This window comes from Lepeophtheirus salmonis, chromosome 8 (assembly GCF_016086655.4).
Source record: "Lepeophtheirus salmonis chromosome 8, UVic_Lsal_1.4, whole genome shotgun sequence".
Lineage (NCBI taxonomy): Eukaryota > Metazoa > Arthropoda > Copepoda > Siphonostomatoida > Caligidae > Lepeophtheirus > Lepeophtheirus salmonis.
The window spans coordinates 38,596,081-38,668,169 of NC_052138.2; the positions used below are offsets into that span (position 1 = coordinate 38,596,081).

The window sequence follows — 72,089 nt, forward strand, 5'->3', positions numbered from 1 at the left end:
TAGCCAAAATTCACCGGCACATTTATAGAATTAGTAAATTAATAAATTATATTTCTAAGACAATATTGGGGCCAAATTAAGTCAGATAGATAAAACAGAGGTTTTAAACTACAGTTAACACTCTCGGGTATCTCAATTTATCGCAGAAATTTGAATTCAAATCCTGTAATTTACCGTAATATCTCTTTCAAATATTGCCTGTCATTTTATAAATATAAATGATTGAACCTTTGAATATAAAACGCGTTTTCCGCTTCCCGTGATACATTTCTGATAATTAATAAATTACTGCAATTATTTCAAGAGTACTTTACAGCCAAAAATAAAAAACAAAGACGCACACAACATTTTTCGTATGGATTTAAAGTACTTCACATTGAGTGGATATTTGAGTTAGATATTACGTTTAACGTTACTGGTTGCAAATGTGAAGTACTTTGCAGCCAAAAAAAACAAAAAAAAAAAAATGCACACAACATTTTTCGTATGGAGTACTCTTGAAATATTTAAGAGTGTGAGTATATTTGTTTCATTGAATACAAGATAAGTTAAATTATTATTGCTTAAAAGGGACATAAATAATAGTTATGTACTTTTTAGAGTGCATTGTTGCAGTAATTTATTAATTATCAGAAATGTATCACGGGAAGCGGAAAACGCATTTTAACAGAGAGTTGGTGATTTGTTCTATCTTTCAGAAGGAAATACAGAAGGACAACTTTAATGATTACAAAGTTAAACTCCATTAGAATTACTTCAGCTGCAAGTATCTAGTGAAAATTGATCATAAGAAGCAAAAAAACATTGAACTTTGCTGTTAAGAAAACTTCCTCTGCTACATCCTCATCCTCAGTCACTGCCTCCCCTGTCCCGATGACCCTGCTCCAGTTAAGGCCTTACTACCTGAACCAAGATCTGAAAAGTCCGTTTCTGCTGAAGAGAAAGTTACTGCAGACACAGAAAATAATGGCGACTCATCAAATTACCCCAGCAGACGGATTTCTCATGGAATAAGACTTTAATCTCGATATCGAACCAATCTTCTCTCCCGAGCAGCTCTTTGTAGTCAACAACTCCAGAGACTTTCAATATGATTGGTTCCGTAATTCCCTAGAATATGACGAGGTTGAAAAGTCAGCCAAGTGTTTCGCCTGTTCCAAATTTTCCATTTCCAACCTTGGGAAATTTGAGTTCAAAACATGGAGTTCCTCGTTGAAAGTTCATTCTAACAACAAAAACACAAAATGGAAAAGTGGATCAATTTCCTCACATGAAAGAGAAAGAAACCTCGGTTCTCGGCCATGTTCAGTCTCAACATGCTGAGGAAGTCGTGAAGTGGCGAGCTTATTTGAGGAATCTTTTCCAAACTGTTGGGTTCCCAAACAAGGATTGGCTTTTAGGAGCGATTCCGAAACAAGAGAAAAATTGACGGAATCTAATGAAAACAATCGAGGAAACTTCTTGGAGCTTTTGTCCCTGCGTTCACACGACAATCATATTCTCAAAGATAAACTGGAGGCCGAAGTCAAAAAATTTGGTTCAGCTGGGGCAGGTTTTGCCAAATGGACTTCACCTGACATCCAAAATGAGCTGATAGAGATTATAGCATCCAAAGTGACGGAAAATATAATTGAAGATGTCAAGACTTGTGCCGGCGATGAGAACTACTGGTTTCTGTGATTGTTGATGAGACATCAGATATGTCAAACACGGAGCAGTTCAGTCTGTCACTGGGATATCTGACGAGTGAAGGCATCAAGAAAGAGAGCTTCCTCAAGTTTGTAAAAGTTACCCAGACTGACGGCAAATATTTGTTTGAGAAGCTTCACGAGGCTGTCAAGGATCTTGGCCTTAACCCCGCCCGCACTGTCTCCCTGGCCCCCGACAGTACCTCCAACATATCCGGCATCAAGAAGGGTCTTGCCGCCAGGTGGAAGGAAGCAGCCCCACTGTGTGTCTACATCCACTGCTACGCCCATGTCCTCAATCTTGTAGTCAAGGATCTTCTCTCAGATATAACCCTGTTGAGAAATACAATGGGGACAGTACAAATTTTATACAACTTCATTGAAGGGTCACCAAAGAGGTCAGCAATCTACAAGTCGGTGAAGATAACAAGTAAAGATGAGGAGCATGCCAAGGTGATGACCCTGAAGAACCAGTCTGCTACCTGCTGGAGTCTCCGCTACGATGCTGTACACGCTGTATCTCTAGGGATGGTCAGAATCATGAAGACCCTCATAATAATGAGAAAAGATAAAGATACATTGTCGAGTTCAACAGCAACTTCTCTGCTCAACAGCATCTTTAGTCACGAATTTGTTTTCGGCATTGAACTGTTGAAGACACTCCTCAGACACACATCTAGCTTGTCAGATGAACTTCAAGGCAGAAAGGTTGACCTAACAAAGGCCCGGAAACACGTCAACCTAGTGATTAAGACTCTTGAAGATCTTAAGAATGAGAAAATCTTTGAATCAATCTGGAAACTTGCTGAGTTGAAGTCGTCTGAGATGAAATCAGTATTTGACCAGGAGGACTCAATTGATTTGGAATTCAAGGAGGCGAAGATTCCAAGGAGAATAAAGTGGAAAGGAACAACTGAATCCTACTTCCGTGAAACACATTTCGATGTTGCAATCAATAAGATTGTATTAGAGCTTGAGAGCAGATTTGCCACCGACGATACAAACATCACAATGGATCTCATTGCAATCGTCAATGACAGTGAAGTGGAGACCTGTGTCATTGAGCGTGTCGCCAAGCACTACAGACTTGAACTCGAGCAGCTCCAGTCAGACCATGCAATCTTCCAGCAATTCAAGGTTAATATTATAATGTTTCATTTTGCATTATATGTTTAAAATTTATGTTTCTCTAGGCAGATATTGACACAGAAGACATGGTTTCGTCACAAATTGCTGCGGAGTTAATAAGCTCGGGAGTGTTCCGCCTGATGCCGGAGCTATACAAGGTGATCGTTATCCTGGCCTCAATGCCCATCAGCAGCTGTGAGGCGGAGCGGTCATTCTCCTGTCTCAGAAGGCTCAAGAACCACATGAGGACCACCATGGACCAGGAGAGGCTCTCCTCCCTCACCCTCTTGAACATGGACAGGGTGATGGTGGACAAGGTGCTCCATGAAGACATGGACAGTTTGATTGACACCTTTGCGTCAAGGAAAGAGAGGAAAAACTTCTTCTTCTAATCATGATAAAGAACACATGCATTTTTTCTTCATTTTTTTCAAACACATCACCACGTATACATGCGAGTTAAGAACATCAAGACTTGTGAACATAATTTATTTTCTGTCGATGTAACTGTTTCATGGTATATTATAATCTCGTTCATTATCTTCATCCGTTATTATTTTAAAAATATTTAAGGAGGTTTAAATTGTTTGACTTAATTGTATAGTTCAAAAATTTTCTCTCATTCTTGCACTGTGCATTTTATACTCCATTATACTCCTTCCTTTATGAATAGGTCGGCATTGACTTTCCGTCTAGAGTTTTTCCTTTTCATTTTATTTTTCCCAATGTTTGCCTGAAGAAAATAATGGTCAGACAGTCCATTGGACGTTATTCTTGCAAGATTTAATCTATGCTGTAGCATTTGCCCTGTTTAAATATCCCACGTTCACCACTGAAAATCAACCGTTCACCCTTGTAAAGCGGACCAAAAAATCTTCCTGACATACGGCACTGTAAATGCGTATATCTAAATCTATAATGATTATTTTTTAATCGGTTTATACGGGCCCAATTACGATGCCCCAGATGATATTTATTCTTTACGCAGCAAGAAGTAATTACTCTTGCATACCTATTGGCCTAGAAAGACTCCTCTTAAGATCCAGCTAAGTGTTGGAGAGGTTTCATGTCACGCTTATCGTGAATCGAAAACGACATAAGTAATATAAAAGCTTTTTTATATAGGTTTGAGATTGAAAAAATGTCCAAATGGTCATGCTATATAAATGCATATATCTAAATCTATAATGATTATTTTTTAATTGCTTTATACGGGCCCAATTACGATGCCCCAGAATTTTACAAATGAAAACTTTCAAGAATAATATCGAATAGACCAACTGTGATTGCGGATAGTTATTATTTATTTCATTGTACAACTGTAGAGCACATGGGAAATGCACTAATGTTCAAGAAATCATGCGGAACCTCTTTCATAAACGATTCCTATTTTCATAATTGTAACTGGCCCTTTCATTTAACAAAAATTCATGGAACTATCGGACATTATCTTGTCAATTGATCAAATTAAAAATATTTAAAGAATAATACATTGTGTGCCTTGTATTTTTGTGTCCTAATTATGTAGGTACAACTGCATCAAACTGTATGAATTCTTACCATATTTATAAACTTCTCAATCCCAAGGTACTTATATTATAGTTTTTAATTTGTATTTATGCATTGAAATATAAAGTCACCTTACAAAAAAAAAAAAAAATAATACCACAACTATCCACTCATGAGATTAACATATTATAATTATTTTTAAAATTGAAAGTATGATTTGTATTGTGATCCATGTCTACATATGTGAAAAGCTACATAAATCATACGTGGATAAAATTACTAAACTATTGCAGATAAACTGGAGATGGCCTCATCTATTGTTAACATGAAGCATTTAAAAATATTATTTTACGAATTGAAAGTTTAATCAGAATTGAAGAACAATCTTTATATAAATATAAAAAAGAAAAACATAGCTCTTTGTTATGACAAAAACAAGTGATGTCATAACTAAAGACTTTGACAAAATACCACATTGCCACTCATTAAAATATAAAGTAATGAATAAATTAAATAGATTAAGATTAATAATATTTGCAAAGATTTTAAAAAAATAACAAGAAATGTCAGTAAAAATTATAGGTAGCCTCATAAATATCTTTTAACATATTCTACAACAAATTTAACAATCAATTTATCAAGACAGTAGTTCATAAGGGATTTTGCGCCAAAGTAACATGGAAAAAAGTAGATTTCACCTCCCAATAAGATAAGACATTTTCAATGCAACTTTTAACAGTGGATCTCAACACGTATACTGTGTATATACGTTTTCGAATCATATATTGTGGACTATTTTCTAAAACAATAATTATCCACTTCTTAAATGAAAGAAAAAAAAATGTTAGAATTTTTTTTTTTGAAAAAATAGTAGCAGGTAGGGGATGGTCCATTCATTCGAACATAGGGCCATATTTCATCTTATAATTCCTGTCTTCCTAGCTTAGATGCAAGGGTTCTAGGGTTCAAATCCCGTGCAAGGTTTTTACAGTTCCAAAAATGAATTGTTCCGCAGTATTTTTTTATCTGTTCTCCTTAGTAAAGATTATACGAAATTAATTAAGATAAGCAATTTATTGTTATGTCATTTGATTGAATTGCTCCTCAATGATTGTTGGATTAGTTATTTGTGTATTGTTGTGGGCTTTTCTTTTTCCTCGTTGTATTTTGTATTCCGTTCAACTTTGTGCATTTTCCTCCGAGTGTTCTTAGAGTATTTTTTTTTCTTTGAATTATTATTTTGTTTTTTTGTGTGTGTGTGTCTCTTGCACAAATTATGTTCATTGTTTCCCTGTCTTTCCCTACTTTCATATCCGTTTCTCTGTAATGAAGGAAATGAAAAAGGTTTTGAACTTTGATACTGTGCAGTTTTTTTTTTAGTGCCCAGGCAACTTAAGAAAATGTAATAACGGATATTGAAATGAACTTTTTGATTTATATGATGACACTGCTGAAGAAGAGAGTTCAATAATGACTCACTTTAATTAACCTCTGACAAATTAACTTAGACATGGAAACCGACTGGAAGAGGATGAAACTGTAGAATCTGCCATAAGAGAAGATCAAAATAGCAACCAAGAACTCAACAATTAAGGAAGTACGTAAAAATAAATTAGACGTGTTTCTAGCAGGTAAAAAACAAAACTTCCTATGTATTTATATAATTTGTTCTTAGATACTTATGTATATATTTTTTTAAATTATAGGTGCCGACAGATAAATAACACAGCCATATAAGGGGTATGTTCAAAACAGGTAGGATTATCAAGCAAAAATGATGAAGTCCTTCCACAATGAGAAAATGAGTGCTGCAAAGGAAAAATAATTAAATAAGTGTTTGCTGAGTATTGCAGAAGAGGAAAGATCTATCAAGAAGAAACTCTGGGAGGAAGAGCTTAAAACTGCAAAATCAAAAACGGATGCTCCTCTTCTAGAGGTAGCCATTTTAAACTTCAAGAAAGAAGCAGCTTAATTAGAATTGAAAAAAATTACTATCGAAATGAAACTGGTCAAATTCCGATACAACAATCTTTAATAAAATATAAATGTTAATTTTCCTGTACTATTTTAATAAAAATAGGAAATGAAATTTGAATAGACCCAGTCTTTATAAAAATTATAAATTTTATTTTGTTACACATTATCTGAATGAGGCTGCAACGGCAACACAAGGACATACATGCTAAAATATTAAGAACAGTAAAAATGAATTAAACTACTGCAGTACAAAGATAAAAAAATCATTTATAACAAAATCACGAACAGCAAACTGATTTTTGGATGTCCATCATGAAAGGAAGGCTGAACTAACTTGAATCATATCTATTCCTTCCAAATAAGAGTTTAAAGCCTCTTCAGTTACTCCAGCAGAAGGGGTAGGATTTATTTCTTTTCTGTAATTAATTAAAAGATTATGTAGAACAATTGCACTTCCAACAATTGCTGTAACACTTTCCAGCTCAGAAATTTCGAATAAAAGTGCAGGAAATCGTTTTTTGAGGAAGCCAAATGTATGCTCGATTAAAATTCGAGCTTTCTTGAGAGCTTTGTTGTGTGGTGACGTCATCTGTTATCCCATTGAGAGGTTACAGGGTATTGTGATTTGTTTTATGTTTAGGTAAGAGGAAAAAGAACGGCAATTTGCAGTTAATACAAGGAAGTTGAATAGTAAAGACGTGTAGTCATTTATATACTAATTAACGCTACAGTTGAAACCAATTACTTTTTGCTTTTTTGTATATCTTCAATTTTATCAATGTATGTTTTCCAAACAACTGTCGCAAGAGTGTCACGGCATGGAAATTCTAAATCAACTATCAAAAGAAGGGGCTCCTATTTCAAAATATATCTTGTAAAATATTATTTTGTCTACTTTGTTCGAGTCATGAGCACTACCTGCATACCTTCATGAGAAATATCGGATTATTTTTTTGTGATCGAAAATGATGACACAATTAATTGAATAATAATGTTGGCCGTTGAAGAACCGCTCAGGAATAATTGACTTTATCTGCTTTTTTTTATATCTGAATATGAGTGCAATCTACTACTATACCACAAGTTCCTGGCATACCTGTGTTAAAAATAACTCTTGGGGAATGTGTTGGGATTCTTCTGCACACAGAAATTTGACGAATTCAGATACCATTTCTGAGAGGAGCTTTGGTACTTAATTGATTGTACAACAGGCTGTTGTGGGAGATAATCTGATGAAATACTGATTACTAACGGCATTATAAAATATACTAGTTGAAAGAAATTGTAGCAAAATTGCCAGACGATGAATGGCGGAAATCCTTACCGGATTTTGTCCTTCCCGGGGTCCCTGAAGTTGAGGCGATAGAAAAAGAAATACATAGAGGCGACAAGGAATTTCTACTTGCAGTTTGGCATAGAAAGGCAGTAGTAGATTACAATCTTTGGCTTGCTGGAAGGATAAATAGGTGTATGTTATTTTCATCGTTAGCTAAAGGAAAAAAATTGATTGGTCAACTTTTTATTATGACATCAAATTTGAATATAGTCATTCAAGTTGGGCTTGTGGACAAAGCTTAATCAAGTTGAGCAGAAATCGAGAAATATTACTCTTAACTTTATAGCTGAACTTTTTTGACTGCACTGAGCAGAGCTTTACGAGAGTGTTATGTTCAAACGCCATTAAAGAAATGAAATTTCTGCACGGTTATGAAATATGAATTCTAACTTTATTTCATTAACTTCAAATGGGATAGGCCGACAGTAAAGATTTTTACAAGAGCTCTTGACTTAGCCCGTTGAATATATAATTTAAAAAATGATTTACATTAGAATCCATAATAATGAAAATTTAATTTAAGATTGCTGCAGATGTATCCAGCCCTGAAATACTTCTTTTGTCTAACAAGGGCATGCTGTCACAAAATGTCAACACTTTTAAATGTTTCAACATATTCCCTAACTCCAAATATACAAATATTCTCCTTAGTTGAAATCATGTTTTTTTTTTAAATAAAGGTATATTACGAAGAAAGGGAAAAGGCTGAAAACATCTGACACAATTCAGCTAAACGTTTGAGAACATCACAACGAATGAATCAAGTCCTATGGAAAAAAGATATAAGACCTACCAATTTAAGATTTTATTTTAAGATTGATTCCATTCAATACTTATCAATACTCGTCTTCGATGTGTATTGGTGGAAAACAAGAAGAACAACCGAAAAAATCTTTCACCTTTCACTCAAGCGAAGCAAAACGTGTGCAAGATGCAGCAAAAGTAAAAATTATTTCTGTGAAGAATGGAGATGCACATCAGGGGCACTCTTGCACTATCAGAAAAATAAAACATATCGAGTGAACAACATCTAACATTTGAGATAAACACATCTATAATCAAAAATGCTACCCCCAACGAAGCCCCAGGTACCTCTGGTTTCACCTTTCAATTTTAAAAAAGTATTCTAATCCTTTAGTTCCCATTTTAGTCCAATTTTATGAAAAAAATTTCTCCCTCGGCTGCTTTCCGGAATTTGCATCGAAAGGGAGCAGATGATTTTACGAAGGCTTACGACACACATTCTCGTAAATTTATAATTCAGACTCTATACCTGTTATATATATTCAAAGCTATAGGTTTGAGAGCACCATGAGAGCCAAGACTTAACAACGTTCATAACTCCGTGGGGAAGATTCAAGTTTAAAAGATGGCCAATGGGATTAAATGCAACAAGTGACGTATTCAATCTTATGATGGACCAAGCTTATGGGGAATTGCCAAATACAAAGAAGTTGATATTTTAAAATATGATGAGACATTTGAGCATCATGTTAAAAGTGTCAAGCAATTTCTTGATCGAAGTAGGAAGTTTGGAATATCACTCAATAAAGAAAAATTTCAATTTGCTAAGCCAAAGGTTGAGTATATTGGTTATATCGTCGGAGAACATGTAATTAATATCGATCCTAAAAAACAGAAGCTCTTTCAAAAATACCAGCTCCCAAAACAGAACTGAGTTGAGATCGTTCATGGGAATGGTCAATCAAATGAGCAGATTTTCAAAGGAAATAGCCAACTTATCTGTCACATTGAGACCTTTATTATCCAACAAGAATGAGTACATATGGACTAAAGAACAAGATGACATATTTGAAGATGTCAAGAAGTCTTTGGTTAAATTACCTCAAAAGAGTCACTTCATGCCGAATAGAAAAACTGTCTTAGAGACTGATGCTTCTAAGAAAAAAGGTATTGGGTATATCTTAAGACAAGAAGACAATGAAGGAAAATGGCATCTTATTGAAGCAAATTCTAGATGGTTGAGTACAGCAGAACAGAATTATCGAATGACAACGCTTGAGATGATGGCCATATATTGGGCAACCAAAAAATTAAATGTTTATCTTCAAGGATTACCTCATTTTCATATTGAAACAGATCATCAAGCAATTGTAAATATCCTCAACAAGAAAACTTTGGACGAAATTGAGAATCAAAGACAAAAAGAAATCAAAGAAAGGACGCAAATGCGTTATAACTTCACTGTTGCTTGGAAACCAGGAAGAAAAATGTTAGCAGCTGATAATTTGTCAAGAAATCCATACTGGAATCCGAGGAAGGACGACATATTGGAGGATGTGCATACGAATGAGGTTGCAAGAAGAATATTAATAAGAGCTGTATGTGGTAAAAAAATTCAAACGGATCAGATCAAGGATCGAAGATTAAGAAAATTGAGAGACCAAGCACAAGAATTATCTAAAATTGATAAATTTTATTAAAGACGGTTTTGGAAATAATATCAAAAATCTCCCTGAAGAATTAAAACTCTATTGTTATACCATGAGTAGCTCGGAAAGAAATATTGGAAAACCTGCATGTATCTCATCAAGGCATAGTGAAGACAAAGCAGTGTGCCAGAGAGATAATTTATTGGCCGGGAATAGATATAGACATCGAAGATATGGTGAGAAAGTGTGAGGAATGCCAGAAGTTATTACCTAGTTTATTAATGGAGGCTCAAATTAAAGGACCTAAAATGACGAGACCATTTCAAGCAGTAGCTGTGGATATATTTTCTGTAAGTGGAAAGAATTTCTTGGTTTATATAGATAGACTTTCTGGATATCCTGCTTTACATTATTTTGAGCATAGTGGATGCACATCAAGAGTGATTAAGAAAGTAATGGAGAGATTCTTCATTGATTATGGTATACCTGAAGTTTTAGAATCAGATGGGGGAACAAACTCACGTCCAGGGAATTTCAAGAATTTTTATCCCTTTGGGGAGTTGAATGGCGATGTTCTTCGCCACATAACCCACAATCCAATGGATTGGCTGAAGCTTATGTGAAGAAGTTAAAATATTTAGTAAAGAAAACTATGAATGGAAATAAGATAGATCAGTCAAAAATCAATCTTGGAATTTTAGAAATGAGAAATACTCCGAGAATAGAAGATGGATTGAGTCCAACTAAAATCGTCTTCGGTCGTCGTACTAGATCTATTATACCTATGCTACCTGAATTCCATCAAAAGAGAAGCCAAGAACTTTGTAAGGTTCCAAACCCAATTTTAAAAAAAGGAGATGGGAAGAAGTTATCTGTATTGAAGATCGGAGAATCGGTTCGGATACAAGATCATATAACCAAAAGATGGACCCATCAAGGTACAATTGAAACACAGGAATCTCAAAGGCGATATCTCATACGTATGAAAAATGGTCGTCTTTGGCATCGTAATAGGAGATTCATCCGTTTGGATTCAACAGAAGGGAACAAGCGGATGTCATTTCATATAACTTAGATTTATATTTTGTAATCATTCTCCTGGGGGGAAAAGGGGATGTTATATATATCCATAGCTATAGGTTTGGTGACCTATGTATAAATGTTCCGTATGTATTTTGTGTATAATAATATATTAATAGGAGAGTCATTCTGTATTCTCCGCGTGTAGAATAAAGTATATATATAAACTCCATATCCTCATATATCTCATATCCACGTATATCATAATACCAGAAAGGTTTTGGTCATTATACCATCAGAAGGGTTGGCACCCTCCTAGCCAAATCACAAACCATAGTTCAGTATGAAAATGAAAGGAAAGTATTCTCAACAAAAAAGGAGTAAGACATGGATATCCCTCCTCAGCTTTACTTTTTATTCTATGCTTAGACCCTTTAATCCATGAAATTCATAAGGAGAGTGACATCGTTGGATTTTTCTCAATTACATCCCATCTGAAGTGTTTTTGCTATGTGGACTACCTCACAATGATTTTTTCTGGTAGTCCCTTGCAAACAATCATACAAAGGAAGTATCTGAGCCTGCTAGATAACTTTTCAAAATGTTCTGGACTGCAAATGAATGCGGAAAAACAGAAATGATCAGTGAATACAGCAACCTAATCGAAAGATTTTGACTAATCTTCCACACTAGAATGAGCACAAAATTGCTAGGATACTGGATTGGAGATGATTAAATGAAAAAAAAACCTATACGAAATTAATTCTAAGATTGTGCAGACTTGTACTTTTTTTTCATCTTTTAAGCTCAATACCTGGGACAGAGTTCCGGCTTGGAACACCTACATAGTCTCAAAGGTAATACATTTATTACGGGTAACACCATATGAAAAAAACGTAGCAGCGCAGGTATCCATGCTTGAAAGGTTTTTCTTGGGAAAGAGGATCTATCAGGCATGGGGGATTACAGAACAATCACAGTGTTCCCTCACGTAATCCGGCGTCTCTATAAGGTACTGATGAACCACCTTAAAAAGGTACCGATAAATGAGTGCCAAGAGGGTTTTCGTGAGGTTAACGTCTGCTCACGAGTCACTGATTAAAGCATGTGAAAGAATAGTTATGCCTCTTCTAATATTAAATTATTTTTGGTTTGTGTATTGGAATGCTTCTGCCAATCTACATGGCACAGAAAGCCACAGGTTTCGGCCGGGCATCCTATAAGGTGCCCCCCCCCTATCAGGGTATTTATTTAACTTTGTTTTGGACTGGTACCTGGCCAACACAAACAGTAAACAGAAGAAAGGGTTTCAACCTTATAGGTTAGGGCCAGAAACCGTAAAAACCCTCCTGATCGCTGATGATGCAGTGCTAGTTGCGGAGGATCCAAAGAGCCTCCAAAAGATAGTCGACTGCTTCTTAGGTTAATGCAAGGCAGTTGGCGTTAATGCAAACTCGAAAAAGTGCACATTCACACATGTTGACCAAAACCAACAGTTACTGACAGATGTGTCAGCAAAGCTTTGAATAGACGGCAAGAATGTGACCCCAATGGCAGTGAGAGAAACATACAAGTACTTAGGTGTACAATACTCCCCCCTACAGGTATAGTTTACCAACATCTATGAGAAGCTGAGGGATGGATTAGGAACCTGGACGACAGTAAACTTTCTATCTTTCATAGACATATTGGCCTCCGGGATCATCGCATCCCTCTTCTCCTTTACCCCTTCACGTATACAAAATGTCGCTTTAAGGACATAAAAGGCTACAACATGCTTGTAAGGAGGTCGGTAAGGGAATGGGTAAGGCTATCTCACGACACCCTTAAAGAGTTATAACATGCTAGGGCGGTGGATGGGGGACTCGGTATTCAAGATATCCTTAACGCTCACAGTACTTTAGCTAATTGTAGAGCTCGGGCACTTAGGGATAGTTCTGACCCCATTGTGAAGGAGGTCGTAATATTCAACAAAGGGATGTTCGAAATAAGACTATCCAAATTGGATGACTCTCCTGCTCATCCAGTCCCAAACTGGAGAGTTATACAAACCTGCGCTCCACGACACGCAGGGGTTAACATCTATTAGTCAGGGTAATCAGAACTTTGCATTCTTAAAAAAATTGCCCGTTTGAAGAAACTGCAAAGGGGAAATAAGTGTGAGTCCTGTGCGGAAAAGGTTAAAAACCTAGGCCAAATACTTCAGACGTGCCCTAGGGTTCATGGAGCACGTATTAAAAGACGATATGACATCCAAGAGATGGTGGCGGGTTCCTTTAGCCAAAGGGGCATTATAGCCCTGAAGGAACCCGTGGTCCCACATTAAGACTCCGTACTTAAACCTGACCTCATTGTGTTCTAAAAGGCGAGGGGGTGTTGGTGGTCGATCCGACCATTATGTCAGATAAATGCCAGCTCGTCTACTACGTACGTACAAAAAAGGCACTATATGGGTCAAAGGATTTCAAACAATCACTGCTTAAACACTTGAAGTTAGGTGATGTGTACAACAGCGATTCAGTCAGGGTAATACCAATAGTTATTAATTGAAGGGGAGTAATTTCGAAGGAAGTGTATAACAACCTCAACAAAGCACTCGACATTTCCCCAACTAATATAAAGTATATCCAATTACGGGTGCTAACGGCATCGCATATAATGTACAGGATGGAGCCGGACATAAATGCTTGAGGATTTTCAGAACTTTCAATGTTTGGTCTTCCTCTCCTTTCCCCTAATTAATTAGGAAACCTATTTAAATAGTAAAACTAGGTTAGTTTCTCAAAGTATATAATTTATTTCTTTTAAATTTTATAAAAAGGAACACTTCCCAACGGGGAGGTATTTTATACCTGTATATGTATTTCTAGTTCTGCGGAGCTAAATGTTTTAATTAAAATACATCTTCCAATCGTGGATTTTATATATCTTATAACAAAAACGTTTACCATTGTCAGATTTAATAACTAGTAAAATTTTAAAATCATGTATATAGTTTTTGTAAAAATTTTTTTTTTTTCTAAGCCACACCTTACCACCGCAGTAGTAAGTTTACTCTCGGCGATAAGGGTGTGGGATGATTTAGATTTTAATATGGAAATGTGCTTTTGTCAGATGAATTATTTATTTGTAAAAAAATCATTCTGTATTTATTGTCGAAATCTAAGTATGATTTAAGCCCTCCATTGCTGCAATTCACTAAGTGGGTAAAGTGGGGAAAAGAATCGATCATGTACCTTTTGACATATTATTGCTTTGTTAAAGCATTCATCTGGTGTATATATTATTTCTCTTTAAGTTTCCATATAACTTGAATTTCATTATGTGGATTCCTATCTTCTCTCTAACTAACTACAAATCATCTATACTAACCCCTCTAACAAATCAGTTAGTAATGTTGAGCGATAATGTGCACGGAGAAAAATTGGAATACGATAAAATTATGGTGTTATTCAGAAACACCTTCAGATTATTGCATCTTCAAGTACAATCCTACTGCAAATAATCTATCTCTAAACAGACTTCGAGGCTACAAACTTCCAGACAAATCGAAGAAACTGTATCATATTTATGCAATTTTGTTTTTAGAATACATTTAAAATCAGTCTCTCATCATCTCCCATATATATATATTATCTATATATGTTTAAATTTCATGTGATATCTTACTTTTAACCTCGAAAATTCAGTAATTTTATTGTACATTTTAAACGTAGTACTAATATATTGAGGGAGGAAGGGACAAATTCATGGGGGAACATGGTCCAAAGGGGATTCTTTAATACGGACAAATAAATAAGACCCCGCTCTCAAAAGAACAAACTTTTCAGAAATCCCCCTAGTAGACAAAGGGAGGCCCATTCTCTTTGAGAACTTAGTGACATGTTTATGCCTAAATTATCCTATCGTCGATGACATGACTCTAAAGTATGGCGGCCTTTCTGTCACATTTTTTGATGACTTGTGGAAATCCCTTAACACCTACTGGATTAGGCAACTATGGAGAGGATCTATTTTGGAACAGTCATCTATCTAACTTTTCGATAGAAGTTATTCGGATGAGCACCACTCTGGACTTAAAAAAGTCTTCCAAAGACTGTCAGAGTACTCTGAAAGGATGAAACGGCTATCTAAGTGTGCTGTGGATCTTCGGCATGGGGGTTTGAACCAGGGGAGTCGACATCACAGCACAAACAGTTTGTTCGCACGAGCTAATAAATGAAATGGCGATCAAACTGTACAAATCTGTTTTTAGGAACTTTGCATTAGTTCTAAGACCGGTTGTACCATTACGCCTTTGGTTATCTTTTTTAACCCCATCTACTCTTAAAAATTAAATTTGACTCCCACATTGGAGCCTTTAAGCAATTATTTAGCAAGAAGTGTTTTGGTGTTATTGATAATTATTTGCTATGTTCAGCGGAGAAGTGGCTAAAATATCAGATACTCTCCGGTACTCTCGAAGTAAGAGCTAAGTATTTCAACAGCAACGTATATGTTATTTTTGCCAGATGGTGGATGAAAAAAGCGACCATTTCCTTTTAGACTGTCTTAAGCCATTGTATATAGAGATTGAAAGCCTTTTAAACGAAAATGTTAACTTTTATCGCCCAAAGCGAGACTATTATATAGTATTTTACATTGGAAAAGAAGAAAATATGATTAGCACCGTCATCTCCAAGGATCAACAAGTTTTATACCCAAAGAGAAGCTCTTCAAGTACAGATGTATCAGGTGTTTTGTCGATAGTGAAACGTCATATCCGAGTTTTAAAAACGACAATTTAATTTTTTATCAATTACCTTTTTTCTCTTTACCTGAACACTTCTCAAAACACTTTTACATCTTTTATTGATTTAGTTGGATGTTTGCTACTTAGAGAGATGGATGGTGCCCATGGAGGAGTTCTCCACTTTCATGTGGATGGATCTAAGTGGATTTGACTGGAATGATGTTGAGGGCTGTATCAGGCAACTTGCTGAAAAAGGGTGACAATTGATGATGTAATGTGCTTCGATCAGATCACCAATCTTAAGAGATTCATTGAAAGAAGTAACAGCGATGAAGTACACAGTGAACTTCAAGCACACCTAAGGTGGACCAAAATCTTGGATAAATCAAAAAGTCTAGATTTTTATTCAGAGCTGCTCAAGATTGTACAGTTATTTTTTGCAATACCTGCTAACAATGCAAATGTCGAACAAATTTTTTCACTGATGCGAAGCCAATGGAAAAAGAATAGGAATCGCTTGTCTGTTGAATCACTGAAGGGAATTTTGTGCACCCCGTACAATTTCAAAAACATGACCTGCAAGAACTTTCATACCTATTTGATAGGCAATCGCCAACTCCTGGGGAGAAATATGACATTAGGAGAATTGAAAAGTTTCTTAATTTTCTTATTTTGATATGTGGCAAAATAAAGAATTTCTTATTTAGAATATTATATTTGTTATCATTATTGACAAATTTATATGACACAAAGAAGATTTGTTTTACAAATTTGCACTTAACAATTTTGCTAACGTTCAATAAATAAAGTGTCCTCTTCTTTATAAACTCAACTCTCTATCAAGCTAGAGCCATTCTGAGCCAAATTAAATACTTTTTTATATGAAAATTCAGGCTAGAACGATTTACGAGGCCTAGCAAATTCTGAGGAAACAATTTACAGGAGTACGCCTATTGTAAATTGTCACTTAAAGAAGATTTTTAGCATGCTGGGAGCCATTTATACCCAAACAAGGTCTTGTTTATCTGTCAATATTGTCAGGAACATACAAAATATACAATGGAATATTGAAATATTAGATTCGTAGAAGTAAGTATTTATCAAATAACTTTTTGAAGAATAAATAATATTATAATTGAACTTGCTAACAATATAATTAATCCAAGATAAATTCAAAAATTCATTCTAAAAATAAAACTAAATAAGTTGATACAATCTTCACAAGGAGTGATAATTAGATGAGTAATATATTTTATTTAAGCAAATAAAAATATCTTAAAGCTATGTAGGAAATTTGTTGAAATCGGTGATTAAGGGTTAAATATAGTGTTAAACCTGAGTTCTTATTTAAATAGAAACTTCTTTACTAGGGTAATAAGTAAATTATTTAATGATTAAATTTTTGTATTTAAAAACACAATAAAATACAACATTAAGATAATTTTTTTCATTCATATAGAGTTGAGCCCAAAACTATTCTTACCCTCACGAAAATGCCAAGAAAACATAATTCAATGTTCATATTGGATCTAAAAACTCAGTAAGAAAATCTATAATAATTTATTAACTTTTGGACTAAGTTAACGAAATATCATTTTTGGCTTTTCATAAGTATTCATACCCAAAGAGCAAAATGACTTAATACTTTGCGACATCGCCTCTAGTTTTCTTCAAATATTGAATACGCTTGGGATAAGTCCTTAAAAAATTGATGCAACCACTGGGATCGATCTTGGCTCCCTTTTCTTGACATAATCTATAAATTCATCAAAATTTGTTGGATGTCTTTTCCACACTGCTTTTTTCAATGTAGTCCATAGATTATCAATAGGGATATGATCAGGATTTTGGGCTGGCTGTCTATGGCCCATCTTATGCCTAATGAGCCATTCTTGAACTTTTTAGGATGTGTGTTTGGTTTGTTTGAACCACCAATGTCTTTCTAACTTAAACATCTTTGATTTTACGTCATTTGACATTACAAACCCAAAAACTTTATCTGCAAATAGAACAAAATAATATTTTTTTTTGTGATAACTGATTTATTATTAAAAAATTAAATCACTAGGAGGAATTACAAGAACAGGGATGTCCTCCATTACACTAAAGGAAATACATATGCTGTTTCGGAGCAAAATTTGAAATCTTGAGTAGCATATGACGACAATGAAGTAGATACTTATCCACCTCGTGATTTGGAGAAGAAACAAAGACTCTTGAAGTCTTGCTGTTGTTCAAAAACATACTTTTTCAATTTTTACGAGTCACAAATGTATAATTAATGGCATTATTAGTAGTCCAATGTATCACAACAGTAATAAACAATAACCCTTGAATAACTAAATAAAAAGATGAGCTTTAGAGGTTTCGTAGGTAGTGATCACCCATTTGTTATAGTAATTCATGGTCCGACTCTTCAGAGTATAAGGACATAATTGTAATTGATCTTGGTTATTTTCATTTTATTTAATTTAAAATTTAGCCTATCATATTAATATGGAGCACATTTCAACCATCAGGAAAAGTGAGATGGATATAAAGCCATAATAACTATGAATGAGAAGGTTGTTCAACAACTCTTGGCTGAGAGGGGAAGCATTCATAGAATTGAAATTGCTTTAGAGTCAGCAAAAAGAGCTATGGATAACGAATCGATTACAAGTGAAGAAATATTGTGCTTTTATGAGGAAGATAGCACAGAATATGAAACTGAAATTGATGCTTTAGTTGAGACGGAGCTAAAGATAGATTAATTACAAAGAAAGATAGGAGAATTGAAGTATTAAAACAAAAAACCTGACGAAAAGGAACCTGCTCAGATCAATGTAACTGAGAAAAACATAATAAAAATTCATAGGTCTGAGGTGTTAGATCTAGATATTGAACTTGAGAACTTTGATGAGTGAAGATGGAAATTTGAAGAGTATATGATTGATGAAGGGTAGTTTTTAACCAATGAAACAAAAAATTTGGTAGTTTTTTTTCTAGTAGTATTGCAAGGAATGTACGTTTTAATCTACTTATGCCATAATTGTTGACAAAGTTTGTTTTGAAAATAAAGATCAGCATCCAGATAAATATTACAATGATTTTTAACCTCATTAAAATAATTATCTGAAAGGGCTGAATTATTCAAGAGTTGTATTAATGAACAAATTGTTTCCAGGATTGTAGTCGGATAAAATAATAAATTGCTAGGGGAAATATATTGAAAAAGAAAATGTCAAGTATTCATGATATTTATCAATACTGTATTGATATTGATTGAACTACCCTGAAACAATGATTTTCAATATTTTTGAGGAAAACTTTTACCCAACTTTCAAATGAAGAAATTCTATGAATGATGACAACAAAATCAACCAAAATATGACTTTAAGTCGTTTCTTTTTGGGTCCAAGGTGTATTATATTTTCCAGGGAAATAAAGGAACCTGACATCAGATATTTTGGAAGAAACATTGCTTGTGGTAGAAGAAACAGAGGACGGCATATATCCTATGTATGAATTGATTCTTAAGAAACAGGAAGGGAAGACATAATGTTGGACTTGGAGAAAGGACACCTATAAATAAGGAAACTATTATCATCATAATACTAAGAAATTGGGACTTTTTGGGACGGATTAGCTGGAGAAATAGACAAAAAATTAGGAAATTAGGAAGATTTTTGTGTATGGGGAGGGGATGGGATATAGTTTAAGATGACTTATTTTAACACAATCTTCTAGACTATAAAATAAAGTTCATAGTCGAGTCTGAAATATTTCTTTAGACATTATGTTTATTATTGATATATAATATATTAAATGATTTCACCGATTTTATCTGGAATTTGAAATTATTTTCAGAAGACTTATGATTTGTTACTCCAGTAAAGACATCTTCCTCTCGGTTCTAGGACACTTTACTGAAAAAAAAAAATAATTTGCCGGGAAAAAATATATACTTGATGACGATTCTAATTAGTATGTTAAATGATTACAAAAAAAATAGATTTGAAGGCAATAATTAACATTATTATATGGTGCCCTTTCTCCTGATTTCAGAGATGGCAATTTTGTCTAAATTTATTCGTCAGCAACGAAGTAATTTGAACTTGTCGACAGAAACTATGACTTCCTTTTCTCCGCTTCTTTTATAAAATTTTGTCAAATGATAGTTGAAATAATTTAGTAAGTGGGCAAATTTCAAAAAATAAAATAGTTTAAACGATGATGAAAAATACTTGTAGCGCTTTCTATTTTGTTAGTATACCTAATAAATATAATAGAAGACTCCAATGATGACAAACACATCTAGATTATTAGATTCAGAGGCAACTTCGGGATGGAGGAGTCTCGACCAGTACTTGACTAAGTAAGTAGGAGCCCCAATACATTCCTTCCAAAAGATTGATTGTTCGCATTTTCTATTGAAACTTGAATCTCGAATCCATTTTTTTCTTTTAACATTATGATTTTGTTTCAATGGTCCTAATAGTGGTTCGAACTAACTGGCGAAGTATTCTCAAACTGAAATAAATCAATTATTAATTAATCAACACTTAGTCCTTGCAATTCATGGAAAATAATTGAACATTTTATTTTTTTTAAATTGGTATAACATGAATGGGAATCATAATTACATTAGCATAGTATTGCAGTAAGAATCATCATCAAATACCTATATTTGTCAACTTTTTCGAAACTTTTTTTTGGTAAGTTTGTAGCTGATTAATAAATTAGTTCCTTTTTCTGGCATAGTTTTCCATGATTGAATGTTTCCTATGTAATACTGAATGGATTGATGATTTGTAGTTGATTCTGAAAATATAGATTCCATATTATTAAAAATATATTTAGTTGAGTGTTGTAAATTATAAGCACTTTCAGTATGTGTACTAAAACAAACCCGAAAAATGATATTGCAGAGTACTTCCTGGATATTGTAACCCTAAAAATTTGAAGAGTATTTGAGTGAAGAGCACCTAACATGACGTTTGATTCGATTATTAATAACAACTATGAGAGGACGGAAATAAACACAAATCCTACTCCCTATCTAGCAAGGACATATAGGGAGGAATGACTACGATGATCAAGAATTAAAGAATAATGTTAGTAATTAATAACTGTGATTTCCAACTACACAAAACTAACGGAATATTTAAATTTACAACTCTTTATCAGATTGTCATAAGTTCAATCAATATAATATTAAATTAAAAAATTTCGTCCGCGTAAATCACAGAGGATTATCCAATAGAAGTGCCACTAATCCATTTCTTCATCATTCCATGGATATTTAATCTCCAGGGTATCTTGTTTAACACACAAGGAGGCGCAGCAAATAGCAAAGTCACTGATGAATGATAAAGCTATCCAACCCAGAAAAATTGTGCAAGTTTATTCAACTTATTATCTAAACACAGTGGGGAAAAAATGTATCCATTTTCATAGTCACAGCAATGTTAAAAACATGGCAACCGCGTCTAATATTATTTATTTTATATATTTTTAAATTTCTTCTTATTAGAGAGACAAAGAAGATTAAAACGAGTCGAGCCATGTTATCTAGAGAAATAAAAATGTTTTGAGTTTAGACTAGGGATTTAATTGGGGGAGGGAAGAAAATGGGAGTAAGATCAGGGGTTTCCGAAGGGGGACTGGAGGGGCTATAGCTTATTTCAGATCGAGAAATTTAAAAAGAATAGAAATATAGAAAAAAAATTATACCCTCCCCCAATCAGTTTAAGGATTTATTTTCTAAAAATAGGTGATTCGATCAAATTATGCTGTATAAAAAAAACGAGCGCCCCAACCTAAATATAATCTTCCGGACGCCCCTGGAGATGTAGGTGTTATCTAAAGCAGTGGTTCCCATAGAGAAAATTCAAGCAAGCCCGGTTACATGATGGTCTAAGCTTGTATTTCTATTAATATTGACTTGCAACATCTATTTTTTTTTATCTACGCTCATGTGGATCTCCACAATTTTCCCATCCCTATTAATAGTGCAAAACGGGAATTATAAAAAAAGGGAGAATTAAAATTTATAATCGAAGTGTAGTTCAATAGACAACGCGCTCGTGAGAAATTATGTAGCTTACATCATGTAAGGAGTACCGAACCTAAGCATATTGAGTTCGAGAAAATAACTTATTTTTAAGTCATAGTTTAAACATAATTTTTTTATATTAATTATATAATAATATATAGATAGACTTGTAGGTGAGATGTAGTAATTGTAATAATATAAATTACTATGTTTACGTATTATACTCAATCAGTGCAACTCTAACTGACGTATTAAAGGAACCTTTAAAACAAGAATTTGAAGAAGGATCTTAAATTTCCACTCACGCTTATGTACGAACATAGTTAAAACGTTTCTTCTTGGCTAGTTGATACCTTATGGTTATAGTCAATTTTGCTTTACTTTACAATTTGTATCCTGTTAGTGTTATTATCGTGGCCTATTAAAAATTAATATCAAATATGAATAATAGCCGGTGCTGTTGTCAGGTAATATAGGTTTTTGAAGGATATTCTTACCTCTAATAATTTATTTCCAGTCTTTAAATTGTGAGTGGAAAAAAGCTTCCCCTTCCGAAGAAATACTACAAGCACAGATAACTTCATTATCAAATACCTTAAGTTTGTATAAGCAGGAAAACGTAAAGTTTGTGGATTCTCTGGTTAGATATGTGAAGGAAAAGGAAGATCTTGAACGGAAGCTCCTGAGAACTGAGAAGATCCATGAATTCCGTCGTGTTCGAGCACTCAAAAAGGCTGAAGATATCCATAAATTGCATTTAGCGCAAGAGCTCAAAAAAGCGGATGAGACCTATAAATCCCTTCTAGTTCAAGAGCTTAAAAAAGCTCAAACAGCCCTTGAATTACCTCGTGTCCGAGTGCTCAAAGAAATGGAAGAGATCCATACTTTACGTCGAGTTCAAGAGCTCAAAAAAGCTGAAGAGGCTCATCAATCTCTTCTAGCTCAAGAGCTCAAAAAGGCTGAAGAGGCTCATCGATCTGTTCTAGCTCAAGAGCTCGAAAAGGCTGAAGAGGCTCATAAATCTTTTCTAGTTCAAGAGCTCAAAAAAGCTGAAGACAATTATGAATTACGTCTAGTTCAAGAACTCAAAAAAGCTGAAGAGACCCATAAATCCCTTCAGGCTCAAGAGATCAAAAAAGCTTGGAGGACTCATAAATCAATTCGAGTTCGAGAGCTCAAAAAAGCTGAGAAGGCCCATGAATCTCTTCGAGCTTTAGAGCAGAAAAGAACTTTGGAGACCTATGAATCCCTTCAAGCTGAATTGATCAAAAGAGCTGAGGAGACTCATAAATCCCTTCGAATTCAAATGGAAACTGAAAAAAGGAATTATAGCAAACAACTTCAAGCCAAAGACATCGAAATAAAAGAGCTATTAAACGGTATCTATTTTAGTACATGAAGTATTTTTTTCACCTCGAAAATGTTTAATGTTTCTCCTTTTGCATTTATTGCAGCTTGTAAGCCTCAGCCATTGATGGAAATGAAGCTGGCAGCCGATGAAATATACAACTTGGAAAATTCTTTGCAACTACTTGAGGATTTGAGAAAAAGTGATGAAAAACGTTTTTCAACAACTGTTCATGATCTTCAAACCATAAATTTTGAAAAAGATAAAATAATCATTGAGCTAAGGAATGAATTAAAGAGAACGTCTTCAAAATTGGACAGCACTTTCCTTACTCACATGCTCAAGCAACTTAATACTGATACAAGGAGAAACTAGTATTGTTATTTATGGAATATTTATTCATTTACTGTTATATAATAAAATACTTCTGAGAATTAATTATGCTCTTTTTATTCATGGAAATGGAAGTTGTATCATTTCATATAACTCCACCAAATAAAAAAAATATAGGTGAGATATATTATATGAATAATCATTGTTATTATCTACATATGTATTGACATATGTATTCAATTCTTGAATCTATTGAATTGTTATATATGGATTGATAAGATTCCCCACCGAAGGAAGGAGTCTACTCTTCTCTTTGGAGGCTTAGCTTAGTTTGGTATTCTTCTTCGGACAAAGTTTCAAACTGCCATCATTTCCGTAGAAATTGAAATTCAAGAATCTCCTGTTGAGGATAAAGTATCTCGAACCCCTTCTTTTGTACTAATTCTTAGAAAACATGGAAATATTTCTGTCTTTAATTAATGAAGATTGATCTAAGCATATGAAAAACACTTCTAAATTAAAAGTATGTCGCTTCATTTATCTACTTGTTTATGTGTATTATGTTTGATATGTTTCAACATAAAAATAATATATCATATTTAGGCTGTGATAATCCTAAGTAAACATATTTATTTTATCACAAATTGATCGATGTAACTTTTATTATTTTTTTATTGATTTTTTCCCATAGAATAGATCTAAATCACTTGAAAGTTACACATTTTTTAAACATCCATAAGCCGAAAATAACGATTGAAATTACTAATTTTTTGATATATATTTTATTCATAAAACGACCTTTTTAAGGGCCTTTGAAAAAATATAAGAGTATTTATGATCAACAGAATTGAAATAATACCCACCATGATCAAAAGAAATAAAAAAGATTGTATTTCTCTGTAATTGAAAGGTAAACCTGAGTTATATAGACACAACAGTTTCACAAATGTCAAACTTTTAAAATACAATATAGTTTGAGAAATATAAGGCACCTGAAATCTTTGAGAGCCTGAAACCTCCCTATAGAGTTGGCTCTCACTATAAGTACCTACATTAACCAAATTAGATAATTACATGAGTGTCGAATAATTTTTTTTAGAGTATTTTCATCGTCATAAAATATGTATTTACATTTATTCAATAAATAAATTAATTAATGGAATTAAACATTGACAAAGGAATTTACATTAATATTTGTTTTACAAATTAATGAAGTTGGGGCTGGATTCTCATTTTAAATTGAAATGAATGAATTTATAGAGTTCTAATATTCATATTCTCTGATAAATATCACTGAAGACCATTATTATTTATTACAAATGTAGTTACATATTCAAATGTTATTGTATCATACAAGAAAGATACACTTAAAAATTCGTTGAAAGTCACTTTTTATGGTTCTCATACTTGGCTTGATACATTAGAAGTATGAATTCACAGTCCTAGATAAACAACTTCGAGAATTAGAGTCCTTTAGATAACTAGGTAATGCAGCCTATTTCGTTCTCTTTGGTCAAGAAAGAAGGTTTATGAAAAGACGAAGACCATCGTTCTATAGTAATTTCAGATTACTCCAACTGTACTGAGCTTTACAGTTTTCCTCGCACTCTCCAACGACTCGACCTTTGACTACCTGCCCGAATCCTCTTATTGGTGTGTCACTCCACAGCTAATTATCTCGTCTTCTGAAACCTTTTGGATCATAACGAGGTGGAAATCGCTGCTCTCGCTAAGTATTATGCAAATGCTTGTCTGTCAATCCAAGAGGCTAGTCCAATATGAATAGTCCATCATGTCTAATGATATTATAATTGTGGATTACAACTAATTTGCGCGCACCTGGGTAAGAATATTTAATTAGTATAATATCCAGAGTTGTCGCCAACCGCCCACGGTATCAAGGAACAAGAGATTGGAATGATTACGTTAGATATATCATGAGGATCGTAGTTACACTTTATTACACGTTATATCAGAACGAAGGAACACAAGAGAGACATCACTCATAATAGTAAAAAGGCAAAAAGAATATATAGTCACGTGCACATGCACAGGTAATACTCATAAACATAATACATTAAAATAATTAATAACAGAGAATTAAGTGATTAGAACTCCTTCCATTGGAACCACTGTCCTGTTTGTTTATGATGGATATTATATAAGTTTAAAAGAATCTTGAAAATTTTTTCCTTGCCATTTTTCCTGACACCATTTATTTGTGTTCCTTCTTCCTCTTTTGTACTTAAGCTGAGGGATGAATAGACAATGTTTCTCACATATTTTAATTTTTCGATTGGATTGTAATTGATGCTTGTCGTTGGAGTCTTTCACTTATGTCTTTGTAAGAAAAATAATTATAAAGGTGACATTCCCTATTTCAATATCCACTTTTTTCTTATTGGCAATTAGCTCTTCTTTTTTAAAAACAATTTATTACTCTCCATAAATTTGAATGCATACTTGTGATTGAGCTTTGTAATGCATTGTGAAACCCTTCAATGCTATTGTTTGTTCCACTTCTCGCTCGTTCATAAACGTTTCATAATCTTTTAGGAAAAGTAGGTTGTATTCGACTTAAATTTTGTAGAAATACACGTAATCTCCAATAAATATTATTTATGTTATCCCCCAAAAATGGGGTATTACAAAGCTCAATCACGAGTATTAACGTGCCACAAGCCTATGAATCCTTTCGAAATAGACTCATCATTACAGATCCGTGATTTTTTACTGCTTAAAAATAATCAAGGACATCTTTTACTACAGGACTAGAATGGTTTTGCGTGTTCGCGATATAAATATAAAAGACGTCCTATTCATAATTATTATTTTTTCTCTAAAGATTATCCTTTTTTTGTTGATATTGTGATCGATTGTTGTGGATTATTCCCATTTGGAATTATGGATCTATTATTATCCATGTCAGTTCTATAACTTATATATCAATAATTTGGGTGAATTGTGCCATGGTCATCTCAGCGGTGGATGATGCATTCGTCTAATGGAAATAGACATTTCTTTAAAAGATGGAAGACTATGAAGTTATTGTGCTCAGAGGGATTATGAATTAAGCTCGTCTCGGATTCGGATGATAAGGACACTCTTAAGACACATTGTTGCTACCCTCTTATGTGTTGGAGAGGACTTGGTATCAGTACAACATTACAGATTACTTTCTTATTAATTATTTCATTATTATTTTCCTTTTCTTCTCCCTTAGTTATATAATTACTAATTAGGCTCTAGGATGAATTGATGTCATTTGTAATGCATTTTTGCATTCATTAGTGTAAAATGAGAGCATTTAATTCAATTTTAAAATAAAACATATCAAACATGACTGTTGCTCCTTTTTATAAAATCGCCATCAGTGATCCGATCAATGACTCGGACTGGTCCACAGGGCCTCTACAACAGATCCGGTTTTACAATTTTTACGTGTTAAAGCTGAAGCAGTGCTTCTTGAGGGTATTAAAAAGCTCCATTCCATTAAGTCCTTGGGCCTCTTCTTGTTGCTCAAACAGGCTGTGTCCCTTAAGGGCGAGAAGATCTCTGTGGAAGCTAAGGTGTCATATGGACGACAGGTGGCTTGCGTAGGATACCGAGGACTTGCGTCTCATAGTAAAAACTAAGTAACTGTCATTGTGCAAGTCCTGTTCGTCTTCATCCAGGAGGGGGCGAAGGGTGTGTCAACTCACAGATAAAGCTCTGATTGTAGAACCACTCAACTCCTACATCTGCGGCTTGAATAAAAGGTACCAGCAAGAGTCCTCACCTTAACGTTGGCTCCCTGAGACAACGCAATCAATCTTCCTCTCCTCTTTCTTCACCTATTTTGGACAACAATTATAGTTTTAAAATTGTTTCAGAACTAACAATTTTCATTAAATGTGTCATGTTGGATTTAAATCCAAACCTATCTTTTCATTGCATTTTTGGGTCTTGAAATGTAATTGCATCGTTTACATTGGACTCCTATTAAGAAAATGTATTGATTTTTATTTACTTTTCTCTACTCGAATAGTTTTGTTTATTAATAAAATGATTTAGTTTTAAATTGTTGCATGGCGAGCAATATATAGTCGAATTCCTTATTGTCACTATCTAACAAGTACACAGCAAGAACTGCTGCAGCGAAACAAGTATGCTTAGTTGCCAAAAAAGTGTCTTTCGTAAGTCCTCTTTGACCACTATCTTCCCAAACAGTGAGTAAGTCGGCAAACTCTTTGAGGAAGGACAAAACAGCACGATTTTCTTTTATGATGGGTTTTCTAATATTGTCATTTTTCTTCAGCCCAACTGTTGGTGTCTTTACATTGAAGACATTCCACATGGTCCGTACAAATTCAAGAAACTCAACTGTGGTCATGAACTTGGAGTAAAACTTAAGGGATCCCATGTTTGATTCATGAAAAATAGAATCAGCTAACTGCACGTTCGTCTTTTCCATTACTGTCGGATGAAGAGACTGGAGAGTAAGTTTATGAGCTTGTCTTATTTTATACGTGGATTCCTTGTGATAGATCTCTTTAATATGAACAAAATTGGGACGTAAAAACGTTTTGGCATCTAGAGAGTTCAGGGGGATTTTGAAGTATTCTTGCCACTGAAAACAGTTATAGGTATTTTTGAAATTGTGCACGGAATCGAAGAGGAGATGCACCTTGAGATAATTATTGTGAGGATGAATTATGGATGTTTGCAGATGACCAGCACAAAGAAGCTGCGAGTAAAAGTTCATGTTGCCTGGGTGGTTATCGATAGGTAAAACGACAACAATAAATCCAATTTGGTATAGTACTTGCTTGATAACTATATATTGCTAAAGATGAATTCGTCATTCAAATTTGCCACGGGGATAAGAGTTACAACATCCATGTATTTTCCACCATCAGACTTTATCATAAAGGTGAGGACAGTTTTAGTGGTTTGATTGTTCTTAGTACCTAGAAACTTGCCTCTCACAAACTCCACTCTTTGAGCAGAGTAGACCTCATAAATTTTGAGAGTCACATTTCGTTCTCTTTTTTGCAGGTCCTTCATTATGGTACTTAAATATTGTAAGGTTGAAACTGGCAAACCTGCTTCCACAGTTACAGCACTTTAAAGGGCACTAAGATACTGGGCACATAGAGTTGTGAGAGTATTTGATCTACAAATTTGGTCGTAGAGGGCAGTACTCATATTTTGCTACAAAACACAAACAGAAAGAAGGCCTGCACTGTACCACCTCGCTTTTGGATTCTCACTTTGATGTTTGGGGTGTCTCCAAGTCTTGGGATTCTTTCAATCTATACAACAAGCTCATAATGACTTTACACGTGTCATATTGAGTCAATTGCTCCTTTGATCCAAGATATGCAGCAATATTGATAGCTTCAGTCACGGAATGGATCTTATTCGATTTTAATTCAAGACAGTGAGAGACTGAAGTTTTGCTGATCCTCTGATGTCGTAGGAAAACTTTGAAGGTGAGGTTGTCCTCGACTTCCAAACTTCCTTTGATTTCTTGGCCCTTGTCCTCAGTAGCTTCAAGTTTTACGAGTGGCAATTTGGGTGCTTTTATAAGAAGAAATCCTGATGGCCATGTCTCCCGTGATAACTTATCAAATATATCAGTTGACGTGTGCACTTCTTCCTCATTGGACATTTCAGACTCCAAGGCTTCTTGACGTTGGTGTTCAAGTTTGAGTCTTTGACTACTAGTGGAAGCTCGAGTTGGCCTTGGGGGTTATGATGAGAAGGAAAGGTTCTTGGGGGACCGTCATACCCCTGTCTACATCCTGGGGTACAGCATTTCTATCCTATTCTTTTCTAAGAAGAAACAATTAAATAATTAAAAATCACTATATAATTTATTGAAAACAATAACGTCGTCACACCAAAACTAAGTACTCCTTCTTCTAAACAGGGAATAATTTTAATAATACGCGGCAAAACATCCAGCCACTTTATGGAGCCGGCGTGCGTCTTTTCTTCTGATGAGTGCAGTCCAGAAGCTTAGAGACGTCCATGATTTAACATTCTTGTTTATCGATGGCAAGTGTAGGTATGTGAGGATTTATGTGATCAGTGACGTCATTGAAAACTTTGTGCAACTGAATAATTTGGTTGAAAAGGAAACTAGCAAGATCTTTAAGATCTTGACTTAAGTCCTGACAATGGAGCTGAATACGTTTTAAATTCATTTGAAGAATCTTCCTAATTGCCATATAATGATTATGTTCGGATATGGTAATGAGATCGTGTTTGTGATAAAAAAAGGTTAAAATTGTTAACGGTAGAGATGTTCTGTTTAATGAGGAATAATTGGGATTTGGCCTTACGGATGATGAGGTTTAAGTTTCAATCCATAGTTTTTGTAATCTGTGAATGAAAGCTATGAAATTAGTATGCCAGATTCTAAATTATATAAATCTGTAACTGATATACTAATCGTAAGAAGATCTGGACGTAAAAGAATGTTTCCTGATCGCTATGCCGTTTGAGTAAGGAGGCAAATAAAGATACTTTTTGTGTAAATTGGAGGAACAAAATGGATTAACTCCTTGAACGAAACCCATGTTTAGTGAATTATATTGTTACTTAAGTAACTTTTGAGATGGTAGAAGAAAAAAGAAGTATCGACGAATATCTCCATTTGTTCTGTTCGTCCAATTTTGGAGGAATCTTGAAATATAACATTTTTAAAATTATATCATATACTCTATACTTAACTATACAAATTCTCATTCAAAAGTTTATTTTTTCTGGCCTGTACTCTTAACATATTATCAATTTATTTGTTTGAACTTCTCAAATTGATTCTTGCTTTTCCTAATTGGTTTACTAGAATATTACTTTTTCCGCGTCTTGACGTCCATATTAATTAATTTCTTACCTGATTCATCTTTGGATGCTTATTTTTGTTTCATCATGAGGCTGTAACAGTCTTGTGCCACGATTGAATGCGATAATACATTCAAGAATGTTATGCACAAATGTTGCTCAACAGAATTTCCTTCAAATCCAAAGTATGTATTCTTTAAGGTATAAAAGTAGCACTTAAATTCTTCATATTGCTTATGTGTCCTATTCCTGAAAGCCATTTCACCTGAGTTTTGATCCTCAACAATCTTAATTGCCTCATTGAGATGTTCCATTAACTCAGTTACTATGCTTATATTTTCACCTGGCGTTCTCTAACTGCAAGTATCGATTTGATGTAGTCCATAATTATGTTGTGGACAAGTTGTTGTTGCACTGAAGGTTATACCACAACCACTGCCCATCACATCTTTCTCTTCTCTGTAACTTTATTTGTGTAAAGTTGAGACTCTACAACATTTCGGATTTATTCATACACGGAAGTCAGTACTTCCATTATATCTCTGAGTATTATAATTGAATGTCGACCTTCTCTTTCTCTAGAGTCGCTAAGACTTCTTTGTGGTTTATTTTTTTTATTTTTTTGCAAAAATCAGAAAAAAAGGATCTATGAGTTCGTTCATATACTATTATACTTATCTACTAGACGTAGATAATATACATTTGGGGTTGCTTTTCGACCCGGCAAAGAGTTGACATAACATACTTATACATTTATAACTCAAATCCTTAATTTCATATTCCAATCTTGAATCCTTCATTAGTTAAAAGTTATTAAAAATTGATATGATTTTAAAATGGTGAAATTTTAATCATTTTTGTCTTTACAATGGACAATTTTTGAACTGGAATTAAATTCAAACCATGCAAAAACAATGAATTCTACCAAATATAAAAAATTACAATTCAAAGTCCCTATCATTATTGTTTTAAATATATCAAAATAATTGAGGGGTAATATATAAGTTACTTACCCATAAAAATCAATAAAAACAGTAATATACATACCTATTTAATTTCATATTAAATTTTTTCAGTTTTGATTTGACCTCTTAACCTTTGAATCCATGAATGACCTCTTTTCAGCTCATAACCTGAGTCCCCTTTGAGTCAATACTTACTATGGTTTTAATATTTAAAATTAGATTATGTTTAATATATGGATGACAGTTTGCATATAAAATAGTCAAGGGACATAATAAACAATAATAGTTTCTGTAAGATATTCCTTATATTATCTCAAAGAACCAAATAATTCCTATATACACTTCATGGCATTGAGTTTTGACATAGATAATATTTAAAATATATATGTGTACTTTCATAACTTCAATTAGACATATGGAGATTATTTGTCGAATTATGAGGAAGCATTGGCGGTTGATATTCCTTTTTACATACATTATTAATTAATTGATGTGGTTTTATACAATATATATGTAGTGTTCAGCTACACAAGTTGGTCTCCTTTGAGACATTGTACCTCTCAGTTTCATTTGGATACTCAAATAAAGAAGTACTAGCCTTCAATTCCCTCGTTTAATTCTGTAAACTCTAAACTGGTGACCCCGACATGAGTAAATGTAAGCCAAGTCCTGAAGTCTCTCAAGTAGTAGGGCAATATAAGATTTTTCTGTTCTGGCCGAGGAAGCCCAAATCATGGTTCCGGCGTCACCAAGCGCAATTCAATTTGTATTGTATCATGGAGGAGTCTGAAAGGTATAATGACCTACAATCGGCGATTGACGAATGAGTTCTGGATTCTTGCTTCGCCTTACTAGAAAACGGATCAACGTCCTATTTTATGCTTTGGGAATCCCTAATAGTGCTTAAATGGAGCCCTCTAATTGTTGAAAGACTCTAAGCTGGAGCCTATATTAGCCTATACCATTGATCCAGCCCTGACCATTACACTAGTTATCTATAAAATTCTTCATTCAGATGTCCTGTTAAAAAAAGTCATTAAAACTGGTTGAGGTATAAGCAAATCCTTCAGTAGAAATTCATATGATGTGGAAACTTTACACACAAGAATAAGTAAATTTGGTCATTTTTGTGACACTTACTCTTTTTTAGACAAAAATTGTTTTTTTTAAATGTTATTATAATTTTATTATAAATATTGAAGAAAATACAAATATTTATAAACAATTATTGAATTAAAATATAAACCTCTTTTATGGATTAAAATGTAATAAGTATAGATTCTGGATTAATATTAAAATTATGTAGTCTTCAAAAAAAAACTTACTTCATCAAAAATAATAATTATGCTAAAGAAATAATTTGCTTTACATTTAAAAGACTATATTGTGAATTTGAAATAATGAATTGTTACATATAAGGTTTTCATCATATAAATAAGTTAAACTTCAATTCCTACTTGCTGGCTTTATTTTGTTAGATATAGCTTGCAACGTACTGGCCAGATGAGGAATATCAAGTCTACGACTATTAATATAAAATAAGTTGACTGTCTTCTTGACGTACTCAAACTGCTTCAATTGTTAAAATTAGGTTGTATAAATCTAATGTAATTTTTTTTCGCTCTGTCTGATGCCCTTACTTGAAAACGAACGGCTTCAATATTAAATTACTCGAACTCGATAGTCATAACTCGAATCCAATACTAATTTTAACCAATGGATTGTATGTTGTCCCAATATCACACAGACAACAACATCAACAAATCATTTGTGTTAAGATAGTATGAAAGATAATTATTAATCTACTAGACAGGGTCATCATCACAAACGGGGGGAGGGGTTAAGCCCCAATAATTTGTTAATTAAAATTAATTATGGGCACTTGTTATGCTTCCAAATTCCCTTTTGTAAAAAGATCCGGCTTTAAAAGGCATTTTAAGTATAAAAGTTGATGTAGACTTATACATTGCTTAATCGGAGTTTTTTTTTTTTTTTTTGGGGGGTTAATTTGTTCCTCTCTGTGGATCATAGGAATGCTGGATCTATTAAAGTTTTTGGAGACGGAGTAGTCCCTACAAAAGGATCGGTAACCCTTCATGTTAAGTATAATGGATATTCTTTAGACAGGTTTCAATTTTTAGTAACAGACGCTGGACAACCAATTCTAGGTTTTAATTCTTGCATCAACCTCGGGTTAGTGTCCGTTAATAATTGTACTTCTCGTTCTCATTGCAAGTCCACAACTTTACGAGAAATTTCGACAAATTCTTTAATGGCTGAGTTTGCTCTTTTGAGGACTCTGAAAGTAAAACTCTTTCTCATGCTAAAGCTATAGTCCATATCTAAGATGATGCTAGGCATAGGTACATCAGGTCACGACCAGTACCTCTGGCTCTTCGAGAGAAAATTGTAAATGAATTATCTGAAATGATAAAACGTGGTACTTTAGAAAAAGTTGATCAATCAGAATGAGCTTCTCCCCTACTATCATCGTATTAAATCATGTATGGTAATGTCAGAATTTTTGCAGATTACACTCAAATTATCTCTACAGTAATAAATAAGCAATTGTATTCTTTATCACATCCAGATGAGTTATTGTCTGGTCTTGTTGGATCAAAATATTTCTTTACTGCTGCTCTTCTTTATGAGCTAACGAAAGCGTCAGTAAAATTGTCATGTTCTAAAAACGAAGAGATTTGCTTTAAAACAATAAAAAATAATATTTCTCATTCTCCATGTTTAATGTTTTATTATCCAAATCTTCCCTTGATATTGGCTAAGGATGCGTCACCGCTGGGCTTGGGTTCCATTCGATCACAAGTTGATAAAGAAGACGAGCGTCTCGTTGCAGTTGTATCAAGAAAGCTGTCTCAAGCGGAACGAAATTACTCTCAAATCGACAAGGAGGCGACAGGGATTGTATATGGAGTAAATAAATTTGAATCCTACCTCATGGGCAGGCATTTTGTCATTCGAACAGATCACCAACCTAAGAAATACATTTTCAATCGAATAAAGAGCTACGTGCCGTGGTTTCTGCACGAATTTCAAAATACACCATTAGATTGTCAATGTTTAATTACACCATCGAGCATGTTATAGGCTGAAATAACTCAAATACCGATTCTCTCTCACGTGGTCCTCTAGATAACCCTATTCTGGAGAATGATTCCGCGGATATGTGGATGTGTATGGCTATCGATGCATCAATTATAAAGGAAGATGAGCTTCTTTATACTACACGGTAGGATAATTTTCTCTCTTTGGCCATTGAAGCATCCATATCAAATGACAGGTAGATAGATACTGAGATTGCTTTTCTTAGAAAGTGGAACTTTTTATCTATGAGAAATGGACTCCCCTTTTGGGGAATAAGGTTGGTCGTATCTGCTACTCTGAGGATTTTTTTTTGGAAGAACTTCATTTTTTTCATCGGGGTATGGTTAAAATGAAGTCAATAAAGCGAAGCTTAGCGTGGTGGCCCGATATTGATCGAGAGATTGAAGAACTTGTAGCTGCTTGTCGAACTTGTCAGAAAACTCACAGTCTCCACCGTCTGAATGCATCCCATTTCTACCTGCAGCTGACTGGGAACGACTTCACATTGACTAAGCAAAAATTAATTTATTGCACATGCTAGTTCTTATTGATGCAGGTTCTAAATGGATGGAGGCAGCGTTCATGAAATCGACAATGACTTCGGCTACCCTTCCGCAATTGTTAATATGGTTTTCAAGATTTGGGGTTCCCTTGAAAATACACTCTGATAATGAACCTCAATTTGCCAACGAAGCCTTCTGTGCAAAGTTAAACAAAGGAGGGATTCAACATAGTTTACCACCTCCATATCATCCTCAATCGAATGGTTTAGCTAAAAAGGCGGTTCCAATTATGAAGGAGTTAGTGAGGAAAAATGAAGACATATCTTTAGACAAGCTTCTGGGTATTTCTAAACTCAAGTAATCCATAAAAAAACTATTCTGACCCATAATTCCGATTCACTTTTTCTAATGGTCCCGTTGGAACTTTTGGAAGGAACCTAAATGATTTATGAAGTAGTGGCATTGGTTTTTAACCTGTATGGTGCAATATAATTACAAAACAAAATCAATATAAAATATTATTAAAATGAGCAAAAGTTTTAATCTTAGCTTATGTTTGTTACATAAACTTGTCTGTAAACAATTATTTTTATTCCAAACATGAGATAACTTCAAAATGGAACAACGATTTACATATCGTTCAACTCCCCTATCAGGGGGAAATCTCCTGCCCAACCTCTTTTTGGTCGTCCTATGTGCCCACAAATAAATGCTATGTTACCCCCTTACGTCCCTTTCTGAAGACCATACTACAAAATTTTGTCCAAATAGGAATGCCTGTTGTAGAACCTATAATAGTAGACGAGAGCCTTAATAGATAGCTTGTGAAACCATCCAAGGAATTGGTAACCCTTTATGGAGTGTCAGGTTTGGTGAGGGCACTTCCACCTGACATATCAGCCAACTCAAGCCTCGTTCATTCGTAGTTTGGGGGGGAGGGAACTGTAGGATCTACGCACTCAACCCGCTTTACCCCTTAATATAAATTTACTCTTTTATTTACTTGATTATGTGTACCTTACCTTACTTCTATCTTATTTTACATATGCACTTTCAGTGTGACGAGTTTAGTAAAGAACACCACAATGTCCTATTTTATTAAAAGCGTTGCTATACATTTGTAATCTCGTTCTACCCTAGCTATTTCAGAAACAGACACAAACACTTTTCAATAAGAATTTGGTCACCCTGAATCTCACCCTTCTACGACATGTGTTCCTTCTCTTACATCATCCTCTTTCTGCTCATATCTGTAACTTCAACTAAGTAAAAGGGATGGCGGGAGGGACTATTGACAAATGTAAAGCTACGCTTTTAATTAAATATGCCATTAATACATTAGAAATAGTTATGTCTGCTATTTTATGTCATAGCCAGTTGGAATGAAGGAACACAAATTAAAACACAATTATTATATACTTTACTAAATATCCATTTGAGATACTTTGTAAACAAAAAATACCTTAAAATTTTAAAATTATTCCCATTGCATTTGGTATGTATCTTTTGCACACTTTTTTTAAAGGAGATTATAGGATCTAGAAAAAAAAGAAAAAGAAAATAGAATAAGACAATGGATTTTTGAAAATAATATAAAATATGAGCTACTAAACTGTTCAACTTGAAAAAGGATTCACTTTAAGTACTGGATGCTTATCTAAACTGTTCTTATTCGTCTCCGAGCGATCCATAGCCCTTCATTTTAATTTCTTCTGTTAATAAGCCAAGAGTATTCTTGAGGTCGTCCTGAGATAGTCTTTCCGCACATCTGAGTGTCTGTATCTTCAACATTTTATTGCGTTGAAACTCCAGGCTCTTTTTTTAAACCGCCGATATCTATAATAAATCTTTTGTTACTATCTTTTTGAATATATTCTAAAGACAGTTCTTCATTTTTAAACTTTTTCACAATTTCTATGGGGTTTGTAACTCCTATCAGTGTTTTTTCGGGGCCAATCTCTGACGTAATGTTAGGACAATCATATGCCGATTTACCTAACTTCATAATTGCCATTTCCACAACATCAAAATCTAGAAGTTCATCTTCTGTAGGAAAAGAGTTATCTTCTTCTCATACTAACAATTTAAAAAATCCCGAAGCCTAGAGCTAGCCCGAGTTGCAATTGTCTCTTTGTTTAGTTAATCACTATTACCAATTTGAGTGGTCCCATGCACATTATTTAAGTTCGGAACCTTAGATTAGGTTTTTTGGTCTGCTTTGTCATTTTGGACAGGTATTGAAAATACATCTCTCGTATTTTTGGAAGGTTCTAGGAGAATTCGCCTTGAAATTTTTTGCCTTTTACGTTTTGCCTTGTACTTTTCTCCTTGTGACGTTTTTGCCTAGAGACGTTTTCGCCTTGTATTGTTTTTCCTTGTGACGTTTTCACCTCGCGACTTATTTGCCTAGGAAATAAATAATAGATGGAATAGTAACTTCTTCTTAATGATATATTTGTTTTGAATTTTTACCGTTGTATTACAGCTTTGAGAAATTAGAAACAAAAAAGTAAACAAGCAATAACAATTCTTCAAAACTTGATTATATATCCATTTATTCATCAACATGACATTCCGATATAAAGCATCCTTTTTAATGGTTGATAAATAGTAAATACAAGAGACCAATGGATTTGTGAAGTTGTCGGGCTTTGAGGATTGAATAGAATAAAGAGATCTTCACAGTTTGAGGTTTAAAGTTGGAATATAATTTACTAATATAATACTAACTATAATTATTATTTGACAGTCAATTTCAAGCTCATACAAACTCAGAGAGTCCATGCCTAGGATGGGACATTGCCAACTATGCAATTCTAAGGAACTTAAGCAAATCGTGCAATTGGTCGGCTAATCATCCTAAGACATCACGAGAATCTTCTTCGTGGGATGCTAGAAACGGAGATATCTCTAATGGGTGATAATTTATAAACTTGTTTCGGACAATATAATCTGGCACCTCGATCTTTCCAGCCGTCTCACTAAGTTCTTTCAAATAGAGAGAAGGGCGTCCGACTAAACTTAAAACCAAAACTGGTGATATGTAGCTATATAATAATAATTATATATTTTTGTGAGTTCTATTAAATTATACTTAGGAGCATCTTTAAAATATTAACAAAAGTTTTCTTAGGTGAGACCACGGTGTTTCATATCACCTTATCCATGCCAATCTTTTCTTGTCATAACATAAGTATTAAATCAGGTGTTTGATGAATTTTTCCATTTTGATACATGTTCTTTTAGATTAGATTTAGTAACGAAGACTGCGGGGGACTACGGCTGAAATAGAAGTATTTATAGAGTGGATAAACAAATATGCTCTTTCCTAAGTTTTTTTTAAAAGTTTCATTCAATTTTTTTAATATAAATAATATCTTAAATAATTTAACTTAGGATTGTTATAGTCATTAATACTTGAAAAAACAATTACTACTCTTTCGTACGGGATGCAAGAATCAGTCTTCAAAGATGATAATTACTTATCAGAGTCGCCGAAATAAATAATTATGAAACATGATCCTCTATCGCACAATAAATCCTAGAGATCTTCTAGATACTTCCTAGTCAACCTTCTAATTAATTCATACAGAATTATAAAAGTCCTTGCTCCAGCTAACAGAAGGATTTTTTGGACACATGTTATATGTCTGAAGATTTGATGAGAATAGCAAATTATATCCAACCAAAATAAGTTCATAAATGTATTAAATGATTCCGTAGACAAATCATCATGAAATACAATTTCAAAGGCCCTTAATGGTTATGTCAAGGAAACTCTCATGAAATTGACAACTGTTTTTTATACAATCTTTCTCTTATACATATTGAGAGTTGAATATAAATAAACTGGAACCAATACATCATTCTGAATCATGCACCAAGTTATATATTTTATGAAATTTTTAATATTTATTGATTTACTTAAAATGTAATTTATATTAAAAAAATTGAATGAAACTTTACAAAAAACAACAACTTAGGAGTGAGTACAAAAATTACTCCTACGAGTATCATCAATTCAAATCTAAGTCCAACAAGGACTAAGACTTATAACTCCAAAACAAATCCTCGTTACTCTGCTTCTTAGATAAGCTTAGTCAAATTTTCAATCTGACTTCGAGTCTCTCATTCTCTCTCAATGTTTATGAAGTGTGAATGCTTTGTCAAATAAAATGAAAACGTCCAAAAGTGGATCATTGGTGTTTTTTCCTACAATAGTAATGCTCTTAACAAATGAATGGAGATAATTGATCGTATGGATCAAGAAACTGCTGTTTATCAATCGAATCTTAAGTCAGCGACACTTTTTGTTACATAATATGAGTTGATATCATTAATAATGCAGATTATGTAGTTATGCAGATGATATCCTTCTAAACAAGTGGGAAACATCTTAGTACCCTCGTCAATGGGATGCAGGATGTTATAGATTTGGTTCTAGAATAGGGGAAAACAAATGGTCTGACCTTTAATCCATCAAAAACAGTGATATGTCCTTCTCCAAAGCATATATATTAAGATCTAAATACTTTCCACAATTATAAATGGATGACAAAGTTATAAATTAAGTAACAAAAATGAAGTACCTAGCATCACATCTTGAAGAAACTAAATCAAACCCAAAAAAATGACCATCTAAAGAAACAAACAATACTGCAGTCATGGACTGCTGTGGAGTGTCTGTAGTTTCGTCCAATGCAAGAAATATATCCTTCCCCTCAAGTTTTTTTTTTTAAATGTTGGTCAACACTTCTATACTATGAGACTCTATTGACTTGTGATGGAGAAGCGAGAGGGAATTATTTGTCCAGTGTAAATTTCCATGAACTTAACAAATTTTGGATGATTAACGATATGGAGTGGAATATTGCAAGAGTTATATTGAGATTTTGGTTATATCTATAGTAAAATTGGAATGTTCAGAATTGGAATTAATTATATGACTTGTATACAGTTCCAAATTCCTTTCGTGAATTTGGGTTTTACGGTGTTGTTCTACTTTGAACATCTTATGCACTTTTGTTCCATAATTACAAAGACGGCATGCCAAAAATCTAGAATCATCTTCGTAAATTCATATATTTTTACCACTATTATCAGCAATCCATGATTTTAAATTTAATTTATAAGACACTTTATTTTTTAATAATTTTACACAACTTTATTTATCAAAGACAAGAAACGTAATGAACTATTGTACTTACAAACCCAAATTTAAAATCAATAATTTATCTCTACGTTGTCATTGAGGTTAATTAGATATTTCCCGATATTTCCATATTATTTCTTGTTTTTGGTTTTCTTTTATATACAATGTGCAACATCAAACCCCAACCTTTTAGCGTAGGATACGAAAAATGGACTTAATCAAGAACAACATAGTATTGTAAGAGTGGTCTATATATTATTTAAAAGAACAATAATTACAAAGTTATTTCTCGAAATGGCCGCCATCTTCTACCACAATGGCCTCGACACTGGGGCTGAAGGCTACTCACACCTTGACGACGTGGCCCTCAGACATGGCCACCCACTGCCCCGCGGCGGAGGTACTTATCATGTCGACGCTGGGATAGGCAATGGCACAAGTTCTAATTTCGATATAACCCCAGGTACCGTAGTTGAACGGATTCATGTTTGGGTGAGTAGGAAGGCCACAAATCGTGTTTCCAGAAATCTTTAAAATCAAGAACATCGAAAAAATTAACTTCATTTATAAATTGTGATTGTCTTATTGAGAGATTTCAAGATCGAAAACATCAATTATTTTAAAATTATATGAGATCCTAAGCTGCATTACTTGTTTTGTTAGGTAGGTGTGACAAATATTTATCATTATATTGGGATTGCCATATAGATCGATATAAAGATAAAAAACGGACATTATTTTACAAACCAATGAAATTATTATCAACTTAACATGTTATGGTAGGTAGTTAAGACATTATCTTATCGTCATTAATGATTTTGCATCTTCACAAAGACATAAAAGAACAAAATATGCTTTATAAAGATATTGTAATAGTCTTATATACGGGTTTATGATCTAAAACGTCCATTATTTTACAAATATATGAGATCATAAGCATCATTACTTGTTTTGAAAGGTAGGAGAGGACAAATCTTCCTGTCAATTATGATCTCACACATTCAAAACGACAAAATCTAAAATATTTAAGCAAATATGCTTCATTTAGAAATTGAGTCTTTCCTATAAACGTGTCTTGAGATCGGAAATGGACAACCTTTTACAAAAATATGAAATTATTACCATTATTGCATGTTTTACTAAGTAAATGTGACAAAATTTGTCAGTGATGATTTTGCATTTATAAAGAGACGAAAACGAAGAAAATATGAATAATCTAGAAAGTGATATTGTCTTATAGGCGGGTCTTCAGTTTGAAAAAGTTTAAAAATATATGGTGTGTAATGATAAGTTGCATCACATGATCTAGTGAGTATGTCAGACTTCTCGTCATTGCTGATTTGCATCTTTACAGAGTCGAAGACGAACAAAATATGTTACATAGAGGAATAGTGAATGTATTATGGAGAGGTCTGTAGATCGAAAACGTACATAATTTTACATATATATGAGATCATAAGCAGTGTTACATGCGCTGGTGTGTAGGTAACACCAAATCATTCCCTAAATTATGTTTACACCTACAAACAAGCAAAATATATAATATCAAATATAATGCGTTTTATCTACAAATTGTGATTGTCTTAAAGGCAGGTCTGGGGATTGAAAACGTCTAAGATTTTACTTAAATTAAATTATTAGGAAATTTACATATTCTGGTACGTGGTTAAAATAAAGTCTTATAGTTCCTTATGATTTTATTATTCACTGAGAGAAAAATGATCAGAAGGTACAAAATATGCTACATATAAATTTGATATTATCTGATCAACGGGTCTAAAGATCAAAAACGTACATAAGTATTGGTATCAGAATAACACTACTCCCAGAGTTAGTGATTTGCACTCGAGTCCAAATTTGGAAGAATTAAGACTGGGTTAAAGCTAAGCATAAAAGACTCGAGACATTTTTAATTTATTTTCACAAAATCATTAAATTACTTTTTGTTTATTAAGTTATATTATGCGATAGGAACGTTGATTTTACTAAAGAAATAGCTCCAATAATATTAACAACTGGAGTTAATAATCGATAAATATTCAGCAAGATTGTCACAATTCAAAAAATTGATAAGAAAAGTCTGTTAGAGTTGGTTTTAATTATTGAATCTAAAAAAGTTTCTAATTTCAAACAACAGTCCAGGATGAATTAAAAAAAAAAAATGGAGGAAGATAAATGTAAGGGAAATGTTGGGAGCAAAAATAGAAATCGAAACAAGCAAGAGGCTTGTAATTTCGCAAAACCAAGATAATAAACACGAAGATCTTATATGGTATATTTTTACTCCTCGCATTTAGGAACAAAAAATGGATTAATGAATAACACATGGTGCAACCGAGAGTACAAGTGATTGTATCTACCCGAAAGATGGACTAGGAAGGTATATCAATCAAACTTTCTAAAATGTGACTAGTGATGATCTTTGCTATAGCTGATACGGGAGCTCAATTTTGCGTTTGGGAACCAGAATATTTTTTCAAAAGGGGTTTACGACTTCAAGACCTTATATAAGTTCAAGATCAGCTATGGCAGTGAACGGGGGATGGTTTAATTTTACTTTCGCATATCAATAGAGCAAATATATTTATTGAAACAGTTGTGCAATGGTGTATATAAGAGCACAAGTCCATACTTAATATGGATGCAGTGCCGTATGTCAGGAAGATTTTTCGGTCCGCTTTACAAGGATGAACGGTTGATTTTCAGTGGTGAACGTGGGATATTTAAACAGGGCAAATGCTACAGCATAGATTAAATCTTGCAAGAATATCGTCCAATGGACTTTCTGACCATTATTTTCTTCAGGCAAACATTGGGAAAAATAAAATGAAAAGGAAAAACTCTAGACGGAAAGTCAATGCCGACCTATTCTTAAAGGAAGGAGTATAATGGAGTATAAAATGCACGGTGCAAGAATGAGAGAAAATTTTTGAACTATACAATTCAGTCAAACAATTTAAACCTCCTTAAATATTTTTAAAATAATAACGGATGAAGATAATGAACGAGATTATAATATACCATGAAACGGTTACATCGACAGAAAATTAATTATGTTCACAAGTCTTGATGTTCTTAACACGCGCGTATACGTGGTGATGTTTTTGAAAAAAATGAAGAAAAAAATGCATGTGTTCTTTATCATGATTAGAAGAAGAAGTTTTTCCTCTCTTTCCTTGACGTAAAGGTGTCAATCAAACTGTCCATGTCTTCATGGAGCACCTTGCTCACCATCACCCTGTCCATGTTCAAGAGTGTCAATATCTGCCTAGAGAAACATAAATTTTAAACATATAATGCAAAATGAAACATTATAATATTAACCTTGAATTGCTGGAAGATTGCATGGTCTGACTGGAGCTGCTCGAGTTCAAGTCTGTAGTGCTTGGCGACACGCTAAATGACACAGGTCTCCACTTTACTGTCATTGACGATTGCAATGAGATCCATTGTGATGTTTGTATCGTCGGTGGTAAATCTGCTCTCAAGCTCTAACACAATCTTATTGATTGCAACATCGAAATGTGTTTCACGGAAGTAGGATTCAGTTGTTCCTTTCCACTTTATTCTCCTTGGAATCTTCGCCTCCTTGAATTCCAAATCAATTGACTCTTCCTGGTCAAATACTGATTTCATCTCAGACGACTTCAACTCAGCAAGTTTCCAGATTGATTCAAAGATTTTCTCATTGTTAAGATCTTCAAGAGTCCTAATCACTAGGTTGATGTGTTTCCGGGCCTTTGTTAGGTCAACCTTTCTGCCTTGAAGTTGATCTGACAAGCTAGATGTGTGTCTGAGGAGTGTCTTCAACAGTTCAATGCCGAAAACAAATTCGTGACTAAGGATGCTGTTGAGCAGAGAAGTTGCTGTTGAACTCGACAATGTATCTTTATTTTTTCTCATTATTATGAGAGTCTTCAAGATTCTGACCATCCCTAGAGATACAGCGTGTACAGCATCGTAGCGGAGACTCCAGCGGGTAGCAGACTGGTTCTTCAGGGTCATCACCTTGGCATGCTCCTCATCTTTACTTGTTATCTTCACCGACTTGTAGATTGCTGACCTCTTTGGTGACCCTTCAATGAAGTTGTATAAAATTTGTACTGCCCCATTGTATTTCTCAACAGGGTTATATCTGAGAGAAGATCCTTGAATACAAGATTGAGGACATGGGCGTAGCAGTGGATGTAGACACACAGTGGGGCTGCTTCCTTCCACCTGGCGGCAAGGCCCTTCTTGATGCCAGATATGTTGGAGGCACCGTCCGCGGCCAGGGAGACAGTGCGGGCGGGGTTAAGGCCGATATCCTTGACAGCCTCGTGAAGCTTCTCAAACAAATATTTGCCGTCAGTCTGGGTAACTTTTACAAACTTGAGGAAGCTCTCTTTCTTGATGCCTTCACTTGTCAGATATCCCAGTGACAGACTGAACTGCTCCGTGTTTGACATATCTGATGTCTCATCAACAATCACAGAGAACCAGTAGTCATCATGGCTGGCACAAGTGTTGACATCTTCAATTATATTTTCCGTCACTTTGGATGCTATAATCTCTATCAGCTCATTTTGGATGTCAGGTGAAGTCCATTTCGCAAAATCTGCCCCAGCTGAACCAAACTTTTTCCCTTCGGCCTCCAGTTTATCTTTGAGAATATGATTGTCGTGTGAACGCAGGGACAAAAGCTCCAAGACGTTTCCTCGATTGTTTTCATTAGATTCCGTCAACTTTTCTCTTGTTTCGGAATCGCCCCTAAAAGCCAATCCTTGCTTTGCGAGGAACCCAACAGTTTGGAAAAGATACCTCAAATAAGCTCGCCACTTCACGACTTCCTCAGCATGTTGAGACTGAACATGGCCGAGAACCGAGGTATTCTTTCTCTTTCATGTGAGGAAATTGATCCACTTTTCCATCGACAGTTTGTGTTTTTTGTTGTTAGAATGAACTTTCAACGAGGAACTGTTTTTCCATGTTTTGAACTCAAATTTCCCAAGGTTGGAAATGGAAAATTTCGAACAGGCGAAACACTTGGCTGACTTTTCAACCTCGTCATATTCTAGCCACGGGAACTTACGGAACCAATCATATTGAAAGTCTCTGGAGTATTTGTCATCTATCTGAGGACTGTATGTTTGTAACTTGGGCTGTAGAGGATGATCTCTCTCGACTTTAGGCACAGTTTCCCGCTCAGTCTCCACTCTGGTTCTGGTCTGGATGTCCTTCCGCTTTGGCTCCCGCCCGGTAAGTATCGGGTCACCCAGCTGGCTCGTGAAGACGACAGGGCACTCTGGGCCTCCGTCCACAAACTCCATCTCCTCAGTCTTGCTCTTCTCACCTCTCTGGACATTGTGGCTAGTCTCAGAGTCCTCTGCAGGGGGAATATTGTTGTTGTTGACTACAAAGAGCTGCTCGGGAGAGAAGATTGGTACGATATCGAGATTAGTAAGTCTTATTCCATGAGAAATCAGTCTGCTGGGGTAATTTGATGAGTCGCCATTATTTTCTGTGTCTGCAGTAACTTTCTCTTCAGCAGAAACGGACTTTTCAGATCTTGGTTCAGACAGTAAGGCCTCAACTGGAGCAGGGTCATCGGGACAGGAGGAGGCAGTGACTGAGGATGAGGATATAGCAGAGGAAGTTTTCTTAACAGCAAAGTTCAATGTTTTCTGCTTCTTATGATCAATTTTCACTTGATACTTGCAGCTGGGGTCATTCTTATGGAGTTTAACTTTGTGATCATTAAAGTTGTCCTTCTGTATTTTCTTCTGACAGATAGAACAAATCACCAACTCTCTGTTAAAATGTGTTTTCCGCTTCCCGTGATACATTTCTGATAATTAATAAATTACTGCAACAATCCACTCTAAAAAGTACATAACTATTATTTATGTCCCTTTTAAGCAGTAATAATTTAATTTATCTTGTATTCAATGAAACAAATTCTCACGCTCTTAAATATTTCAAGAGTACTCCATACGAAAAATGTTGTGTGCGTCTTTTTTTTTTTTTTTTTTTTTTTGGCTGTAAAGTATTTCACATTTGCAACCAGTAACGTTAAACGTAATATCTAAGTCAAATATCCACTCAATGTGAAGTACTTTAAATCCATACGAAAAATGTTGTGTGCGTCTTTGTTTTTTATTTTTGGCTGTAAAGTACTCTTGAAATAATTGCAGTAATTTATTAATTATCAGAAATGTATCACGGGAAGCGGAAAACGCGTTTTATATTCAAAGGTTCAATCATTTATATTTATAAAATGACAGGCAATATTTGAAAGAGATATTACGGTAAATTACAGGATTTGAATTCAAATTTCTGCGATGAATTGAGATACCTGAGAGTGTTAACTGTAGTTTAAAACCTCCGTTTTATCTATTTGACTTAATTTGGCCCCAATATTGTCTTAGAGATATACTTTATTAATTTACTAATTCTATAAATGTGCCAGTGAATTTTGGCTACTTTAAGTACAATTTGTGGTGCCTCCAAAGGATTAATCAGAATCATTTTTCATTTAAATGAACTATAATTTCTTGGAAAATGTATTCCATGTTCAATTTTGAGAAAAATTATCTAGCTTCCTTTTGGGTGGACGTGCTACAATTATGTAATTTTATTATAATGACTCAGTACTATTATGAGTTGGTCATAAGTTACATATATATAATTGATTTTAATAATTAATTATGAATTAATTCATCTATATTTACATACCTATATGATTGGTGGACGGTTGAGTAAGGTTTTTTTTTTGGTCCGCTGAAGCGGACAAAGCGCAATACTGACGTACGGCCCTGTATGGATGTATTAAATCAGTTGAAGGTAATTGATAGGTCCTTTCCAAGCCAAGTAAATGATGAGATGATGAAGGAAAATCATTAGAAATTTAGTATCAATAATACTTTAAAATAAATATAGTTAGCATTTATTCCAATATGTTGTAAATACAGCTGATACGTACGCATCTACTTAATTTAATTTAACTACAAATAATGATGTCAAAGTCGATTAATTCTTTCAGATGATATAAATAAATATTTCTACACCTTCATTTCTGTACTTGCAAATATTTATAAGTTATCTCTTTAATCAATCATTTATTTCCATTGTAGTTGCAATGAAAGGGATTTCAATATAATTGGAAAAAGGATGTAAGAAAATATGTTAAATTCCATATGGGGATCGGGATTTATCAAATCATCGAATAAATATTGCCAGTAGTAGTATTCAATATCTTTGATTTAGGTTACTTTTTTTAAATATTGTAGATATAAACAAAGGTTGGAGAAGGAAGTAGTAAGTACCACGATACTTGATGATATTATTTGTGACTTGGGTCATCGAAATAAGTGAAGCAAAAGAAGCTTTTTTTAATCTATGTTCGCTTTTTAAACGTAAAATATATTTAAATTTTAAGTTAAAGAAGTCAATTCAATAGTAGAATTTGTCCCTCCTGAATATTAACGTTTGTTCACATTGTCATGTATGTATCTTTTTTGATTTTGTATCAGTATTATGCAATAATAATTAATAGAAGGTATATCTGTCTTCTGGAAAAGTATATCATACAAACAAGGTTACACAGAAATACATCAATGACAAATTAGTACCAAAAGAGATTTGGATACTTAATAAATATCATCTTGAGATATATAATCAAGATGTATTTTACTAAAAGATAAATATAAAATGGCATAAAAACAATTAAACTAATTAAAACAGATACATTTACAAATATTAAAAAGCCCATAATGTCTATATATAAGAGATGAATTAAGTACTCATTATTTAAAATACAACACGTTGTCTCACGCAAAGTTTCTCATTAATTGTCTTGCAACCTTTGATATTTCTTCAGCTACCTAATTCACTAAACCTTAATCCCTTGGATTCCATTATGTGGAGCATCATGGAGTCTAATGACTGGCCTACCAACCCAGTGATGAATGGGCCAAAGTAGAACAACATGCACAACGCCACAGTGAAATTCGTCTGTGACAAGATTAGGCCATGTATTGAGACTTTTATTGCTACCAAAGCTTGGAATTTTTGAGAAAAATTCCAAAGGGAACAGTTGAAAAATAAAAGTTGTGGTAATTTTTTTAATTAAATGCATAAATTTTCTCTCAAAACTTGTTTTTGTATGAACATTTGTTTTGGTTCGCCCTTTACACACATATATATATATAATTAACTCAGGTCTTAATCATAAATAAACCTAAACTATTAATGAATACTTACTCATAAGAAATTATATATTTATATCTCAACGAGAAAAGAACCAATCAAAATTATTGTCAGTAGTCTCAAATTCTTTAATACCAAATTTAAAATCTATGTGAACATAGATTTTACATTTATTATATCAAATGAGGCAAAGCATGAGGCTAATAAGACGTAAGGCGTTGAGCATGCAACAAATAATATTTAATGTTTCAGAAAATTTCTTTCTTGTGTATATCTATAAATAATTAACTTTTGTGATTTTTTTAAAGTCTAACTAGGATAAATCAAGGCCAAGCCAATTCTAGAAGACTGATTCCCTTCCTACAATAAATACCATTTTCTTGAATGAGTTATTTAGTCTAGTCAACGAGGTTAAACTTAAGAATTTTATTTCTTAGAGCAGTAAGATTTGAATAGTCTGAATAAAATTTATTGAGATCAAGATTTAACATTAAAAAGTGACCAATTTTTTCATTCAGACCATAAGCATTTATTAAACGGAAATTCATAGCACTTGAAGAAATTCAAATTCTACACCAATCGCATTTGTAAGAGAATTTTTAACACAGGAAACATTTTTGATTTTCTTTGAGTTCCATCATAGGAAAAAAAGAAAAGAAACGGATTTAGACTCGTGTGTTATTCCCGATACTTGATTCATTGTATACTGTTATTTATTATCATTATATGTGGTTTATGTTGGCAATTATGAGTACAGAGATACATATGACAATAATTAAACACATGGAAACAACATCAGTATTATACCAATGAACATCATTCTCGCTGTAATGAAATTGCCAAATCATCACGGACAAAGGCATATATACTATGGTACCATTTTATTCAGTTTATTTAGGCACTTACATATTTGATTTACTTATTTTCAGCATAATATTCAATGTTATAACAAAACGTAATAAACATTTTGTGACCATTTCTTTTTTTTATATATTATTTGTTTAATATACTAAACGTAGACCTGACTTAAAAACTTTCAATTTATAATTTCTCAGTTGCCTCTATTTATGTGGCACTTCTTCATAGCTGTATTTCTATTTATCGACGTTAATTTTATTACTAATCTTGCTATTTATTTTGTTTTTCCTTATTAATTAAATAATAATTAAATTGATATGCAGACGACTCAATCATTTTCCTTATTTCTATAACTGAATTAGTTGCATATTACTTTCTCAGTAGTTGTCTGTCTCAAACTATAGGTATATTGAGGAGATAATAATAATTAAGGAATGGTTCTATAATATAGATTGAATACTTTTAAATACCCAGACTATTCATCCAAAATTTTGTACTGAAATTCAACTTTAATGAATTATTTATATGTAATGCCATTCATTTGTTCTAATCTTATTAAGTTCCCATTATTTTACTCTGTTGAATCATTTTTGCTCAAAAATTACCAAATTAATATTATTTTCAAATCCAGGGGCGTTTGCACGGGATGAGCTGAAGAGGTAACAGCGCCTCCCCAATTCAGGAATTGTTTTTTGGTCAGAATAAAAAAATTATACCCGAAAATAGGGGCAAAATTTTTAACAAAAACAAAGTAAAGCAAAAAATTGGATTTTTTAATTTTTATGAGCAGCTGTTGATTTTTGATATTTTTTTCCAAAAATTAAATTCATTGCCAGCAGATTTTTGAATTTTTTTTCCAAAAAAATTTCAAAACCCATACTCTCCCCCGCTGATGGGAAATAGTTAATAGGTGTAGATTTTTGAAAAAATTTAATATTTGAATCTTTTTCAAAAAAAATTGAATCTTTCAAATTTAATTTTTGAAATTTTCTTCCAAAAAAATAAACTTTCTTGCGTAGCTATAGACTTCTGACACTTTTTTCCATAAAATTATATTTATTGTGAACAATTGTAGATTTTGAAATTTTTTCGAAAAAAAAAAAAAAAAATCCAAAAACCAAGGCCTCCCTCAAAAAAAATATATATATATATATTCCTGTGGACGCCCCTGGTGGGAAAAGCTGAAACTGGATAGGTCGTCACAATTTTGTATTCGCAACATATGAGTTTTTATTAAAAACTATAAACTGTCTTTGGAGATCAAATAAGCTACTTTATTCGAAAAATTTGTGTTCGTAGAATAGACAAATGTTTTAATAGGTATGTGAGACCAAACTTTTCATCAATGATCTTGTGGAATCTTCAAGGAGACAAACTTGTTAAAAATGAACAAAATTGACTACTAACTCAATTTTAATTTTCTTATAAATGGATATATATATCGGAAGGACCTTTTATTTCTCACCATATAGACTAATATAGACCATCATAAGCCGCAGTACATGTTTTGGTAAGTGACTGAGAAAAAATCTTCCAGTCAATACCCATTAAAAACTTTTAAAGTAACAAAAATGAAAATATCAATAATAATATACATCGTTAATAACTATGAACTGTCTTATGAACAGGCTGGAGATCGAATAAAGCTACTTTTTCCGAAAAATTTGTGTTTATTAGCATCAACTTATGTTCAAGTAGGTAGCTTAGGCAAAATTTTCCCTCAATAATCACGTTGAATCATCACAGAGAACCAATTTTTAAAATTGAAAAATTGACTATTTTCTCAATTTTGATTTTCGTATAAACGGATATAAATATCGAAAAGAGCCTTCATATATCAAATATAGGACAGCGTAACCCGCAGTACGTGTTCTGATAGATAACAGAGAAAAAATCTTCCAGTCAATGACGATTCAAAACTTTTATTGTAGAAAAATTGAAAATATCGCTAAAAATATTCATCATTAAAAAGTAGGAACTGTCTTATGGACAGGTCTGGAGATCGAATAAAGCTATTTTTCGAAAAGCTGTTGTTTATTTGTATCAACTAATGTTTTTGTAGTTAGGTGAGACAAAAAAATTTTCCATCAATGATCATGTTGAATCTTCAAGGTGACAAAATTGTTAAAAATGAAAAAAATTGACTGCTTTCTCAATTTTGATTTTCTTATAAACGGGTATAAATATCGAAAATACCTTTTATTTCTAAAATATAGACCATCATAAGAGGCAGTACATGTTTTGGTAGGTAACTGAGAAAAAATCTTCCAGTCAATCACGATTCAAAACTTTTATTGTAACAAAATTAAAAATATCAATAAAAAGATACATCGTTAATAACTAAGAACTATTTTATGAAGAGGTCGGGAGATCAAATGAGCTACTTTTTTCGAAAAATTTGTGTTCATTAGCATCAAATAATGTTCAGGTTGGTAGTTTAGACAAAATTTTACATCAATGATCATGTTGAATCTTCACAGAGACGAAATTATAAAAAATGAATTGAAAGACTTCATATACAATTTTTATTTTCTTATAAACGCATAAAAATATCGAAAAGAGCCTTTATATATCAAATATAGGACAGTATAACCCGCAGTACATGTTCTGGTAGGTAACTTATCAAAATCTTCCAGTCAATGACGGTTCAAAACTTTTATAGGTACCATAATTGAAAATATCCATAATAATATACATCATTAAAACTAAGAACTGTGTAATGGACAGGTCTGGAAATCGAATATAGCGAAAAAATTTCAAAAAATTTTCTCAATAGCATCAACTAATGTTTTTGTTGGTAGCTGAGACAAAACAATTTTCCATCAATGATCATGTTGAATCTTTAGGGAGACAAAATTATTAAAAATGAAAAAAATTGACTACTTACTCAATTTTGATTTTCTTATAAACGGATATAAATATCGAAAATACTTTTTATTTCTGAAATATAGACCATCATAAGAGGCAGTACATGTTTTGGTAGGTAACTGAGAAAAAATTTTCCAGTCAATCACGATTCAAAACTTTTATTGTAACAAAATTGAAAATATGGATAATTAGGGATAGGTCTAGACATAGTAGAATAAAGCTCTTTTTTTCGAAAAATTTGTGTTCATTAGCATCAACTAATGTTCTGGTAGGTATCTGAGACAAAATTTTCCATCAGTGATCATGTTGAATCTTCACAGAGACAAAAAAATTTAAAAAAGAACAAAATTGACTACTTCTTCAATTTTGATTTTCTTATAAGCGGATATTAATATTGAAAAGAGCTTTCAATAATTTAAACCAACGAAAGTAATTAATTATTTTTACATATATAACATTCCAAGATTTTGATGTTTTGATATAAATCATCCTTAACGTAACTTCAATATCCCACAAGGAATAGAATCTCTTGTTCTGAGGATACACAAATTTTATGTACATATGTACTGAAATTCGAAAACATGTCCAAAAGATTAACAATGTAGTAGCCCGATAAGATGAGTAATAAATTACTGAAAATAATATCGAATAAAAATTTGAATTGGTCATCAATTTCAAGGCTAAGGTTAGTTGCCAGGCTTAAGGGAAATTGCAAAGGTTATTACGATTTTTTAAGATACAGGAGACAAATTAGACATAATAAATTAATAAGTATCGACCAATAACTAAGTTAATTTTTGGCCGTAATAGGCAACTCAAAAATTTATAGATAGGGAATTAGGAGCAAAGAATAGTCTATATTAAAAACAAGATGAAAAAAAAATTTGTGTATCGCTAAGGGAAATTATCTGGAAAAATAATAAGATGATTTATAACGGCAGGTTGTGCGATTATTTCATTATAAACCTTTAATACATTCTGAGTATATTGTCTTCATCGAATAATTCTTAATTATTTTTTTCGGTCCTCATGGAGCAAATTTATCATTTTCATAGAAAAACAGTCTTTCATCATTTACAAAAAATTGTTTAGTACTCATTAGCTCGATTTTTGGCAGTTGGGATGGGTCTATAGGGCATTGACGCATACTTAAATTTTAAATTTACACACCTCATAATTAAAACTAAAGATATTTCGTCTCTTTGATCGAAAGTGTTAATGATAAAACTTCAACAACTTAAATGACTACGTTATTTAAGTTATTTTAGTAACCATAATAGACCGATAAGAACCGTATCCTAGAAAGGACAAAGTTAATCAAGTCCAGACTGATAGTCTTTTTAGTTTTTTAGACCCATGCAACACTATACGCAAATATCAATTTTTTGAAACACCACAAATGAGGTCAATAAATTATTTTTTGTTATTTCCCCTTATTTTGTACACAGTAGAAATTCTTACAGACTGTTTAGTTAGTTAAGTAATGTTCTATGGAGTAATATTCAAAGCTCCTAGCGGACAAAGAAAAGTTACCGCTACCATCCACAAATATTGATATACTTGTGAACCTAGGGAAGCACCTTTGCTTGCGAAATCATCAAGTTATTTCTGAAAAAAAAAAATAATAATATTTGTAATTTTTTTTTAATAAATTTAATTTTGCAATTTTTTTCCAAAAAAATTAACATTTTGTTAATAGCTATGGATTTTTTCCTAAAGATTTTAATTTTTGGATTTTTCAAAAACAAATTCCAAAAACCAAGACCCCCGCTTCAAAAAAAAAAATATTTATATAATTCTGTGGACGCCCTGTGCAAGTTGCACATAAATAACAAAAATGCAATGGTACAGCACCACAAGTATAGTCTAATGCAGAAGTACTGAGTATAGTATGGGAAAAAGGAGTACTTTAAAAAAATCAATTTTCGTATTTGTTAGTCTTCAGAGCCAAAATTTACTGTCTAAAGGTGGGCTAACTGTGCTCCGTACTATTTTTCCTAGGGAAATTTTGCCTTAAAGCAATTTAGTCTCATAGATATTTCGCCTTAACATATAAATAAATGAGGTTTATACGTCATTATTATTTATTTTGGTTAAAACAAATGCTCCCATTGAATTTTTATTTAAAAAAACATAATGTTTATTTCTATAAAATGAATTAAATATTTGTTTTATGTTGGAATAATGTTGGAAGTATGCTCCTGCCTCATAATGTACTTTTTTGTCAATCCATGAGTATTAATTAACAAGAGTAATTGATCGTGTCTAATTATAATTAATTCCAGAGAAGTTAATAGCATTTCATCTAATGTAATAATTGCCGTGCTTAGTTATATTTTCTATTATGCTAATGTTATTGCCTATTTTTTCTGTGGTTCGAATTCATTACATAGTAAGATTTTAAAGGAGTCAGCATTGAAGTTTTGGGGCATAATTGTATTTGGTCCTCACCAATATTGGCGCAAGGGTGTCTGGTAGATTACACCCTATACATAGGACATATTAATTAATTAATATATTACTTAAACATGAAAAATTCAACAATTGCATCCCCAATCTTTGTCCCATCCACATAGCCATAGAACCCCAGGATTTTTTTTTAACAAAATATAACTATTTAACGTCCTAATTTTAAATTTCACTTGTAATTTTGTCATATTTAGTTCTCTTTTTTTTTTTAATTTTGGCAAAAAAATTATTTTACTAACATTCAGGAACTGAATTTTGATTACCTTTGACTTTTTTAAGAATGATTTTGGTCACTCAACCTTGTACAAGCTAGTGACCCCTTTTTCACGATCCAGTTAAGTCATTTTTGATTTTTTTTTTTCGGGAAAAATGATATTTTTATTCGATTTCAGGGAATAGTTTTGAAAAAGAAAGCCCTAGGGTTTGTACATACCTATATATAAAATTGTAAAAATATGGATTAATTTTTTTAATATTAAAAACAATTTCCGGGACTGCTTGTGACGACTGCTATCAAGTTGTGATTAATATAATCAGTCCAAGGACCAATTTTTATTGGTTTTTATCACTAACACATGGACTGATAAGTCCCAGACTAAACAAAAAACAAAAACAAAGTCTTTTTGTTCAAAATTGGTTTTTTTATAAGCCATTGCTTAACTTGAATAGTATTTTTCCCTCATCAACAGCAGTGTAAAATTAAAAGACAAAATTGGTTTTGATCCATTGTTTTGGAAATAACATAAGTTTCTGTCACACTTTGCACAATAACTCGCAAATTAAGGAACAAATTATCATGACATTCTGACAGCTGTCTTTTGGGGTTGGTAATAAATAAAAATAAGGCAAATTAAAAAAAAGCGATCTATGTGTGAAGCCTGTGACTTATTAGACCATGGGTTACACCACTTAACCTATTAAAGTTTCATCATTAGTTGCGCTTTGAAGGATCTTGAAAATATCTGATTATGGAAGAGGGTGTGAGTTTGTCTCTTATGGAGTATCAGTGGGGGAGGGATTCGGAGTTGATCCATGAACTGAGGGATGACCTCAAATGTAGAACGGATGGATTCTCATTGGCATGTACTCATCCTGTAACGTATAACGGATCTTTCTTGAATCTATGATGTACCATAGAAATATAATTACTTTCAGGAATACCTTGTACAGAAGTCATTAAGTGCAAATCCATAATATATCTGGATTTGACTGTACAATTTTAAAGTGGGTATTTTTTCAAATAATTGATTTTTTTGTGTAGATGGCTAATTCAATTCACACCTTTGTAAAGACAAGATCTCCTACATATTTTTATAATAACTAACTGTTAATTAGATAATGATAATTATCATTAATTATCATGTTAGTAACAATCAAATTATTTGTTTGAACTATTTGATTTTTTGGCTATAAATGCCAGTCAAATTTATCCAAAATGACCTTTCTGACTAAAATCTATATTAATAAAGCAATGTTTATATGTACAACTCTTTAAACCAAATGAATCCATTTTTGATCTAGAATCAATGTAGCACAGAGCGTGTACACAGGGTTCACTATATATTGTATCATATTTTTGATAAATGAAATAACAATTTACTCGTATTAATTAAATATTTCATACATCGAGTATGTAAATGTATAGATTTAAATATCTTTATTTTAACTGAGTAAAAAGGATCATTCCTTTAATATAAAAAATAAAAACTTTCCACGTCGAGGTTGCCAGAAGGAAAGGTAGACGCATTAAAGAAATTAACGGCCATGGATCCCAAGCGACCTGTGAGTAATTGAAAAGGTAAATATTTAGAACCCTTGTCTATTCGCACTGAGTTCTTCAATCCCCATAAACCTACAGGTAGTTTATTGATCCAGTCTTCTTTTTCTTCCAGTATTCATGGTAAAAAGCCCAGTCTTAAATGATCTGTGGAAACGTTCTATGAGTCCGTTGGAATCTCAATGATACGAGGTTGTGTTCTTCCTTGCAATCCCAAGTGTCCTCAAAACACCCATTCATAATGAACTTTGTGTTCCTCAGTCAGACAAAATGGTTTCTAGAACTCTAAAACTCAAAATGCAACCACTCAAAAAATTCATGAAAACTCACATTTTTCATGGGAGAGGATCATACCAGCTGTTTAAAGTCTTGATAATACCACGTTCAACGTTTTCCAATACTCATCTATCGACTCCAATGCGACAAGTATATCATCAAGGTACACAAACACATTTAGAATTCCTCGTAGAATTGATTCGATGAGTCTTTGAAATGTTTGAGCAGCATTTTTAAGACCAAAAGGCATCCTCAAATATTTATATAAACCAAATGGCGTAATGATTGAAGCTTAAATCTATCGCCGATAATTTTGGAAAACTTAAATTTGCACCTAATATTTTAAAAGTATTGCAAATTGTCCTCTCCAAATTTTGTTTTTCGACCAACTTTAATATATAAATCATTCACCCCAGACATGAAGGAAGGACTCCAACAAGGGTCCATCCATTTTAATCTTCACAAAAATTGTTAAATAAATATATAATATCCTTCGGTATTCTAATGTATACTGCGTTATTATTACATCTATGACGTAAAGGCACCTATATAATTACAATATTTAAGAAAATACAAAGAAAGACAGAGTGATTTATCATCATTTTTGTAAAACAAGGCTGAGTGTTTAATGCTCCTGCTAAACCCTATCCTTGGAGTTTTCATTGAGCTAAATAACTATTTATTAATTAAATAGAAAAGAAAAACTATTTCGGCAACATTTGTAGTATCTCTAACAAAATGAAAATATATGTGCATTAAGGTGTCTCAATATTGAGGAACATAATGCTAAAGAGTAAATAAATTTACTCATGAATGATTAAGTTTTGTCATTGGCTCAGAAAACAAGTTTGAAGCTATTTCAGCTGGATTGCAATATATTTAGAGGCCTCGAAAAGCAAAGAACTCCTTGGGATTTATTCAAAGGTATGGGGTTATTGAAAAACTATAATGGATTACTTTTGTATGATTACAGGGTTCTCTGCAGGAAGTAGACTGCTAAGCTGTAGCCTCCCACAAAATAAAGAATTTTTACTTTTTACTAGAAAATTTTAAATCTGAAATTTGATTTATTTTTATTTTTTAAAATCCAAAATCCAATTCTGCAGACGCCCCTGGATTAATTATTACTCTATTTTTTAACTGAGAATGTCTGTGTTTGAGTCCTCGAATCACAGTCAAACCAATTGATAGTTTTTGTTGAAATTTTTCATCTAAGTTTTTAGGATCATAAAATGGTTTAGATAACAATTTATTTGGCCTTAAACACTATGGTGGTCTTAAAATAGCATTTTTCTAAAAACGAATGTTTTGACTAACAAACAACTATTTCATATAAAACAAAAAACAAAGCCCGTCCAATTTTAAAAATGAGTCTCGCTGCATGTTGGTATGAATCATAGCACACTTTTTTTAAAGGAGATTATAAGATTTAGAGAACAACAAATTACAAGAGAATATAACAAAGAATTTTAATAATTTTATGAAAGATGAGCAATGATAGTTCAACTTGAAAATTTTTTCTTCTTTAAATTTCTTGATGTCTCGGGTTAAGTCTAGGACTATACAACCCTGACTGTAAGTACTAATTTGCGACACATCCAAATGTTCAATAGAGTCATTTGTTATCAGATATTGACAATAATTTCTCATAATACGTACTAGAGATTGGACGGATCTTGGACCCAGATCTGAAGTACCAAAAGTTCGGGTACCCAAAATTAAGCCGAGTATTTACGTCTCAGGGTGTCTGCAGAGGGCTTAAAGGGATGTAGCATCCCCCAACCCAATTATAGGATTTTTGCTTTTTTACTAGAAAATTTAATTTTTTGAAATATTTTCTACAAAAAATTCAATATCTGAAATTTTCTTCCAAAAAATGTAATGTTTGCTTACCAGCTGTGGAATTTTGATTTTTTTTTGTCCAAAAAATTATTTTTTGTGAATAGCTAAGCACTTTTGAAATTTTTTCAGATTAGCTATGAATTTTTGAAATTTTAATCCAAAAAATTAAATATTTTAACTTTTTTGTAAATACCTGTGGATGGTTGAAATTTTTTGACAACAAAAAATTATTTTTTTTAACAGCTGTGGAATTTTGAAAAAAAAATAATATTTGAAATTTTTTTTCAAAATATCTTAATTTTTGATTTCTTATCATTAAAAAAATCAAAATACAAAGCACTCCTAGAAAAAGCCCAGATCCGAGAAAATGTGGATCTGTCCTATCTTCTTTCCATACTCAATTTCGGAGAAAAATCATTTGAGTTGCCTTTGTTTGACAGGCCAACCATCTGTATTGATCTCTATTTATGAAACACTAATAGCCTAAAAGGATGATAATCCATTGCTTTTATTTTAGACATAGAAATAAAAAGAGAAAATGTAAACATTTGGGTAATTACATATTATATTTCGAGGCACACACTACAAAGATGTTTAATTTTATATAGGTATGTACAGTGCACACGATGATTAACGGATCTTTTGCCAAAAACGAAACGAAGATATTTAACAGACAACGTAATAAAAAAAAATATAAATGAGGTGAATCTTAATTATACTTGCAAGAAAGCTTTTGGCAAAAGTTTTTTATTAAGTTCAAATAGGGTGGACCCTAAATACTGTAAAGAGTTAATTCAATCTCAAAGTAGAAAAAATTGTGATAAATTACAGGGGGTAGAATTTTGTACAAATAAATTGAAGACAACAATCGAATTTATCTTTGAGTAAAGATCCCAAAACAAATCAAAAAATTTCTCTCAGTCATCTGAATTCTGAAATATCTGGGACTATACATTGTTATACTATTACCCTTCATTTTGTACCCTTAAAACAATCCCCAAATTAAAAGTAGGATTAATAAAACTTATATATAAGTGTTTTTATAGACCAACAAGTGTTATTATTGACTCTGTATCTTGTTCTGAACTCGATATATTTCCATTTTTAGGCTGAAAAATAATAATAAACGACACTCTTCTTTAGACACTTATAACTTATTTATAAAACATAGTGATGCAGAATATCATAGCTGATATTATTGCAAAATATTCAATATATAATTTTTTTTTTTAAATATAAATTTAAAAAATATGCATCCTCAAGGATTTTTGTATTTTTTAGTTAATCCCATATTAAAATATATAGATTATCTACTCATCGTGAATGGATCGCTTTATTGTTTCGATCCTGGTATCTCATTCCCAAGAAAGGAGTCCACTCTACTACCTTATGAGGTCTGGTAGTTTTCCTATGATGAGTTATCGTCCCTGGTGGAATTCGGAGTCCGAATTCGAACATCTCTTGAAAAGGATGATCAAGTTAGGAAGCATGTTCCTGCGATTCCCTCGATCTTCCTTTCACGAGGAATGAAAGTCAGGATTTTGGCATTGAAATTGGAAAAAATATGATGATAATGAAATTTTTTTGTACAAAATGAGGTTTCCCTTTGTTTTCGATTGATTGTGATCATAGCTTGCTTATAACAATTATTGATAATTTTTCAAATACAAGAGATGGATAGTTAAGAGATAAATGATATTTATCATTTTGTTGAAGCTTGGCGTTCCTCTTACATTGTTTTCTTTTTTCTATGCTCAAGTTTTTTCTATTAGGGATCTATTCAACCTCACATAATGTTATAATTTTGGTTAATAAAAGGTCTGATTCACCTTGTAGTATCTATTGGATGCAAAAACTGGTGTCAATTATGGTATAGGTGGCCATGAGCCGTTCTGATAATGTACACTTTAACCAGGCTTGTAAGCGCTCCATTCAATTATTTTTTCAGCGTTCAAAAAAATATTTATGTTCCTTTCAGCGTTCCAATCATAAGGTAGTATGATATACATTGCACAACAGCAAATCCCAACTTTCACGTTGATGGTGTCAGGGACGCCTCATTAGAGAGAGCTATGTTTTGAAATTTTTTAACAAAATAATTCAGTGAATATTAGCGTTCAAATGAGCTACAACTGACTAAAATCGGTTCATTCTTTGTCAAGATGGAGACCAAAAGGCAAAGTATAGGCGATTTTATTCGTACCCAGCACAGCACCACGGTAAAGAAAAACTGGACGATGGACTAGTCGAGAAATTCCAGGAACGACCCCTAACTTGCCTCGCAATGAGGTTCCCCGGTCAATCAGACTAAGTTCCCAGCCTCTGTAATGATACTGTGAATCGTTGCAATGGTTCGAGGATAATTTTTGCAGATTTCTGGAAACAAGATTTGTGGCCTCCAACCTTGCCCCAAATGAATCCTTTCCACTATAGTATCTGGTGCTATGTCGAAAGTAGGCCTCTGTCATCCCCTATCCTATCGTTGACGCGGCAAAATTAGTCTCCCAAGCGTTCGTCTTTGCTTTTTTGAGCCCTTCAAATCATATTTTAAAAAAAAAAATATATACTTTGATTTGTAGATTTTTTTAAGTATTATTGGAACGGAACGCTAAAATCTCATTTTTAGCGTTCAGCGTGCATAAAAAACAAAAATATATTACGTTACGTACATTGAACGAACGTTCTGTTCACACGCCTGACCTTAACTTTGTGCCTTAGAGGTGCAAACTTAATAGCATTGAATACGTGGATACCATCTTTATATAAGTCTCCAGCTATGTGCTTATTCGTACTTCAAGTGAAATATTTGTACCTTTCAAGAGGATGGTACTCACTCTCTCTTGTCTAATATGATGCAAAAGTAGTATGAGACTCATTACTGTAGCTTTTTGAGCAGCAACTTTTAGACTGTAGACAGTCCGAATTTGAATCTCCAGGCTTTAGCGTCTGCTAAAGGCACCCATGTACATACTTCCAACGGAGAATTTAACACTACGGCGACTGATTAAATAATGATCAAAAAGAAAAAAAGGGCCCATGCAACAACTGTTATTTTTTTCCTAATTTTTTAAAAGTAGTTTTTTGAATACAAACTACTCAAATCTATCTTTGTTGTAAATTGTTTTAAAATTTATAATAAAATTAATATAAATGAATTTAAATATAATTATAATATGCTAATTGCTAATGCTATTTTAAATGTAGAAGGTACTCTTCTTTGTAACAGTAATTCATTTTCTCCCTCCCCCAAATATATAAAAGACAGCTAATATTAACAAGGGGTCACTGAAGTATCTTTTTTCTTTCATGACTCTAGTTATTGCTATCCAGAGTGGAGATTTTTTCCCGGTTGGAAGATTGTATTGTTTGTTGCACAACTGCGGAAAAGACGTATAAAACATCTCTAACCTACAAACATAATGCTTATAATATAGAATTTTGTAAAAGAGTAGGTAAATTATTCAACATTCATATCATCAATGCTTTTTGTGCAGGCACAAATCGTACATATTTAGTACAGTTATTAAATAACTGCATAATGATTATACCGAGTGGTCCATTAAAATCTGAACGCATTTAATTTTAAACTTCAACAAGAATTAAAACTATAAATAGATGTGTGTCTCAAAAGTGGCCCATTTACCGTCATAAGGCTCTTTCCGTCCACTTTTTTATAGCTCTCTGGACAGTTTGGTGTTAAAGCCCTAGATCACAAGCATGGGCCCTAATGGACTTGAAGGGATTGGCCTGGGGTATTTTATTTAACTCTTCTGGATCCAGTTTAGATTTTTTGGCAGAGTCATACTTCCTTTCCAACGTTTCGGACTTGCTGACGGCTATACAATGGTCCTATATGACGCCCAATTACATGGAGTACGCATAAGGAAATTCGTCAATTACTTTCAAATGCCATTTTCTCGAATCGTACGTAGGATACAGAGCTCAGGGTTTTTTTTTTTTTGTTTTGTAACTAATTACATATCCTTTAATAAATCGAAATATGAATTAATTTCAGTCACTCAACCTTAATTAATTATTGAATTACAAAGTGTTCAGATTTCAATGTACCACCCGGTATATCAAAATGAAAAATGATCTACTTATTTAAGTATTGCAAACTGAATAAGAACAGCAATTGTTGTCACATTTATTAACACCATAATACTTTGTAGATTTGATTTGATTTTTATTGCAAAGATTTTAAAAAATATATTTTTTTTTCCATTAAAGGGTAAATACTCAATTACCTTTATGAGACAAAGTCTATCATGATTCCGTCAACTAAAAAATTTATAATTTTTATATTGCATATGTATAAAACAAACTTGGGGAGATGTGAAATACACACGAATTCTTAGCAAAAAGCACGAATTCTGATCCAACAATGCATTAGCAATGCACTCCATGGACTGGGCAGCTGCGAAAAAAGTTATACTGAGTAAATCGCATGTCTTCGATTCCAATAGCACAGTAGATGTAATCCCAAATACAAAGAAGAAGACATTCTTTAAACGACTGACAGAGCTGGAAACGATTGTCATTAACGAGGACGTTCTTACCTTTCATGATATGAATCACAAATCGATTCTTGATACTGGAATATTTTACGACCCTCTGCAGAGATCAGTAAAGTAGCATCTTCCTCTTACTCCTTGCTATATAAAATTTAATTCCGAAGTTTTGAAAACAACTGTTACATATCTTATCCCTAAGGAATATATAAGGGGCTAAGACCTTCCTCAAATATGGTATTGGAGGATAATGTGTTCCTTGAAAGACATCAATGATGGTAAGAAGTTCCCCTATTCCATCTAAATGGAAGCAGAATTCAGATGAGGAAAAAATAATTGGTGCAGCAATCAGTAACTGTAAACCGTTTATTGATCAAGAGATCACAGAAGATAGGGTAATTGACGGAAGAAATCTAAGGACTATCTTTATATCAAGAAAAGAACACTCAAAACCAATTTGTGATATGTTTAAGTACTATTTTTAGCTATGTTTTTTATTCAATATTTCCTCCTTGACATGTAATAACAGGATCAATTCACCGGTAAATAGATTGGGAGCTCTAGACGACAAGGTCAGTGTATATGGCATACCACGCTGTCATGATGGAAGCTCAGAACAAGTCCAGATTTAGATGATAGGTGTTGGGCACATTTTTCTCCAAGACACCCTAAACTTCAAAGTCCAAGAGGTTAAGGTCAGGGGTGGAGGAAGGCCACATTGATATAGGGCAGAAGTCAGCCATATTTTTCCTGCATAAGTTTTGGTTCTTTTGGTCCATTTCAACACCATTCCCATCCTTAATTGACTTTTTGACGTTGTAGGCAGTCTGGGTGGAGATGCCAACGGTCTTTGCAGGCTTTCGGTACTGACCCCGGCATACAGTAAATCACAAAGACGCGTTGTTTTTTTCGTTGTTGTGTCAATATTTTTACACTTAGAGACATGGGATATAAACAAAACTTAGTTCTTTTTAGCTGTAGCTTGGTTGCGTACTGAAGCCTCATAATTAAAAATAATGAGAACAAAATTGTCACTGAATGCTACTTCAAGTTTTTGGTCCTCAGTATGTAAGTATAAAGTAATCAGAATTGCGTGAAAGACAACGTTAATTTTCGATTTTTTTAGCATACCCTCAGAGAATATCATTTTTAACTATGGCTGGGTTTAAAAATGTTTTAAAAATTACAAGTGTGCCATCAATTGTAAAGGTTGAGAACCCCTGGCTGAAGCTAAATGAACTACTATTCTAGAAGTGGTTTAGTTTTAGTGGACGTTATTATGATAGATTGTATTAATTAATACACTACTAATATAGTATTTGATTATTTGACCATTTTATTTCTTTTATTTTACACTGATAGAGATGACTAGAGTTGTAAACTCCAAGTATTTTGGATATGAGGGTCTGGTCAAAATTTTGTCTAAAGTCCGATTGCTTCTGTGGATGGAATCATTTACAAAACTCATTTGAGTACTTTGATGCTCCAAAAATTAAATCTAGTCAGAATTAGGCAAGTTAATGCAACTAAACTTAGAAAAGTTTAAAAGTTAAATTAATTAACTTTTAACTTAACTAGTTCATTATTTAAACAGCGTTATTTTAACTTCAACTTAACTAGTTAGTTTTTAATTTATCAAAATTAACTTTTAAATTAACTTGTTAATTCTTTAAATTGCATATCTTAATTTTAACTTAACTTGATTAGTTAAAGTTAAATTTATTTTGGTATCCTAAGTTGAAATACAAAAAACTGTCTTAAAGTAACCGTTAGTTCTCCGATGATTTAGTTAAACACTGTTTATACACTGTCTCTTTTATTAAACTTTTCAACGAGGTCATTCCACACCAAATTGATTAAAAGGATATTGAGTCAGTGTCGTAGAAAATATCGTTTTTATATTATCTCCAATATTTTTATAATTTTACATATAGTTTAAAATTAGATAGAATCTCAAAAATGTAAAATTTTACTTAGTCTTATACTTCCATTTTAGCAATAACTTGAATTTGTATTTTTTTCTTGATCGTTAAGTGGGAGTAGAGAAAATTTCAGCTAAAGAGACTGACAAAGTAATCTTTATTATAAAGCCTTGATAAATCTATCAATAGACTTACTAAAATAATTAAAATCGAAATTAATTTTAACTTAACCAAGCTGGGTGAGTTAATTTCACTTAAATTACTCTAAAGTTAATTAACTTAAACTTAATTAGTTAATTTTCATAGAAATCGACTTTAATTCAAATATTTATGAAAAAATTAAATAATAATTAACTTTAACTTAACTAGTTAAAAAAGATAAGTTAACTTGCCCATCACTGAATATAGTCCCTTGACTTGACTTATATCCAAAAAAGATGACTCTAAAACTTTAAAACAAAGTAAGGGAACGCGTCTGTATGCTTGAGTAGATTCATAATCTTCATGAAATCTTTTTCCCCGCCCAAGATGTCGCTTTTTATTGTATAACAGAAGAAATCACTATATCATATATTGTAATATTCGCTTATGCCGTATGTAACTCATCCTTCCCTTTGCAGAATTCACCTTGTTAATTCAGTTAAAATATTGAATTTGTGGAGCCTGTGTATTTAATTATGGCGTAATAATCAAGGAATACTTAAGAGATAAATAGCAGTTGGTATAATTGACTTATTTGGACAACTACCAGACAATTTTGGGGGTTTTTTTCTGTTTCTTTTTGGGTAAAAGGTTGTGTGATAAAATGAAGGTAACGACGTGGATTACAAATATATTTGAATTGCAATCGTTTTTTTGGAGTTGAAAGGTTTTCATTTCAATTCTTGTAAAATCCATTAATTCACAATATGTTACATTTTGCACACGTTTCCTTTGTAAAAAACCACAGAAATCATATTTTCCAAGAATAAAAATACCTCAAGGGGTGTGGAACGTTTATTCCTACATATTAAGGCAAGGAAAAAGACCAAATGTTCTTTTTTTGACAACATTTTTTCCTACTATTGTATTTTTTAGTTTCAATGTAGAGTAAACTATCACCTTTTCGGATTTTAGTTAAAAAACATCTTTTATTTTCCCAATGGATAGCTTTAGTAATGTTTATCTTACGTTGTACATGTGCAATTGGTTAATATTAAATATCATAAAAAGATAAGATTGTGGTAAAGAGGTTGCCGACAAAATCGTAGGGGTAATATCGTTGTATAGTAAAATCGTGGTGTACATTATCATTGTGTGACAAGAGATTTAAATCGTAAGCAATATCATTGTGAGTAATTTCATTGCAAGACAATATTACCGTATACAATTTCATAGCCATTATATTAAATTCGGACGATAAAACTATTGAATGATGAAGAAACATGCCATGAAAGACCCCATTTAATATCCTAATTAAACCAAGGGGCACAAGTTGTCGAAGTGAACTGCTAGGGCTTGATACAAGTTAAATTTTTTGCTGCTGCTTTCCTGTGTAGCAAAAAAAAACCTTATAATCTCCAAAAATATACTTTAGCTTCTATGTTAAATATGTCTTCTTACTAAAAGAAAAGTATAAACTAAATAAGTCATAATTCATTGTATTGTATTATGGAATGGGATTTCTGAGCGCAAATAACATGCACATTCTACATTTTCACTCATAATGAACATGGATGCAATCAGGAAAATGAATTTATATTTAGCTACAACAATCCAAAAATATTCAAAATATACATCACGAATATTAAAAATACTCGTTATGGTATTTGGATGGAAGTTTGATACCCTTCAGCTATATTGAATTATTTTTCAACGAAATTTCTTCTCTAAATTCATATACAGTTTCCCTTATTATCCGTTGTTCAACTATGTGTACATTTGTCTTTAACACTCAACAAAACAGTAATTTCTATTACTTTAGACACTTACAATAAAATTTAGGATTTATTTCTTTTCATTTGGAGGGACTGGTTCTAATCGTTTGATTTATTTCTTTTCATTTGGAGGTAAGTAAACTGGTTCTAATCGTTTGAGCCTACATTTAATAATACAGATTTTCTATAAAATGATAAATAAGTATGATATTTTTATGTATCACTTGAGAAAATAAACTTTAAAGAAACTTTTGAGATTCAACAACATAACTTTAAAATGAAAACTTTTGAAATTCATCAATATAACTGTCAAATTGAAACTTCTGAATCCTTTAAAAAAATTTCAAATCCCTATATAGAGTTCAAAAACGCCCATTGAAGACTGAAACTTTACAAAGATAACTTTTTTATAAAAATACAACAAAAAGATCAAATTAACAAGTCACACTAAAAATTCAACACCCTAGTTCACACACTAAAATAAAAATTTAAAAGAAGTTAACCTTTTATTACCTTTGACCTTTTATACGACGTAATTTTCGGTGTAGACGTTGTTTTTTTTCCCCAAAATTAAAAATTATTCTTTCAAGACGCTTTAAAGATACTCTTGAATCTGAAAAGTTGGGCTTATTGAATTTACTCATTTTCCTGAATTAACACCACCTCTATTTTAAACTCAACCTCTTATAATGTGATATAAATATATTTAAAAAAAGACCTAATCTAATTTTTTCAATGCCAAACTGCTTCAAAAAAGGCAATCTGGCAACCGTGTTAAGGGGCGTCCACAGTTAGAAAAAATGAAGCTTTTTGCCAAAAAAAAAAATATCTCTGTTTTCTCATTAAAAATGTTTCCCAGAGGTGGTGAAATTTTTATTCAAATACTACTTGAAGTGAGAATGAGCCGCACTTAGAGATAAAGCAGGCTATAATGCAGCCCACGGGCTACGGGTTGGATATCCTTGCTCTATCATTACTCCTTCTCATCAATTTCATGAATCCGTTTCCTCTTCTCACAGTTCAGATCTACGTAAATAATAAACAATTTTGCTGGATCCCTAAAGTCCCTTATCCAATGATCACTTACTCCAGGTGTGTCCACAGGGTTATATTTTGGAAGGGAGTTGGTTGTTCGAATTTTGTATACAAAATTTCAGATCCTTCAAAAAAAAAAAAAAAATCCCCTTCACCATAATTTTTCCTTCCAAATTCATTGATGCAATGCCCTGTACTCTCATATGCTTTAATTTCACCTCTGGATTGAAACCTGAAACCATATGACATCACTAAATATCCATATTTAAAGTGGGAATGAAATATTTGGGGTGCATTTTAGAGCGAATAAATTTACTGAGAATGAAATTACTAGGTAATAAAAGAAAAGCAGTAAAGTTCCAATTCCAAAAGCCTTCCAAAAATTATCCTCAACTATTTTGCCTGTGTATCAAATATTGGTTTACAACACTATTTTTTTTTAAATACATATATTTTAATGAAGGTGTCTAAACATTAAGGAAAAATAATACTGACCATTACCAATGTGTTTTCCCACTCTCTCCTGGGATGGAGCAACGCCGAGTAATCCTTTGCTAGTATCATATAAAATATCGGAGCAAATATCTAATACGATGCAGGTGTTAATTAAGATTAAGTTTTTGATAAGGTTTAAAATAGTCCGGATTTATTCAATCGACTGTGTAGTTGTACCACTTTTTTACTTAAAATGGGGTTTTTCATCAAGAGTAGTTCAACTTTTTATAAATAAAACACAAATGGTTAAAGATTTTGCCAAATTTAGTTTTTCAGTACAAATTATAAGTATATACATTTATGTTTAAAATTCGATTTCTCTATTGTGAGCACCACGGACAAGTTTACAGAAGTCCAATCGCTGAACCCAATTTATACTACTAATTCCAATAAATTGACAAATATTGCAACAATGTTGTGTTTGATATTTTCTCTGAGCTCTTTTAACGTTGCTGGCTTATAGGCGTAGACCAATAACTTCACGTACTACCAAATAAGATCATATAAAGGCGTTAAATCGTACGATTGAGGCGGCCAATCAACTAATATTTCTCGAAATAACACGCTCACCAAATTTGCTCTGCAATAAATTGATGGGAATGTTTACTGTGTTACAAGTAGCACCGTTTTGTTGAAACATACATTTGCATAGTCCATACCTTTCAATTGGAGCCATAAAAAATATGTTCCATTTACATTAATGGGGCAATTATTATTATCAACGAAAAAATATGGCCAATGATCTCTCCAGGATGATTTCCACACCAAAAATATTTTTTTTTTGGGATGAAATTGCGTCTAGTGAAGTACTTGTGGATTGTTGCTTGGTCAATAACGCATATTTGGATTATTAATAAAGCTATGAAGTGAAAAATGAGCTCAATCAATGAAAATGATTTTGCGGTTGAATGATTGAACAGTAGTTTTGATAATAAATTTGAATAATTTGCAATATCTGATCATGTGTATATTGCTCCATGATGAAATTAATAAAAATGGAAAATCTAAATGTCAATGGAAGAAAATAAATATGGCGTCCTTTTTTTCCAAACGAAAAAAAATTTGAAGTGTCCCTCATGAAAAACCCATTACAATGATTATTTCAAGAGATGTTTCATTTTTTTTTTTTTTTTTTTTTTAATATAACTTTTTATAAAAATGTGTATTGTAAAGAAGATTTCGTGATATGATAAAAATAATTTCCGGAATCATGGATTATAGAACACAACAGAAGGATAGAGCAATAAGTTCAATAAATACCATTCTATAGCACCAAATCTACTGTACAACCTCATCGGTGGGTTTAATACATAGAGATAAAAGGGAAACAGTATATTTACCCCCAACAATGACATTACCCCTATGCATTTAAGCCCCGAGCCATCTACCACACAAACTCTTGACCTACAATCATTTTTTATAATTATTTTTGAGAAGCCCAGTTCAAGGGTTGTATGGTAATTCAACTTTCAAGTTCGAATTGGAAAGTAATTATGACTTCTTTAAATCATCAAAATTTTAATACTAAAGTAAGAACAATTTTCATTTTGAAATAGATATCCTGATTATGTCGCCATAGGTATGACATATAAGCTTAAATAAATTTTCTGCTGAATCCCATGACAAAAAATTGAGTTTCAGAAGGTTATTTTATTCAATTAATTTGGGGATCAATTTTGGCAGGAGTATAAAAATGATTTTATAATAAATGTCTGCGAAGAGATTTTCTGATAACTTCTTAAATACATTGAAATAGAGTCATGAATATTAAAAATAAATATTTAAATAGGCTAATTATATATAATTTTTAATATATTTATAATTTATAAATTACAAAAGTTTAAAGGAGTCATCCAAAATCTTCTCAAGTTTTATCAACGACATATTCGTAATGGAAGGTTTCAAAATACTGACATAGATGCATATCATTAATATTTCATATTTGATGAGATATATTAAAACTTCATGTTAAGATGATTGGAAAAATTGGATAATGTAGAAAACCCAACTTTGTACACCCCATGATTAGAATCTATGAGATAATAATCTAAAGAGCCCCTAAGAAGTGCGAGGGCTAGGAAACTTCTTTGACTCAGTAGTTGTATCTAAAGAGCCCCTAAAAAGTTGGACTGAAGATTTACCAGATCTCAGACTGAAAACAATCTCAGACAAAAAAATAAATAATTATAATTTTTAAATAAATTACAATGACAAGTGATGACTTCAAGAGAAGCCTAATACATCACTAATACCTATGTCAGTAAATTAAAGTAATAATTACAGATTATGTTTAGTTTTATGTTTGTTATTTATTGTAATATGACTGGGAGGGGGGTGTAGATGGCTGAAATGTTGGGGGGGACTCGTTTGTGTGTAAAATGACAGGGGAGAGGAAGAGTAGAAACAGTTTAAATAAATAGTGTTGACAAGTGAATGCGTCAAGTGAAGTCCGATCAATCATAAATACTTACGTCATTAAACTGAATTAATGATTACATTAATGATATGGTTGTTAAAAGATTGAATATTTGATGGCATGGTTGCTATTTATTGTTATTGGAGATAGATAGATCAAGGATTGAAATGCTAGAGCGTAAAAAGACAGGGGTACTAGCTTGGGTGTAGTCATCCAGGGGGTAGGAGTCCGAGAACTAGATAAAACACACATTGTTGATACTGAGGAATAACAAGGGAAATTCTTTGACGTCGTGACAGCAGACGAGGGATAAATTTAAATAGTTGACCAAAACAATCCAACATATATTATGTATTTCCCACCATAATTAAGCTCCTACAACTTTATAGTAATAGTATAGCCGTTGCAAAAATATCGTTTTTAGGACAAATAATGAGGCCTTTCAATATATTAATGACCATGTCTTGGATTCATGCCCTGAATTAAACCATATATTCACACTAATCAAATATAATTCAAAATGATATGTAGGCATAAAATGATATCATTTAGGAAAACCTCTGAAAGTGAGAGGATTCAAGGGACCAAAAGTTCAGAGCATACGCATAAACCTGAGTACATTTAAGAATCAATAATTATGATGTTATAATAAATATCTGAAAAGAGATTTTCGGAAAATTTTAGGACTCAAGTATTTATGTATTAATAAAAAAAAAAAAAAATTCATTTGTATAATAATATTATTTATCATTAGCCATTTCATACATGAGACATACATCATTAAATGCATCAAACATGGAATGGCTCTTTGGGTATATAACATCCATGGCTGTCTTAGTTTCAAACAATAAGCTATGTAAAGATTTTAATTCATTCTTAGAAATAAGTACAACCATAAGATTTATCAAATGTTGAGGCATTAATATATCATAAGCGTAGACGTACTTCCTCAAAGCCAAAAGAATCCTTTCATGCAAAATTTGTATTTCATTTTGTGTGAGTAAGTAGGAATAACGTAGCATATGATGGCAATATATGAAAGCTACGTAATCAAAGGGATGAAAATACTTCAACACATCTTTAAATAACAAAGAAGCTTTTGCATTGATTTCTTCCACACTCAAAATTTCTTTTATTTGATAATATCTAGACAAATCAACCTCCTAGAATAAAAATGAATGCTTTTAAATATTTTAAATTCTATGATAATTTTACCTTGTTACAGTTCATGCATCTATTTCCATCCACTAAGTTTTGGCATTGGGGACAGCATGGACTATGTGATTTCAACTTTTCAAGATTCAATGGATCTTCAGTACATTCTTCGCAGTTACAATCAAAAAAATATTTATTTTTTAGCAAAATTTGCCTATTGAACCGTGGCTTAGTGGTATCTATATAACCTACTCTTACATCCTCGAAGTTAGCAATATCACACAGAGCTTGAACAACTAATGTACGAC

General features: G+C 32.8%; 5 protein-coding genes and 3 long non-coding RNA genes across 14 annotated transcripts in view; 5 read left to right on the forward strand and 3 right to left on the reverse strand.

The window, feature by feature from the left end:
- Window positions 1-1,897: 1,897 nt before the first annotated feature.
- Window positions 1,898-3,485, forward strand: LOC139906215 (zinc finger MYM-type protein 1-like). The gene is made up of 2 exons (XM_071890633.1): window positions 1,898-2,825; window positions 2,882-3,485. Exons 1-2 carry the CDS (start codon window positions 2,037-2,039, stop codon window positions 3,206-3,208), a joined length of 1,116 nt encoding a protein of 371 aa, XP_071746734.1. The 5' UTR covers window positions 1,898-2,036; the 3' UTR covers window positions 3,209-3,485.
- A 6,779-nt stretch (window positions 3,486-10,264) lies between these two features.
- LOC139906262 (uncharacterized) lies at window positions 10,265-10,654 on the forward strand. Its single transcript, XM_071890822.1, has one exon. It carries the CDS (start codon window positions 10,265-10,267, stop codon window positions 10,652-10,654), a length of 390 nt encoding a protein of 129 aa, XP_071746923.1.
- Window positions 10,655-17,011: 6,357 nt separating this feature from the next.
- On the reverse strand, window positions 17,012-21,314 carry LOC121123343 (uncharacterized). Of its 2 annotated transcripts, XR_011781432.1 has the most exons (4): window positions 20,447-21,314; window positions 20,039-20,295; window positions 19,099-19,691; window positions 17,012-17,782 (listed from the first exon to the last, which is right to left on the reverse strand). It is a non-coding gene; the product is annotated as an uncharacterized lncRNA (long non-coding RNA). The 2 variants fall into 2 exon arrangements; XR_005865980.2 differs by lacking the exon at window positions 19,099-19,691.
- An 817-nt stretch (window positions 21,315-22,131) lies between these two features.
- Window positions 22,132-23,606, forward strand: LOC121123412 (uncharacterized). The gene is made up of 3 exons (XM_040718533.2): window positions 22,132-22,287; window positions 22,338-23,199; window positions 23,275-23,606. The coding sequence occupies exons 1-3, from the start codon at window positions 22,261-22,263 to the stop codon at window positions 23,541-23,543; spliced, it is 1,158 nt and encodes a 385-aa protein (XP_040574467.1). The 5' UTR covers window positions 22,132-22,260; the 3' UTR covers window positions 23,544-23,606.
- Window positions 23,607-24,966: 1,360 nt separating this feature from the next.
- On the forward strand, window positions 24,967-27,561 carry LOC121123508 (uncharacterized). 3 transcript variants are annotated; one of them, XR_011781435.1, is made up of 2 exons: window positions 24,967-25,866; window positions 26,220-27,561. It is a non-coding gene; the product is annotated as an uncharacterized lncRNA (long non-coding RNA). The 3 variants fall into 3 exon arrangements; XR_005866018.2 differs by having other exon boundaries at window positions 24,967-25,845; XR_011781436.1 differs by having other exon boundaries at window positions 24,967-25,804.
- A 1,188-nt stretch (window positions 27,562-28,749) lies between these two features.
- On the reverse strand, window positions 28,750-29,154 carry LOC121123619 (uncharacterized). Its single transcript, XM_040718736.1, has one exon. The coding sequence runs from the start codon at window positions 29,152-29,154 to the stop codon at window positions 28,750-28,752; it is 405 nt and encodes a 134-aa protein (XP_040574670.1).
- An 8,236-nt stretch (window positions 29,155-37,390) lies between these two features.
- On the forward strand, window positions 37,391-40,188 carry LOC121123470 (uncharacterized). Of its 4 annotated transcripts, XR_011781527.1 has the most exons (5): window positions 37,391-37,593; window positions 37,652-37,945; window positions 38,001-38,095; window positions 38,149-38,195; window positions 38,886-40,188. It is a non-coding gene; the product is annotated as an uncharacterized lncRNA (long non-coding RNA). The 4 variants fall into 4 exon arrangements; XR_005866012.2 differs by having other exon boundaries at window positions 37,393-37,593; window positions 37,652-37,975; window positions 38,027-38,095; window positions 38,149-40,188; XR_005866013.2 differs by having other exon boundaries at window positions 37,394-37,593; window positions 37,652-37,975; window positions 38,036-38,095; window positions 38,149-40,188.
- Window positions 40,189-71,302: 31,114 nt separating this feature from the next.
- LOC121122982 (N-lysine methyltransferase SMYD2-B) overlaps window positions 71,303-72,089 on the reverse strand; it is a 1,589-nt gene continuing 802 nt past the window's right edge. Inside the window, exons 2-3 of the mRNA XM_040718061.2 lie at window positions 71,842-72,089; window positions 71,303-71,789 (exon numbers count right to left, since the gene is read on the reverse strand). The exon at window positions 71,842-72,089 is cut by the window's right edge and continues 297 nt beyond it. Of these exons, the coding sequence (XP_040573995.1) occupies window positions 71,367-71,789; window positions 71,842-72,089 (671 nt within the window). The 3' untranslated portion in view covers window positions 71,303-71,366. The remainder of the gene's footprint in view (window positions 71,790-71,841) is intronic.

What these genes read in the sequence shown, in the direction of transcription:
- LOC139906215 (XM_071890633.1), top strand. Translation starts at nt 2,037, where the DNA reads ATGGGGACAGTACAAATTTTATACAACTTCATTGAAGGGTCACCAAAG. An exon ending in CAATCTTCCAGCAATTCAAG is followed by an intron (nt 2,826 to 2,881) that starts GTTAATATTATA and finishes ATGTTTCTCTAG; the next exon opens with GCAGATATTGACACAGAAGA.
- LOC139906262 (XM_071890822.1), top strand. Translation starts at nt 10,265, where the DNA reads ATGGTGAGAAAGTGTGAGGAATGCCAGAAGTTATTACCTAGTTTATTA.
- LOC121123412 (XM_040718533.2), top strand. Translation starts at nt 22,261, where the DNA reads ATGAATAATAGCCGGTGCTGTTGTCAG. An exon ending in ATAGCCGGTGCTGTTGTCAG is followed by an intron (nt 22,288 to 22,337) that starts GTAATATAGGTT and finishes ATTTATTTCCAG; the next exon opens with TCTTTAAATTGTGAGTGGAA. An exon ending in AATAAAAGAGCTATTAAACG is followed by an intron (nt 23,200 to 23,274) that starts GTATCTATTTTA and finishes CATTTATTGCAG; the next exon opens with CTTGTAAGCCTCAGCCATTG.
- LOC121123619 (XM_040718736.1), bottom strand. Translation starts at nt 29,154, where the DNA reads ATGTCCAATGAGGAAGAAGTGCACACGTCAACTGATATATTTGATAAG.